The sequence below is a fragment of the Argopecten irradians genome, unplaced genomic scaffold (genome assembly GCF_041381155.1).
Source record: "Argopecten irradians isolate NY unplaced genomic scaffold, Ai_NY scaffold_0232, whole genome shotgun sequence".
Classification (NCBI taxonomy): domain Eukaryota; kingdom Metazoa; phylum Mollusca; class Bivalvia; order Pectinida; family Pectinidae; genus Argopecten; species Argopecten irradians.
This window is the reverse complement of record NW_027187699.1, coordinates 1-67,228: the sequence shown is the minus strand read 5'-3', so window position 1 is coordinate 67,228 and position 67,228 is coordinate 1. Positions and strand designations below refer to the sequence as shown.

The 67,228-nt window shown below is 34.6% G+C and overlaps 1 protein-coding gene and 1 pseudogene across 1 annotated transcript; one reads left to right on the top strand and one right to left on the bottom strand.

The window, feature by feature from the left end:
• Nucleotides 1-5,300: 5,300 nt before the first annotated feature.
• Nucleotides 5,301-18,931, bottom strand: LOC138312171 (uncharacterized). Its single transcript, XM_069253177.1, has 5 exons — nucleotides 18,709-18,931; nucleotides 10,433-10,468; nucleotides 9,889-10,035; nucleotides 8,466-8,623; nucleotides 5,301-7,902 (listed from the first exon to the last, which is right to left on the bottom strand). Exons 1-5 carry the CDS (start codon nucleotides 18,785-18,787, stop codon nucleotides 7,792-7,794), a joined length of 531 nt encoding a protein of 176 aa, XP_069109278.1. The 5' UTR covers nucleotides 18,788-18,931; the 3' UTR covers nucleotides 5,301-7,791.
• A 25,916-nt stretch (nucleotides 18,932-44,847) lies between these two features.
• On the top strand, nucleotides 44,848-58,176 carry LOC138312172 (alpha-(1,3)-fucosyltransferase C-like; annotated as a pseudogene).
• Nucleotides 58,177-67,228: the final 9,052 nt, after the last annotated feature.

Sequence of the window (67,228 nt, the reverse complement as noted above, 5' to 3'; positions counted from 1 at the left end):
GTAGATCAATGTCATTCATTTGAACAAACTTGGTAGCCCTTCATCCAAGCATGCTACATATGTACAGGCCAATTATCAGTACCCTGGGCTTTCTGGGTCTTGAGAAGAAGTTGTTTGAATAAAAGTTTACGCACGGCGCATGACGACGGACGGTGCATGATGAGAATAGGTCATCCTGACCCTTCAGGTCAAATGACCTAAAAATTAAAAAGTTACAAAAAAAGAATTGCTATAAATATCAAGTCTGGAATTCCTTAGGGATCAATGTTGGGTCCTTCGTTGTTTTGAATTTATATCATCAACATTGACGATAGTATTAAACGCTATAATTAAGCTTTTTGTCGATGACAATTCGCTTTATACTATCAATGATATTCCATCTGCATGTGTAGATTTGATAAAAAGCCGAAGGAAAGTACTATTGCATAGACAAAGTTTGTCTTGAAAAGAAAATCCTTTGATTAGTACATACTCCAATACTATCCATCACAGGGACATGGCATGAGCTTTTTACCAACAGTATCATGTATATATTAAAGTATCCATACTGTTGGTAAAAATCGTGCCAGGTCCCTGTGTTATCCATGAACTACGTTCCTGTCAAGAAGGTCAAAACACAAAAACATGAAATTTGGCCAGAACAAGTAGATTATAATTGCATGTAAAAGAAACCTTATCCATAATTGTATATTCTTAGAATTTCAAAGTTTTAATTCAATGTTGAAAGGAAATAGCTCAAAACACTTCATTTAATCTTTTATAAGTACTCTATTGGAATATGCAGAAATTGTTAGGAATAATTTTAACCATTCATCAGGATCAATTACTAGAAAGTATCCAACTTAAAGCTGCAACAATAATTAACGGGAGTACTAGACTTACTAGCATGACAATCTTTACATGAAACCTGGGTGGATAGCTTAAAATATTTAGACGCAAAAATATTATACAGTTACACATAATGATCTTTGGTCTTTTCCCTTTTTATCCATCAATTATTTTATCGTCACCACAAGATTGAGTCGCATCAATACAATAAACGTGACCCTGATCACCGAGTTTCATGTAAATCTAATTGATCTATGGATCACAGGGGCCTGACCCGAATTACGTAATGGATAATTTCCGAAAACCTGTCCATTATTAGAGAGAATGGATAATACCGAGCCCGCAGGGCGAGGTACAATCCATTCTCTCTAATAATGGACAGTTTGAGGAATCCTACTTATAGTATCCTACTTAAAACCCATCATACCACTACTCACTACCTTGCGTACCCTGTTTTTGAGAAATGGGACATCCCATTTCAGGAATAGCACAGGTGTTCACTCACCTGTGACAAATTATGGAGTAACAGTGTTGAAATGCATGCACAATCGTTTAGTTTTACACCTTTGGAGGTACAACAGTGTTTTTGAACATGTCGGATAGTGATATATTTCTTACCCGGTCATCATTTAGGGGTGTACGCAGCTGTGATTCAGATGATATAACGTTCTAACTGGAGTAATTAATATTATATTGTTTGCCTGTTTGAAGTGACCAATTTATTCGCACAAGGACAGGTGCATTGTCTAACTTTACATCAAATACATACAAGCAAGGTGAGTTTTCCCTACAATTTAAACATAACTGTTTTTTCCTTAAAAAAATCGACCATACGCATGTTATAGATATGATAAAACATATCTGATTGCTATGATAGCATTGCACTGGTATACTGTGAAACCTGTCTAATCCGAAACCACGTGGGAGCAACTTGTTTGGTCAGATTATTCAGTGTGTAGGAAAGTCAGATACTGTTGTATACTATTGTTGCTATTGTTGAATACGGAACAGTTACAAATAGGATGTAGGGAAAGCAGGTGTCAGATTAGACAGGTTTCGCTCTTAAGTATATTATGTTTAACCATAATCATCAGATTATATGTTATAAGGATTGTGAGATATCTCAGCTAAAAGACTGCGTATTATCCCAACTCGGTCAAGAATCTAGAATTCCTATTCCTCGTCAATTACAAGTTTTAAAATATGTAACAAATAATAATGCAAGACTCTAATTATGTTTTTTTTTTATTTTCAGAACAGTAACATCTAGGAAGGGGAAGTAATAATTTCAATGTAGGAGTGAACATTAATGTAAAATTTTGGACAGTCAAATAAACATGTTTGGTTTTCCTTACAGCAGCGTTTTTTTTCCTTCGTTCAAAATAGACTGTCCATTATTTTGGGGAATAATGGACAGTGGCCCTATAATAATGGACAGTGAGTTACATAATGGACTCCGAGGTGTCCATTATGTAATGTAATGGTCATATACAACAAAGGAAATTTTACTAGCTGGGTTTTAATGACCACTAGACGTTACATATATATTATAGTAAAAATATATATAACTACTGTTGGTAAGAAATTCGTGTCAGGTCCCTGTTACTGAAATCTAACTTCTGATGTCAAAAAATAACCCATCCTTAAGCAGTCTGAAAAACATACCCATGCAGAAACTTGAGAACAGTAATTCATTACGAAAATCGTCTGGATCAACTCTATCATGGTAGCTATAAAGGCTTGAAATAAATTGTACATATGACTTTAAAGTATCATTTATTTAACCGTAATCTCGTAGAAGGTCACCTCTGCTCCTGTGGTTGGGCAAATGAGACCACTGAACACTTTCAGACACACTAATGTCAAATTGTCTAATCTACCACCTGGTTATGAACGCATGGACACCTACATGTCGATTTTCTTTTTGTCAATTTTCAATTTTTCTTGATTTTCCAATAAAATTCAATATGTGTGTCTGTAACATACAAGTGAAAGCCTTTCAGATACGGGCAGTTTTGGGGGTAATTTGTAACTCAACTTTAGCATTACACATGTAAGCATTGATAACTTCAATTTTAGTTGAACCATATTTTTGCATTTTTTAAAGCATATCTTATTTTTCTTTGACATAAAATTGAAATGAACTGTGGTCTAACGCCATCGTGAAAGTTCCCTGCAGCAAATTCTGAAAAATTGTGGTCATAAATTTTAACTATGAAAATCTAAGAAGGCTGTTTTCAGCCATTTTGTTTAATAATCGGTCCTAAAATGCAATAATCATACACAATTAGGGGCCTAGGGGAACCTATCAAAAATTGAGAAAGATCCCTTCTTGACTTTCTGAGAAATACCGATCAAAATATTGTTAACGGACATACTGACTGAAGCAGGATCAGGACGAAAGGCCTCTAAGTCACATAATGGGAAAAGGTTTCTTTTAGGTGTTAGGTAATTGACTCCAGCCTAGTTTTACTTGAAATGGATATCAATGTTATTCACAGGAACAAACTCATGACAATAATTAGACTGCAAATGGCACTTCATGGCATAAGAAACTGGATATCATAAACAAGAGGCCCAAAGGGCCTTAACGGTCATCTGACTACCTTGGCAATAGTAAAATTAATTTCATATGGTGTCACTTTGTCAGAACCATGTCAGGATCATTTTCCATTTCCTTCAACAAATTTTATTTCAAACAAGAAGCCCAAGGGCCTTAACATGTAGGAAATTAATTAGATATAGTGTCATAGTAGCCTTCTTCAATTTGGGATCAACCAGAGATGTATAACAATACTTTGTCGATCCATGTCAGGATCATCTCAGGCAAGTTTCAGCCAAATCACATAGGCAGAACTTGAGAAGAAGTTCAAAATGTGTTTTCAAGATGGCGGCTGTGGCGGCCATCTTGGATTTCGGATCGACCCGAAAAATAACAACACTTTGTCGGGACCATGTCAGGATCATTTCATGCAAGTTTCAGCCAAATCGCACCGGTAGTACTTGAGAAGAAGTTCAAAATGTGTTTTCAAGATGGCGGCTGTGGCGGCCATCTTGGATTTCGGATTGACCCGAAAAATAACAACACTTTGTCGGGACCATGTCAGGATCGTTTCATGCAAGTTTCAGCCAAATCCCACAGGTAGAACTTGAGAAGAAGTTCAAAATGTGTTTTCAAGATGGCGGCTGTGGCGGCCATCTTGGATTTCGGATCGACCCGTAAAATAACAACACTTTGTCGGGACCATGTCAGGATCATTTCATGCAAGTTTCAGCCAAATCGCACCGGTAGAACTTGAGAAGAAGTTCAAAATGTGTTTTCAAGATGGCGCCTGTGGCGGCCATCTTGGATTTCGGATCGACCCGAAAAATAACAACACTTTGTCGGGACCATGTCAGGATCATTTCATGCAAGTTTCAGCCAAATCCCACCGGTAGAACTTGAGAAGAAGTTTAAAATGTGTTTTCAAGATGGCGGCTGTGGCGGCCATCTTGGATTTCGGATCGACCCGTAAAATAACAACACTTTGTCGGGACCATGTCAGGATCATTTCATGCAAGTTTCAGCCAAATCGCACCGGTAGAACTTGAGAAGAAGTTCAAAATGTGTTTTCAAGATGGCACCTGTGGCGGCCATCTTGGATTTCGGATCGACCCGAAAAATAACAACACTTTGTCGGGACCATGTCAGGATCATTTCATGCAAGTTTCAGCCAAATCGCACCGGTAGAACTTGAGAAGAAGTTCAAAATGTGTTTTCAAGATGGCGCCTGTGGCGGCCATCTTGGATTTCGGATCGACCCGAAAAATAACAACACTTTGTCGGGACCATGTCAGGATCATTTCATGCAAGTTTCAGCCAAATCCCACCGGTAGAACTTGAGAAGAAGTTTAAAATGTGTTTTCAAGATGGCGGCTGTGGCGGCCATCTTGGATTTCGGATCGACCCGAAAAATAACAACACTTTGTCGGGACCATGTCAGGATCATTTCATGCAAGTTTCAGCCAAATCGCACCGTAGTAGAACTTGAGAAGAAGTTCAAAATGTGTTTTCAAGATGGCGGCTGTGGCGGCCATCTTGGATTTCGGATCGACCCGAAAAATAACAACACTTTGTCGGGACTATGTCAGGATCATTTCATGCAAGTTTCAGCCAAATCGCACCGGTAGAACTTGAGAAGAAGTTCAAAATGTGTTTTCAAGATGGCGGCTGTGGCGGCCATCTTGGATTTCGGATCGACCCGAAAAATAACAACACTTTGTCGGGACCATCTCAGGATCATTTCAGGTAAGTTTCAGCTCAATCCCACTGGTCAAACTTGAGAAGAAGTTCAAAATGTGAAAAGTTAACGGCGCACGGCGGACGGCGCACGGCGCACGGCGCACGGCGCACGACGACGGACGAAACATGATGACTATAGGTCATCCTGACCCTTCGGGTCAGATGACCTAAAAATGCACATATTTTGCAATGTACAATACATTTTATTGCAAACAACAAAAAATAGATAATATGCTCACACAATTATTCAAGAGGCTAATGTGGTAAATTCAGTAAAAAACTGATTTTATAAGATTATTAACACTTTAAATTGTCTGGCTCGCAGTTTGACACAAAAGTATCATGTATTTCAACAAGAGATTAACAAGAAACTGTCCATCTAATTAAAGATATCAAAGCAAAAGAAGAACCCCAACTTAACGCTCTATAGCTATAAATTACCTCTTTTTCTGAAATTTATGAATAAATATTGGTCATAGTTTGTAGGAATATCTATCAATAAGGCCCCACAAAAGAGGAGTGTTGGTCAGCTCATTGGTACCATTTGGAATATCCAATCCATCAAGATGCTACAAAGAAAATACATGTACAAGTATAACCAAATTCCATTCGTAACTTTCAGAGAAGAAGTTGTTCATAGCAATATAATTAAATTGACCCCTTTTGGTCTCACCCCAATGTGCCAAAAGGATGGCTAGCAGCTTTGATCAAATTCCAACCAGTGGTGTTATAGAAGAAGTCAATTTTGTGAATTGTTTGAAAGATATGAATGCAGGACAGCATGGTATGGCTTTCTACAAAGTGAGCTAATATTAATTAAGTTAAACAATTTGATATACATCTACTGTAACAGTCTAACTTTACATATACATTATCACAATCAGTATAGATCAGTATAAAAATAGAAAAAAAATAAAATAGGGTTTTACAAACAGATCCGATATAATCACACATGGCAACAATGTATCCATACGCACTAGAATAAATTTTCAAACAAAATTTTGATTTGTAAAACTAGAGACATTTGAATTGTTTGAATTGTACATAATTAGAATGAAGTTTCATGTTACTAAATAGGTCAATGAAAGCTATGTACATGTATAAGTATTTGAAATATTGCATTATCATGTAAAATTAAAGTACCTGCTATGAATTACAGAGTAATCTCCCCTTGGGAGCGCATACTGATAGCTACCAGTTATATGAATTTGTACAGAAAAATTCCGAAGGCCGATTTACCTTCATGGTCACCTAATTATAAGTAAGTCCATAATTTAGTCAAATTTGATTTTTAAAGTCATCAATTTCTCTGTAAATGAATGTCAAAATAGTCTGATTTTCAAACTTATCTGAGATCTTACTGATGTACATGTAAAAGGATACATACAAAGTATATATTAAGCTCAGTTAATATTTATTCAAGTTATCATGTTCATTCAAAGATAATGTTAATGGATGACTGACAAAAGACTATGGACGACTGACAAAAGACTATCGCCATAGGTCATCATGACCTTTATTCAGGTGACCTAACAAAAATTTACAAACAAATGGCATCAATTTTTTCCTTACCAATGGAAGATAACTCTCAATACCTGAATGAAAATACCAACTTCTGTTTTAAATAAAGGGAAGTTACTCTGACAGGCCTATCCTTATACAAGCAGCGAGATTCAAATTCCTTTTATGGCATGTTTCTAAAATAAAATATTATAACAACATTAACAAGTTTTCATCATAAAAATTTCATGAGTTAAAAATTATCACAAGAAGTGTACAAATTGCTCAAAAAATATTCTCCAAAGAATCCATTATGTGATTTCTATATAATTAATTCCACAGTAATAAATAAGGACACTTGTTAAGGAAAGTAAATCTATAAATCAAGCATGTAATATTTCAGGATTTCTTCATTTATGGCATAGGCTTTTGGACGGTATCAATTAATTTTACCAACACAAAGTAAAATTGTGTAAAAAGCACATGCAGAGAAATGGAATGTATACAAAGAATCTGAATTCAAATCAATAATTCTGAATCCTCATCTTATAGGGATGTTATCATTACAATATAAGCATTAAATTCAATGCGTAGTTTCAGAGACACTGTTTTTGGTTTTTGGTTGTCCTCCATATGCATATTACACATAGTAAACTGTATTAGAAATGGAATGTAGCGCGCGACATAAGAAATATACATTTACAGGGGGTCAGTCCAATCATTGGTATAATTTTGAATCCCTGGCCCATCCCATAGGAATGTTATTATTACAAAATGAGCATTGTATCAAATACTTAGTTTCTGAGAAGTTGTATATAACATATAAATAAGACACTCCACATAATATATGCACCCCTTCATAATCATAAACTTTTATATTCTTTACTTTTAATGGGTTTTTTTTAATTGTGCCAGTGAAAATATTATGCTTTACTTTTACATGCATTGCATGAAATAAGAGAAAAATATTTGATTATTTTTGTGCAACATTCATAAACTTGTTGAATAACATAACAATAGATATCTGTATATATAATTTAATTTATATAATTCATGATGACGAGGGTATATATTGTGCCTTAAAAAGATTATTTTGTATATTATAAAACAAATAAATACAGTCATTCAAATCTACAACAACAGTGATAATCATTGCTGGATGGTGAATACAAACTCCATCTTTAGAGCTCATCTCTAAGTCCGGACTCGCTTGTCGGTCTCATCACCTTGACCTTTTTCCCAAAATGGATATCGAAGTTCTCTGTATCCTCATTGAAGACAATCTTTCCATCCTGTGATAGAATCACAAATGTATCAATAATCAGCACTTTGCATATCTACTGGGTAAACATCCTACGAATAACATTATATAGCTTAAAGCTATCATATGACCAAAACCAATGCCCATATAGTTCAGAATTCCATCTTTGCATATTACAGAGTTAGCTCCCTTGCTGGTAGGTATCAATTGTTAAGTCATTATTTTGTGGGTGAAATTCACTCTTATCGCCTAAATGTATGACGTTATGCTCCTAAACACATGACGCCACAATCAATACCTACCCGCAAGTGCAGATAATTCTGTAATATGCAAATTCGGAAAAGCTTTGAACAGAAAAAGTATCTTGTATATATATTAGATATATCTTGGATATATGATATTTTGGATATATGATATCGTTACTGAATCAGCATTTGTGAACACAAACTTTTCAAGTGTTGGTTATTGTGGAAAGTTAAAAACTTGTGTAGAGATGGAAAAATATGTAGAACCCATTAAATGCTTTTTCTATAACAACAAGAGAGCGAGCCATAGAGCATGAAACTTTAAAGATCATAAAACTTGTATACTAACACCATTGTCCTCCTCGTGCTCATGATCATCCTCACTCCCACAGGCAAAGGTCTCCTTGTTGCAGGCAATGTGAGCGATGTGTAAGTAAGAATGTCCCTTACGACTCTTCTTTGTAAAGTACTCTTCTAACAGAGGGACCAGGTCTTCTTGATGGTTGTCTGCAAAAATCGGTTAAGAAATATCTTAAAAACATTGTAAGCATTTCCAGTTTATTCATTCATTCCTTAATCAAAACAAAAAATCAATCACTAATAAAAATTCTACACATTTCAAAAGTTTACTCAATAACATTCATTTTGTTAATTAATATAAAAATCAATAAAACACTTTCCATACCACAAAAATTTACTAATTCATCCTTTTATCAATCCGGTCTTTGCAATTCATATAAGAGTTATATACCCCTTTGCTGGTAAGAATCCATTGTGATATCATTATTTTGTGAGCAAAACTAACATCTTTTTTTGGTAAGTATGATGTTACGCTCACAAACACATGACGGCACAATCTATAACTCCCCACAGGGGAGATAATTCTGCAATATATACAGAATAACAACCCGGTTAGCCTTAATGTGTCAGCATTGGACGGTCTTTATACTCAAATGTGCAGTTAAATTTTATTCTTATGTTATTAAACTGTTGTGATAGCTAGAATACAGATTTATAACAAAATGTTTTTATCTTAGATAAAACAATACACTAAATATATTTATTAAATCAAATTTTTATCTGTTTTTGACCATATGTTTTCATTATCAGGTCACAATATGATTATGATTTTGATTAGGAATCTTGAAGAAGATATATCCATAGCTAAATGAAATGTTTCCATGACCATACAATGTCATATACTTGAATACCATAACCTGATTATTCAAATGGGTCAAAATTTTCGTTATTTTGAAGATGCTCCACCGCCGACAGAATATAAATGATATTCATCATTTGAACAATAATTGGTATTTAATCATGTATATGTATGCCTTATTTACACAAAAAATAACATAAAATAATTTATTTTGCCTTTGGTGCATGCGCAATCATTACTGCATTCCATAGAGAATATAGTGCAAAGGAATTTTTTCGGGATACAATTAATTATTTTTTCATATTCTTAAATTGAAGTAAAATTAGAAGCTCAAACTTTTCAACGGTGGTAATGGTGTAAATTAAGTAACTTTTGCAACCGAAGAAAAAACTAATCGTCTGCTCCTGTTTTTGATGGTGAAAAAATACCATTTGTCAGCGGTGGAGCATCTTTGAAATTTAAATTTGAGCAGTCTGGAATTTTCGCAATTTGACCTTCGGGGAATATATCATTGAAGTATTTCTAAATATTTCATAGATCAAATTTTTGCAAACACAGCAATGTCCAGCAAAATCACAAAAATTTATTCTCCTTCAAACATTTTGGTACTTACTCATTAGATGTTTACATGCTTTAACGAGCTTTTTTGGATTGTACTCATATTTTTGGAAATAATCCTCATGACAGACTTTTTGCAATCCATCTCTAACTCTCTTTTCCATTTTTTCTGAGGTATGGTACTGTAACACTCTCTGGAGCTCTGAAATTATGCCAAAGTGTCATTTTGTATGTCATGCCTACTTCTGAATAAGTTTTTTTATTTGTTGAATGCATTATTTAAACTCATAAATACCAATGATTGCTAATATATATATATTCAAACAACAATGATGGAATTCTCAGAATGAGACTTCACCCACTTTATATACTTTAAAACTTTCTTCGTGAAATATTGTTTTGCTGTTATAATTTCAGAAAATTGTTTGTATCTTCAATGTTGATTTGAAACTTATTCTTTTGCTGATAAAAGATTATAATTACAAGGTAATCTGATGAGACACTTTTGAATCACTATGCTGTCTTGCATTGTCATGCTCTCAGAAGTTTCTCAATGTCATGCATCATTGGATAACTAGACGATAAATATTCCACTTTACCATTCATTGTAGCTTTGCATCCAATGCAGTACATTTCTGAAATATAAAAAAAAAATCTTTACAAAACCAAATTTATTTAGAAATTGACAAATAATAAAGTATACAAGTACTAGTTAATTGTAAAACACCCTCTTCTTTCTTCACACAAAGTCCTTTTTGACAAAGATTACCTGGAGTGCATGGGTAACACCTGAATACATTAAATGCACTTGGCCACTACCTTTAAAGGCCCACTATCTTTCCGAAACTTTCGGAAACAGCCTTTGACATGTAAAGGGAATGTATGTAACAAGATTGATGATTTTGTAGAGTCGCTAAAGTTATTAGTTTACCGTTAATACTACACTTATCATCACATTTTAAACAGTTTGATTTAAATCAAAGTACTGAAAGTACTGAACTTAAGCCTAAAAAAAGTTACAAATCAAGAATTATGATAAATGTCAATGCACAATAGAATGGCCATCAATTGCTATAATATGTCTATTTAATTTTATATGACAGTTAAAAAATGTGGCTTGTAAGAAAGATTGGGAAACTAGAGAAAGAGCAATTAGAATTGATATAGGCTATAGTTAATTAATGTTAAAGCAGTTTAGATGACCAGGACCACACATAGGGTCATTAGGACTCAAAGGGGTCAGGAGTGTGAGAAAGTGTCTGTGAGGTGTCTGTGGACAATAGTGTGAGGATGCAAGGTTCATTTAGAATAATTCAGTGTACATGTAATCTCTTGGTCCTGAGACAGGACAGTAGGGTCATCAAAAGACTTGTGAAGTGAAATATAGCCACACCTCCTAAAGATGTAATTAACCAATAGAATTTGAGAATTTAGATAGATAGATTAATGACAGATATAATATGAATAGGAAAGAGATAGACAGAGATAGAAGGAGATCAGAGAGAACATGTTGACAGGGGGAGAAAGTGGTCAGTGAGAACAGGTCAGGGAGAAGAGAGCAGAACATCAGGTCAGAATGACAGAGTGACAGAGACAATGGATAGTAAGATATAATTCCACAGGTAGTGGTGATGATGAAGGAAGTAAACAAACGAGTATGGAGTTGAAGTATGAGATAACACCAGAACTGTAATAATGATATACCAACAAAAAGAAGAATAAAACTAGTAGAACTGGATTTACAGACTTAGTTTCTTCCTCCACGGTACAAAAATACATAATCACCATCAAATCAAAAAATAGGCCAGAACACCATGAAACTGATCCGGTCATATTTATATCATTAGTTTCCATTTTATATCTAGAATATATTACGTTTTCAAAAGTAAATATTTTATGGGTAGATTGCGTTAAATATTTATAATATATCATTTACATGAAATACAAGCATTTTCACCAGTCAAAAACAACTTTGAATTGCAGTAAATACCAGTCCTATTGTGCTTTTGAGACACTTCTTATTTGACAATAAGCTATCAGTAAATATACAACCATATACTTGGTAATGCATAGATTTAAAAAATTTGATGCATATCAATCAGTTATCTAGCGATACCCTTGCAATTTGTCTTTCATTAAAATTTATACACTTGTATATATTATTTTTCTCGCTATTTTAAGTTCTAAAAGTAGTGTATGTAAAAATAACTTAATTACATATTCTTTATTAAAAACTGAATGTCTATAAAAGATCATACAGAATTAAATCCACTTCAAACTATGTGACGTCTTCCACTTATTGTAGGCTAGTCTACCTAAGTAAATACAGCTTGTTTTTATTCTTAATTACCAGTAACACATTATATTTATGATCCCAACCCCACAAGTCATCTTGACTGTATATTGCGTTATGGTACAATAATCATAACTTGTCATACATGTATACATTTTATATACCTCAAGGTGACTGTAGTAGTGTACTTATATATATGTAAATTTAGGTGTGGCGAGAGAGCTAGAGCAGTAGAAGAGTAAGAGCAGGAAGAGCAGTAAGAGCAGAGAGTAAGAACAGAGAATTGGAGCTAAGAGATACAAAACAGAAGAGAGAGAAACCTTTGAGTATAAGAGATATTTAGAGATTGTGAACTTATTGTGAACTGGATTTATAGATGTTGAATGGAAAATAAAACAAAAATGGAAAAGAACAAAAGTCTCCAGTGATCCGTTACAACAATTTGGTGGAGAATTCCGTGGTAAATTTCCCCTTACCAAAACTCACTGGAGGATTCCCAAGTGATGGACTGTGAAATGCAAAATGTTTATTCGATGGAGTTGGAGACACCCTACTTTCAGGAGGACTGATCACCCTCGATCTGCAAGGAGGACCTGTCACAGATGCGGATTTAATAAAGGAATCCATCACAGATGTCCAGCCAGAGGATGTACATGTTACAGATGTGGGAAATCTGGACACTTTGCGAGGAAATGTTACTCAAAATTGGGAAGGAGATACCAGTTTCCTGAACAGCAGCAGGAAAAACACAAAGATGTGCAAAAGAGAAAGTCACCTGTCATCATGGCTATTCAAAGACATAGAGAAGAGGAAGTTAAGTCAATGAAAAGAAAGAAAGACGAAAATTTCTTCACAGAAGCTCCATTTAGTCAAACAGACAATGAGGTAATGTTACTATACCTTTCTTTGTAAAATTAACTTGGGTAAACTGGTAGCAATGTTTTCACAACATGGGACTGATCATGAGGCGCCTAAGGGGATTTTACTGTACCGGTATACGAAGGGTTAGATAGTGAAACTTTTCACTTTTCATTCAAAGGTTTTGTTACATGTACATTGTATTTGTGAATACTTTTCACGGTCAATTCTAACAATAAGGATACACATAACTTCTGAGAGTTCATTTGGATGTATCACACCGAGTGAAATGGATCGTACATGTAATTACCTCAGAAACCAAGAAAATGTAGGATGGAATTCTGCATTCTACCATGTACATAAATGAGAATTAATGTTTGTGCTGTAATAAAAAAAATCTTCTGATGATTTCCATGTGAACATATTATGATAAGGTTCTATCCTCTATAAACCGGACACCTGTATAAACCGAACAAATAGACTGGTCCCGTTCACATCCGGTTTAGACAAGTTATACTGTATACATGTGTTACCTAGTGTAAGAGCAGGAACAAAGAGATAGAGGGAAACAAAGAGATAGAGGGAAACTACAATGAAATGGGAAAGATGGATAAAGAACTTGAGCAGTACCAATATGAAAACTGCATGTTGGAACAAAGTGTTAAGGACAGTTATATACAAACTGTTGGAATCATAGAGTGTATTATAGGTCTTTTGGAAACCACGAAAACCAATGAAAGAAACAAGAAAATCAGAGAAGACACCTTGAAATTAGCGAGAGACGAAACATTAAATCGACTTAAGAAATTGCTTAAATTGGATTTTTGTTTGGGACATTTACCCGCAGTGAAGACAATAAAGAAAGTTTTAATGATTCGGACATAGACAAACATATATGTGACTAAGAGATTATCTTGTGGACAGTGACATCTTGGATATAGTGAACAAATTTTGGATTATCTGTAGGTGAAATTGGATAAATAAGTGAAATTTAAAATCGTGTTTGGGACATAAGCTGTGAAATTTGGTGACAATATGATATACGCTAATAAATATGGGTTAACTAATTCCAATAGAAGATTGAAGATAAAATGAAACAGTGAAATATTTGAACTTGCAAAAAGTAGTAATGTGGAACTAAATTATATTGCATGTAAAGACTGTGCAATGAAGAGTGAATGAAGGAACATAATGCACCAAATGCATAAATCAGTGACAGTAACTTTCTATATGAAATGTATGTATTGTTATTGTGTAGTTGTGAAGATTACAATTAAGAAAATCTTTAACGATGTGTGTGTTTAGAAAAATGTCCAAGTGGAAAACTTAGGATGTGTGCTACAATGTATTTACATGTAGTGGTAATTACAAGTTTGTATGAAGTTTAGAGAAACTATATGCAGTTTAAGACATAAAAGTTTCAATTCAACATTATATATGTTGTGATGTGATATTAAGTTTTGAGAAACTATATGCGGTAGACATAATAGTTTCAATTCAGCATATTAGGTAGATATATGTTGTGATACAAATATGAAATTAAGAGAATTAAACTATGTCAAATTCTTATATAAATAGATGTAAGTTTCAATCCAACTAAATGTTGTGATCGATGTGAATTGAAATATTGACTGTCAGTGACTATGAAAAGCACTTAGACAAGTCATGATGCACTCTGTGAAGTGCCCTATTGTGTTTTTACAGTATTGCATGTGAAATATGTTACAAGTATGTATGAAGTAGGTGAGATGGTGAAATGAGCAAATTGTATTTTTGTCAAATTTAGGGACTAAATTTTTTAAGCGAGAGGGTAATTGTAGTAGTGTAAATCCTGTTAGCCAGGTATATTATGTAAGTGCTTGTGATTTGGGTTGTGAAGGGAAGTGTCATACTGTGCCAGCATCATGATGGTCAGCTAGGTCAGACATCCCACTGAGTCAAGATAAGGCTTGACACTCTACCTCTATGAATAGTTGTTTTTGTTTTAGTAGATTAAATGTACTATTTCTAATTAGTAATAACTATTTAGAGAAAAAGATAGATATCAGCTGAAAGAGTATGTTATGCAGTTTATGAAGATGTTTTTATTATCTTAAACAATGCGGTAGCTTGAGCACTGTATTAGTTTATAAGTCATTTGAGGTATGTAAAAGTAATTAAAGAGTAAATTAAGTAAATATGATGTGTTTAAAGTAAAACTAAATTGATATGGTTATAATCTAGATAATGTGTTCTAGGGATGATAGTTTATAGATTTTAAATATCATTATTGGTTTTGTCAGGAATTAGGTTTAAAGTTTAATAAGAAACACAGTGTTGTGGATTCTGGGGTCAGCCTGGGTTTTAGTAGGTGGCCTTAGGGGGTGACTTCTCTGAGGGTCACCATGAACTTATATATATGTAAATTTAGGTGTGGCGAGAGAGCTAGAGCAGTAGAAGAGTAAGAGCAGGAAGAGCAGTAAGAGCAGAGAGTAAGAACAGAGAATTGGAGCTAAGAGATACAAAACAGAAGTGAGAGAAACCTTTGAGTACATGAGATATTTAGAGATTGTGAACTTATTGTGAACTGGATTTATAGATGTTGAATCGAAAAAATAAAACAAAAATGGAAAAGAACACAAGTCTCCAGTAATCCGTTACAACAATGACCATCGATAGATGGCAAGAGGGCAGAATTGTTGCCTTCTGTGTTTGCACGGCTTAATGAGAATGGGGGCAGAATCTTTGTACATGTAATTTTTAGAATTTTATAATTTAAAACCCAGAATTGATTATGTGATGGTCGTTAAACTCTTCAATTAGAATTGTTTCATTGGAAATTTGTTGAGACAAACTTTTTACAGTTTAAAAATCATATAGGTACATGTATATGATTTTGAAACACATAAATACCATTCTTATTAGATACATGTACATGCATGTTGGAGAGTCTGGATAAACATGTACCAAATTCTGGGGGGTAAACTGGGATGAGGTAAAAACTAGCTGGCAAAACATGTAGTAAGTGATGCTGAATACACCTCAATTATTGTCATGACAGGCAGCCGTGAAGTGGAGCTGACGGGAGCTGTACAATGCGTAAATCAAGCATGTCTGTCACAATTAACCATGCATTTACCAATAATATATGTATATATATATATATAATGATCAAAATTAATTTATAAACGGTACTCATTCAACATTATAATATGGTATTTTATAACCATACCATAGTCAAAATTATATCAGGTTTCTGATATATGTACATGCATAAAGACAGTGTCAAACAAAATATAAGATTAACAAATCCAATAATCAATAAATAAATGTTTTTGTTAATTATACACCCGGTATTTTGATTATTTTGTAATTTTAGTATACGGTGTATAAAGCTTCATTATCAAATTAATTAAAATGCAACAACCAGTTAAAATAATATCCCTATTGACTAGCATTGTTGTATAACTGTATGTGTTTGTGTGATAAGTACAATGTATATATGTAGAGAGGATATGCTACCTAAGCACAGCATGCTATAAATGGACCTCCTCGGGATGGGATAAGATACATATACAGGTGTTGTTAACTGTGATACATCTGACTGAACATACTGAAGGGTGCCCAATGAAGGCCCCATGCAGGACCCAGTGTGGCCAATGTTAGATATAATCATACCCATGTAGTTGATAGAACAGATTGAAGTCCAATGCAAGGGACCATGGCCCTAGCAGTCTTACCACGTAACAAAGTTCATCAATTTATGTGTTTGAACAAGAATTTCATCTACATCCTTGGTTCGAACTATCCAAAGTAAGATCTATTTGATAAAAGAACAATGTTTAAACTATATATGGACACTTGCTAAGAAAAACAACTTGAACTATCCATTGATGAGGTTTACTGTAACAACCTGTACGCAGTTAATTTGTTTCTATAACTTCTACTAAACATCTTCATTTATAAACTAAATTGTATAATATGTTTTGATACATTTTACTTTATATGTATGATTTCCAGTTATTAACGGCAATTTTATGTTGCAATAAATATTATATTTCTGATCGTAATAAATATTTCTATATGTCAAAGTCCATATAGATTGCATAAGAAAAATATCTTTTCTTGTATCTCTGTAACACATCATCTAGTCTGTCTGTTGTCTGAATGTAGTGGACATATTACCTGGACACGATGTTCACCTATAGTGGACAGCGTGTTCACACGTAGTGCACTCGGTGTCTATCTGTAGTCTAAATCTTGTGACTCTATGTCTACCTGTAGTCTAAACCTCGTGCACTCCGTGTCCACTCGTAGTTCACACTGTGTACACAAAATTTGCTGCATAATCTACAGGTATGTTTTTAGTAGTAAATAATCATTTCAATAATTTGCAGTCTGACACAGTGATAGTCAACTTACGTGTGGTATTAAAGTAGTAACATAAGATGGCCTGCATTATTTATTTTAATTTAATGATGAAAGGTGTAGTATTTACGATAATTAAAATATGATAACTTCTAACTTTTGCATCTCAACAAAAATATCCAACTCATACATAGATTTATTCTGACAACATACATGTTAACATGTACAGGATTTTTTATAATCCTATAATAGTCAGCTCTTAGAAATTTACGGATTTATTTTTTCAGTGTATAGATACTTTTGTGGCTGATTTTTCCAATGTGAATCGAGTTCATATTCAAATTGCTTAACTGTCCTAGACTGAACAACATTTGATGGGAGACTGTTCCAAGTATTCACGACTCTCTGGGTAAACGAGTGTTTTCTCACGCACAGCCTTGAATGTTCTTTGTACACTTTCAAATCATGTCCGCGGGTACTTGATCCCTGGTTGATTGAAAACAAATCTGCGACTTCTTTATCGGAGTTTACGCAAACGTTCTGTATATGACAAAGTTGAGAGACCTGGCACTTGCTTTGTTGCTCGACGTTGAACGTTTTCTATTGTTGTTACATGCTTTTCCAAATACGGACACCAGGCTTGAACAGCATATTCAATATGAGGCCTAACTAATGCCGTGTATAAAAGTTTAAAACTGTTCTGGTCCATGTATTCCATTGTCCTCCGCAACACTCCCATGATTGAATTTGCTTTGTTGACCTTTTCACATATATGTTTGTCAAAGGTAAGTTTATCATCTATAAAACTCATTTTACATTCCCTTGTTTAAAATTAGTGGTTTTTAATTCTAAGGTTAATTTGTCAGATTTTTTTTTTGCTGCCTTCTCTACTGGCAGGCGACCAGTTCTCGCCGAGTACCAGTTCTCGCCATCGCATCTGTATCTATACGATTTCCATGCAAATGTAGTCAATAAAGCCTTCTTCTGATAGAAGACACTTTCAAGCTGATTTCCACAAAAAAATTGTCTCAAATTCGTCTGTGATCATCAGCTGATCATACAAATCACAGGCGTCTTCTTCTGGTTTGATAAAAATATAATATCCTATCTCTACTATATGAACAATTTGTTCATATAGTAGGGATAGGATATTATATTTTTTATCAAACCAGAGGCAGACGCCTTAATCCCTATTGAGATTCCTCCTCTAGACTGAACTGGTCGCTTGCCAGTAGGCCTAATGTTGATGTGTTTGTCCCATCTAAAGTTATTTTGTAATGCAATCTATACTGCATACAATTTTTTTTGTAGATATACAGTACATGTATTTCGCCTCAACAGAGGGCAGTCAGCTGACAAAATTTGAAAATAGCCTACCTTTCAGTAAATCTTCTGGTAATGGTTCGTGGGCCATCACGGCTAATACGGTTGTGAGTGCAAGGAGCAGATACATCATTTTCTTTCTCGGTTGTGTTGTCAAGACTATATGCGGGCAGTTTCGCTCGAAATTAAGACACTTCTATTATATTTTGTAGCCAGTCTGGAAGAGACACGTAGCGTCAAGTTACCGGAAGTGTTGTTACGCTTGTTTGTTTTGATCGTCCGTGTCAGCAAAACGTTTTATTGTTCGAGGTCATGATCTGTCAGACGTTTCATCAGACTCGGATGGCAACAGTAGATTTGTGAAAATAAGGCCTTAGAAATCTTAGATAACAAACAGGGTATTTTTAAACGAACCTTAAACTCAGGATTTCTAATATGAATTTAAGGCAAAGCCTCAGAAGAGCGCAGCTATGTGTAAAAATGTGAATATATTTAGGATGATAACCTCAGAACGAGAGTAAATCCTTAAAATAGTATTGAAACGAACTGCTTCCTCGTCTCTACTTGAGGGTTTCTCACTCAAGTCTAAAATACTGGGTTGTGATCACAGATCATCTGATTAGCCAATTATTGGAAAGAATAACTCAACGCCTCAATACAAGTTCATACATATAATTCTGGTTCTGCAGATACAGAGTCACAATGTGTAATCACACTCTCTATCACTCTAATTACTGTACAATTAGAGATTATGCCAGAATATAGAAGTTATAAATGGTAGCGAGTACAAATGTACAATTATCTAAGTTGATAGTTAAACTCCCTGTTATAATACATGACTTGTCTTTTTAAGATGCAATAGCAATAATCGCGACAACAGAATAAAGATAATAGTTACTCAGTAGATTTAGTTAGTAGTTTATAGACATTGATCAACATGCATCAATTTCACTATTACAAGATTTCAACCCAAATATCTTGTAATAGATAGTATACAAGAGAACTCTAGTCTCTTGTATTAACACATGTAATTATCTACAAATATTTATGGAAATTGAGCAATGCATCAATTTCCCTATTACAAGATTCACAATTCCAAACATCTTGCAATAGAAATACTCAAGGCTTTTAAACCACTGTGTTTGTAATAAATACAACTATTTATAGAAATTGATCAAGTAACAATCAATTTCCCTATTACAAGATTAACTATATCTTGTAATAGAAATACAAGAGTACACTAGACTCTTGTATTATCCTATACAAATATTATAGAATTTAAGAATAATTTATAGAAATTGATCAAGTAATAATCAATCTCACTATTACAAGATTAACTATATCTTGTAATAGAGATACAAGAGTACACTAGACTCTTGTACCTCAGTACAAATTATTTATGGAAATTGATCAAGTTATCAATTCCTCTATTACAAGATTCATCTCTAAATATCTTGTAATAATTAATCCCTATTGAACAATAGACGATTTGTATTATAAGTTATGCCAACTTTCCTATAATCGATATAAGGGAGATAACTCCTGTAGGCCTAGCTACTAATGAACCAAAATGGCGCAAGAATACGTATCCGATGCCGGGAGGAGACGTTAAAAATCACAGTAATCGCTCCGCCTTATATACCCCTCGGGCGTCCACATTTCCTTATATGGAAAAAGTGGAGGCAATGTGGAGGCAAAGTGGAGGCCCTCCAGACTGTTTACAACAATAACAGTTGTACATTGCCGACGTCACAATATAGTGCCAAAAATGAAAGCACAAAGAAAAGGTTATACATAGCGTAAATCAACTGTTTATCGATTGAAAAATGTTCTGTGAATACACAAAATATAGTTACAAATATCTGATTCCGTTTCCGAGCCGTATTTAAAAATGTACACAAAAACCAGCCGGAACGTCAGCGTCAACAGTTTCACCGTGAAAGCAGTACAACTGCTTGGACCGAATATGTCTTGAAATCGACCGTTGTACGCCACAAGTACGTATTAAACACATACATTTTGATGAATAGTATTGTTATTGTCTTAACGATCACTGAATTAAATCATAAGATTGATCATGGAGCTTACATGAACAAAATACCTAATTCAAATTCTGACCGCCTGCTTAGTCACGATCCAATATGGCGGTTATCGTAGCCAGTGACACACTACTTGCCAACAAACTATTTCACATACAATCTATTATCACATACATTTACCATCTGATAGCATAGTCAGTTAGATAAAAACATTGCCATTTGCCATGTACTGCTAATAATATACAATTCAACCGTTATTACACGTTTATTCCATGTAAACACACCAGGGGTACAATTCAGTAACATAAACACACAACAGCTGATCGTGAGTCAGCTGATATGGGTTTAATACAGGTTCGTCAGGTTACCTTGATCCAAATAAAATTTTACAGATTTTTCTTTCATGACACCAAGGTTTATTTTGCGTGGGCCCTAATCAAGACTGGTCTTGTCGAATTGGACTGTTAACTGTGAGTTCGTATAGCACATGGGTAAAGTCCGTTGTATCCCTTCCCGGATTTATTTTTCCAATCACCTGGAGATGGATAGTGTTGCCTATGAATTAGCCAATCAGAATTCTTGAACAAAGAGAAAATTGAATTATATGCAAATGAATGTTGATGCTCATGATTCCTTGTTTTTGAAATCCGATTCTACACCCTTGAGATGTAGAATATAACTTTTTATAGATTAACTTCATCTGCCCAAAGTGAGCTTATCTTATCTGTTCAATAACGATCAATCAAGAATCTACTTACGGGATTTAAACGATTGACAAATATGGCTTGATTAATTCTCGGTACCTTTATAAAATAAACATTGGACATATGATCTAAAAGTCAATAACATTAAGCTAGCAAACAGACTTTCATCGCTTTGCTAAAACCAGACAAATCGGGGTACAATTCGGCTTTTCTATTTTCAGTTTTACATGATCATTGTCGTGGTTTGATAACCATCAATCTAGTAATTCAGGACATTATTATTTTTACATCACTAGCATTAGCAAGTAAAATGAAAAATTTGAGTCTCGTGTTCTTTAACATCTTCGTATTCTCACCTTTGTAGCTCCATAATCCAAATCATTTTTTGAATGTTCTAACAAACTTTAAGACCTTGACAAAAGTGATTCAACATTGATAGTTTTACAGAGCTAGAAATATAAAGGATTCACTTCCTAAACCGATGACGACCAGATATGGTATTAGACAGCCCTGCTATTTGAAAAATGCGATTGACTGATTGAAATAAGGTTTTCATTTCACTGCAAATACCTTCAGAAGCTGCATTTCTTTGCGTAAGCTATTGACAAAATGTAGAGTCAATTGGCACTGTTAATGAATCTACTTATCATTGATTCACTAAAATTGCTGATATTTGGACGACATAACGACTCGTTGCAACATAAAAAGGGCACGTTTGTGAAAATCAAATGATTTTATTTATTTTAAGGATGTAGGCCTCCATTTCTGATTAATGATGAATCATTGATCTGGATTGAATACGTCAAGTTAAGAGGTTTCCAAGGTGCCTCTACAAGTCGTCTACCATATCTTGTGGTTTACAGTTCCATCATTGTCCGCGAAAAATGTTAAAAGCTATTCGATGGTGTATGGGCCAACTTCAAGCGGTAGCCAAGGATCCACAAAACTTTGTAAACATATTGGTTAATTTTTCATAACTGATAAAATTAAAAAATGGTAAACTAAAATAAATTTTTAAGTTTTCTATAGACGTGGCATCTTTGGTGATAATTTGTAAATAAAGCTTCATCTTAAATGGCAGTTTATTCTGGGACCAATCTATAACAACATTTTTTTTCATACCCCGATAAAACTTTGCATTGTAAATAGAAGTGATTTATCAATACTTTATAATTAATGAATCATGTTACAATTCTCTATTTGATAAAATGAAGTCTCTCTATGTGTGACGTCAAATCGATAACGTACGTCGGTTTTTCGCGCCATTCTCGGATTTTTTTTCATGAGTGGTTTATGCAAAAAAAATATTGGCCAATCAGAAAGTCCAGATTATTGGTACATGAAAACAAAGAAGCTCTGATTAATTATAGCGGTATGCAAAATAATTATTGGCCAATCAGAAAGCCAGATTTGGTATGAAAACAAAGAAAAAATAATTATAACTGACTATTAAATAAAAATCCGAAATGGCATCACGGAAACCCCGACGTTATCGTGACGTCACAATAGTAGCGGATTCTCACAAAAATTTGCAAACAGAATTTTTTTCATACCCTTTGCCGATAAATTTAAAAAATTTCGTGACTTCCAATGCTTAAAAGCCCACTAACTTTTCCGAAACAGCTTTTGATTTTTAAAATGGAAATGTAAAAACGAAGTATCGATTAATTTATAGAGTCGCATAATCATGAGCAACTTACCGGTAATTCTTACACTTATCATCGTCTCCTTAACAATTTAATTTAAGATAAATAAAATGTTAATAGCGCATTTCATAACGCGGGTCATCTTATGTTTCCCGCCGTCGTGCTAAATACCGCGCGGTAGTTGATTATCACTGCAGCAGAAGGCAAAATAACGGGATGAAACCCAACTGTTTTATCATATATTACGCAGGAATAACTTGCATATGTTTGGTGTTGTAACCTCATCTTAGGCCATCCCTATATATTTTTCATATGATATTTATGATTTTCTAGAAACTTTAGAATAATTTTGCTCCGGAAAGGAGTAGTGAGCCTTTAAGTACATTTGATAAATAATGAAATTCATCAAAAGGCATACACGATATCATCACTTTGTTTAAACAGGGTCTTTTGAATGAGTATGAGTCAATTCAATGGAAAGTGTTTTGATATAGTAAATAATATACATAATGGAATTGAAGCTAACTTGAGAAGTAAGTTCAAAATGTTTACGCACGGCGGACGGCGCACGGTGACGGACGAAACATGATGACTATAGGTCATCTGACCCTTTGACTTAAAAATCTTCTTCTCCACTCACCGATGTGGCAGAATCAAACACTCTTCATAGATAGAAAGGTCTTAAGGTCCTTTACAAAATTGTGAATTATATGACCCTGAGGTCTCACGTTTCCCCTTGGGAAGGTGGTAAGTTTACTATTATTATAACAGTTTATATAGGGAAAACACATTTTTTGAGCATTATTTGGTCATTTGTAATAGGTCATTAGTCAAACTTTGTCAGAATTATCTCTATTAGATGGCCATTGAACCCATCATCCATAATCTTTAAATCTTGTACAACCAACCTTGTCCGTGTCTTTGAATTCAAAACAAGTTCACATTGGTTGAAAATTAAATTTTCCATGTTAAAAATCTAACTATAACAAGGTGCAGATACAGCGTTTTGGGATGATTTTTAGTCTAGATGTTTTACATATATACAAGTACAGTATGTGGAAAGTAAATTTTATGTCAAGTTGCCCAACTTGCATTTTTTTTTATTCTTCGACATTAAACATTATCACAATAAAAACACTAGATTTGATCGCGATCAAAACACGGGATTTCCATCCAGCAAATAATCATGTTATCGATCAGATGATCATTTTGATAATTTTCTCTTTGCATAAAATCGAACTATCTTTAATGAGCGAACAAACGGTCGAAAGAACGAAACAAACGCACACCCGAGTGAAAGAAAGAAAACAATAACTATCGAACGAAAATAACAAACGAACAAAAAAAGGAAAGAAAGAACGAATATAATAATTACATACACAATGTATCTGGTTGAACACGGGTATCAACGTGTCCTTCATTCCATCCGTCTTGTACACTTCCGGTTACAGACATATGCCACGAACATACTTCCATATTTGATTTTATTAACTCAGACAAACAAACACACGAACACACATGAATTTAATGGACAGACAGATTGGACAATCACGATACGGTGATCACAATTTGCACACATGGACGAACAAACAGCGCTGAAAAAGTTGAAAGTTAGAACGCATTACGATGAAATAAATATACACATAAATAACGCATACATGAAGTGGCATATTTTTTGCCTGCTGTAAAGATACACAGTAAAATCTCAATTAGTCGAAGATGAAGGGACTACCTTAAAAAATTCTTCATCTAGACTTCGACGCATAAACTGTCTAGACAATGCACCAAGTTGATGTTATCACTTAAAAGGTTTTTAAGTTTTGAAATTTTGTTTTCAAATTACAATTTTATGGGACTCACGCAATCAAATCAACTGAATGGATCACTGCCTGTCGTGTGTGAGACATACATGTGTATTGAACGAATCACTGCCTATGATTGGATATTTAAGATAAAGATTGTATATTCTATATTTTTAAATGAAAACTCATTTTGTGTGATGTATGTGAAAGGAAGCCGCCATATTTTAACAACCAATTTTTATGTGATTATTCACACGCAATACTGCGGGTGTCAGTTCGCTAAACCTGCCTATATTATTAGGCTTTTAAAATGTGTTTTTGCCTAATATATAGTTAGCTCGCGATACCTCTTAAAACGTGAAATCGGAGGAAAGATTTGGCCTACGCTCCGTCAGCGGCATATTTCTAATGCATCGTCCATACACCGCTGCCCCCATGGTATATCTCATTTGTGAAATTAAACAACTCTGCACAATGAAATACTTCTGAGACCCTTCTATTTCACACATTTGTAATGGCCGCCGACTACACATTTAGTTGAGTAAACGGCAGCAAATCACCATCGTTTCCGGTTTTATATTTAAAAAAAGCCACGTGTAGTTGAGAGGTAAACAAAAAAATGCCAGCCATGTGTAGGCCTGTAGTGAGCTACATGTAGATGCGGTACCGCCGCCGTGTTCAATTTAAATGCTTGACAACATGTCGTGTATGTCGACCGTGATTCCTCACTATAACAAATCTAAGTGGTTGGTATTTTGTTTTCGTCTCAATAGACAGTCTATTAATCTGTCTGCTCGTACGAAAATGACAGGACACACACTGCGTACAGCACGCACATACTTTGAGATACATTTCATTAAGTCAGATAGACAAACAAAACAAACCCATGAAACAAACGAATGGACAGACAGACGGACTGAATGATGGATGGAGGGATGGGACAGGCAGACACGCACGATATACGATTTCAATTTGCACATAAGGACGAACGAACAGTGCTGAGCCAATCAGCGGGACTCTGGTGAGAAAAACAAATTCCCAATTTTAATGGGATTTGAATTGCCATATTTGGAAAGGGACTATATTTCCGCCATTTTCGAATTCATGATTTCGAAATTATAACCCTGTAGAGACAATAGGCCAGAGTCCCTCAATTTACAAAAAATCAACGACCCTACTACATTAAATAATAAAGGCGCTACGAGGGCCACAGATTACGGAATTAAAAGAGAAGAAATGGAACAAATTGCCATATATTGGAGAGCTATTTATTTCCGCCATTTTTCTATATACCCATTGGAATTCATAATGTTTGAAAACAAAAGTTCATGCAAACATAGGTACAGAAAAAATTAACATCTGTATATACAGGTTAAAGCCGCTGAAACGTTCTGCGCATAGTTTAAAAATAAAAATCTTATTTTATAAACGTATATCTCCCGCCATTTTGAATAAATATAACCATGAAATTAAGTCATTATATGTGTCTGTGAGCATGTTTTTTAACATCCAATTCAAATACATTTCTCTTTGAAATTTACATAAAATACGGTGAAATTTTTCATTTAAAAAATGAACCGTAAACGCCATGTTTGGAGGGATATATTTCCGCCATTTTCAAATTCATTACTTTGAAATGATAACCCGTGTACAGGATCAATATGCCAATGTCTTTATTTACAAAAAATTAACACCCTACAATAAATGATAAAGGCCCTATGAGCTCACAAATTATGGAAAAAAAATAAGAAAATGGAACAAATTGCCACATTTGGAGAGCTATATTTCCGCCATTTTTCTTATATAACCCCTTTAAATCCATAACTTTTGAAGACAAAAGTTCATACAAGATAGATATGAAAAATAAACACTGTACATACAGGTTTTAAAAGGCGCTGAAACGTCTGCGCCAAGTAAAAATAAAAATTTCGATTTTTAATGTCCAATATCTCCGCCATTTTGAATCATATGACATTGAAATTGGTCATTTTATGTGCTTGACAGCATATTCTTTCATATGCCGCCTTTCAAAACATTTCTATGGCAAAGCTCATTTTTGACCTTTGTTTGACCTCATTTGACCCTCTCTAGCGAACTCTTGACCTAGACATAATCTTGATAAGCATGTAGTAAGAAAAAAAACGTTCGATATCGCGATCTACCTTAAAAAACGAAATGCACACGTTGAAACAGCGTACGGTTATGAAGCTATGAACGATTTAAGTTTGTTCGAAAAAAGTTTGTTTTTTACGTCTGTGACCTTGACCTTGAACATTATTGTAAAAAATCGAACGTATATTTCAAGATCTTAGGTACGTTCATAACGTGTCAAAGTTGAGCGTCGTACATTAGTCCGTTAGTTGAGATATCCTGCTATCAAGATTTGTGGAAATAAAGAAAAAAAAGAAAAATAATAATAAGAAAAAACATAACAATTAATGTTATGTATGACACTAAATACATGTAGTTATGAGATAAGGGAGATAACTCCTATAGCTTTTTTTATCAATACATCCTATGAAGGTCATATCATTGATTTAGGTTATAGAACTTTCTAGAATATAATCATGTATAAACAAATATGTTTGTAAACATGTTGATTTTAAGTAGAGATCTAGAATGATCTATTTCCAGAAAGTGATGTGTGTTTACTTGTTTACTGTTTTTAGTTAGATATTTCTAGAAGTAGAAGGTTCTCCAATATTCTTGAATTACGGTTTAGCTATATATACTCCAGCTGTCCAAGGCTAATCAGAACTGTAATGAGACCTGTAATAAGACATATCAAGAATTGTACAGCGCCATATAAGATTCTATTGGGAGAGCTATTGTGACTTTATCTTTGGATTATTACAACACTTTGTGTGGATTTATTCATATTGCCTGGAGCTTTACAAATCATCGGTGGACATTCAATTTCCTTGTGGATTTGTGATTATTGTTAATTGGAAACCTGGAAGGACCAAGGATTATACCAGGACATTCGCATACAGATAAGTAACACTTTAAATCATCGTACTACTCTTGTACCACCACCAATTACTTTAGACATTGTAAACCATCTCTGTATAATATTGTATATATATAATTAAATTGTGTTTTGAATTTAGCTGCTGGTTTCTCCTTTCTGTTATTCGTTAATGTAACAGAATTGGGGGCTCGTCCGGGATCGATATTTAATTTGTGAAATCTAACTTTGAAAAATTAATTTAAGAAATTTTCAAAATTTGTGTACAAACTTTGAGTTTACATTTGAAACCAACAGCTAGATAAATATGACTACTATGCAGGTAGAACAGTTTGTTAAAGCGCCATCCCTGGAAGTTCTTTTGCAAGTTAGTAAGAAGGATTTACTGTTATTGGGTAAACATTTAGGCCTTACTATCAAAACTAATTTGAGGAAAGCTGAAATTAGGAATGTAATTATAAGATATTTTGTTGACAATGGCAAATTTGACTCTAGTGCATTAGATAGTATAAAGGAAACAGTCACTTCAGAAATCCAAATTAGACAAATGGAACTTGAACATGAAATGAAAAAGAACAAATAGAGAAAGAAATGAGAGAAAGAGAAAAGAAAAGGAGTGAGAGAAAAAGAAATAGACAAAGAAAGAGAGTTAAGAGAAAAAAGAAATAGACAAAGAAAGAGAGTTAAGAGAAAAAGAAATAGACAAAGAAAGAGAGTTAAGAGAAAAAGAAATTGAGAAAGAATTAAAAGAAAAAGAGAGAGATCAGATGTTAGAGCTAGAGAAGCAAAAAAATTCAAGCTGAAACAGAACTTAGAATTAAAGAATTAGAACTAGCTTCTCAAGACAGTTCAAGTAATCCAACTTTTAGGGGTTTACAAGGAAACAGAGGTTTTGATGTCAGTAGAAACATAGGTTAGTTCCTCCTTTTCAAGAGAAAGAAGTTGACAAGTATTTTCTGCATTTTGAGAAAATAGCTGACAGTATGAAATGGCCTGAAGATAAGCTTACAATGCTTCTTCAGAGTGTCTTGATTGGTAAAGCTAGAGACATTTATTCTTCTTTATCTGTAGATGAAATTTCAAATTACCAAGTAGTCAAGAAAGCTATTTTGAAAGCTTATGAGTTAGTTCCTGAGGCTTACCGCCAGAAATTTCGAAACTCGAGAAAGAGAGATGAACAAACTCATGTAGAATTTGCCAGAGAAAAGGAACAATTATTTAATAGGTGGTGTGATTCTAAAGAAATTGATGAGGATTTCGGTAAATTGAGGCAATTATTGTTGATAGAGGAGTTTAAAACGTTGTGTCCACACAAACATAAAAAACTCATTTAGATGAGAGAAAAGTTGAAACACTTAGTGAAGCAGCTACAATGGCTGATGATTACGCTCTCACCCACAAAGGCTCATTTGTTAAAAACAGTTCTCAAGACAAAAACAGTACCACAGGTACTAGTAAATTTGGTCAGCCTAGGAACCCAACCTTTAGTGGCCCTTCCAACGACAAACCTAAATTAGGTGATAAAACTAAGTCTGCTTCTAAAACAGATGATAGGGTAGGTGTGGGGTCTCCTTCTGGTCCTGTTTGTAATTACTGCAAGAAAGTAGGGCATACTATGTCTGAATGTTATTCTCTCCAGCGTAAGGAGCAAAGGCGTAAACAGTCAGTTCCTTCTGTGTTAGCTATGTCAAAGCCTAGTCAGAAACTTAGTGATATTGTGGAAGATTCTAAAGTGTCTGTTGAGATTAAGAGCTCAGAGTCTGATAGTGTCTTGGAGAAGTACTCTCCCTTCATTTCTGAAGGTTTTGTTTCACTTACTAGTGACATTACCAACTTGAAACCTGTGAAGATTTTGCGAGATACTGGGGCTTCTCATTCTTTGATATTAGATGGCGTAGTGCCTTTGTCTGAGGAGACCTCATCTGGTAGTAGTGTTTTGCTTCAAGGTGTAGAGTTAGGTTTTGTTAATGTGCCTCTCCATTGTGTTTATTTAAAGTCAGATTTGGTTACTGGGCCTGTCACCATTGGTGTTAGACCGGAACTTCCCATAGAGGGCGTGTCGCTCATTTTAGGCAATGACTTGGCTGGAGAGAAAGTTAGGGTAGATCCCTTAGTGTCCAGTATCCCTGATAAAACAGATGATGCTGAGACTATTCAACAGGAATTTCCTGGTATTTTCCCTTCTTGTGCTGTAACTCGTTCAATGAGTAAGAAGGTTTCTGATGTTGCAGTAGTTGAGGATCATTATAGTCCAGGGTTAGGTGACACTTTCTTGGCTCATGATATAGAGGATGTCGGGAGCAAGTGTGATCTTTTGAGCAATCCTGTAGACTTTGATAGTAATAGAGTTGTTCCTAACAAGGGTACTTCTTTGTCTGACATGATGAGTAAATCATCTTTGTCTAGAGAGGAGCTTATAGTAGAACAGGAGAAAGATCCTGAAATCTCCTTATTGTGTAATCGGGCTTTGAGTGAGGAAGAGGCTGAGAAAGTCCCAGTTTGTTACTTCCGTAAGTCAGGCGTGTTGATGCGCAAGTGGCGCCCCCCTGATGTGTCTCCCGAGGAAGACTGGAAGGTTGTCAATCAAATAGTTGTCCCACCGAGGTATAGGCAAGATATTCTAAGTTTGTCTCATGACGTACCTATGGCAGGGCATCTAGGTGTGACCAAGACTTATAACAGGATCTTAGATCACTTCTTTTGGCCCAAGTTGAAACGGGATGTGGCTGATTTTTGTAGGTCTTGTCATACTTGTCAGGTGGTAGGGAAACCTAATCAGAAAATCCCTGTTGCACCTTTGCACCCCATTCCAGCATTTGAGGAACCATTTAGTAGAGTCATTATAGACTGTGTAGGTCCTCTACCCAAAACTAAGTCTGGGAATGAGTATCTTTTAACTATTATGTGTGCTTCCACACGCTTTCCTGAAGCCATTCCACTCAGGAATATTAAAGCCCCTAACATAGTCAAGGCTTTGGTTAAATTCTTTACATTGGTTGGTCTTCCAAAAGCTGTCCAATCGGACCAAGGTTCGAATTTCATGTCTGGTATTTTTCAACAAGTCATGTACCAGCTCCAGATCAAGCAGTATAAGTCTAGTGCTTATCATCCAGAGTCTCAGGGTGCTTTAGAACGTTTTCATCAGACATTGAAGAATATGATGAGATCTTATTGTTTTGAAAACAAAAGAGATTGGGACGAAGGTATACACATGCTGTTGTTTGGCGTTAGAGAATCTGTACAAGAATCTCTTGGCTTCAGTCCCTTTGAACTTGTGTTTGGACACACTGTACGTGGTCCTTTGAAAATTTTGAAAGACAAAATTTTGGACGAAGATTCTAAAGTGAATCTCTTAGATTATGTGTGTAACTTTAAGCAAAGGTTGACAAGGGCATGTGAATTGGCAAAAGAAAATTTGGCCCTTACTCAAACCAAAATGAAAACATGGTATGATAAAGATGCCCGTGCCAGAAGTTTTGATCCAGGTGACAAAATTTTGGCCCTATTACCAATACCGGGTCAGCCTTTGCAAGCTAGATATTTTGGACCTTATGTTGTTGAGAAAAAGGTCGATGATGTTAACTACATTGTACAAACTCCAGGGAGGCGCAAGAAAACTCAATTATGTCATGTTAATATGCTTAAGAAATATGTAGATAGAGAAGAGAGCAAGACCTCTCAACCTATTGCTACTTTGGCCTCTGTACCATCACAAAGTGAAAGTACAGCTGATATTTGTAAATTAGACTTAGATGGTGGTGTACAAGATGTAGGTTTAGACTGTGGTGTTAAGTTACGGAATTCAGATGTGCTCGCGAACTTGGACAAGAAACTGTGTCATCTAATCAGAAAAGGAACGCAATGAACTGAAAGATTTGATACTTGAGTTTAAACATTTGTTTCCGGATACACCAGGCAAAACAGATGCTATCTATCACGACGTGGATGTAGGCGATGCGCCACCTGTCAAGCAACATCCTTACCGTGTCAATCCTTTGAAAGAAGAACACTTAAAGAAAGAAATTCAATACATGTTGGACAATGATATTATTGAACCAAGCAAAAGTGAATGGAGCTCTCCATGTGTTCTGGTGCCAAAGCCAGACAAGACGTACCGGTTCTGTACTGACTTCAGAAAAGTAAACTCTGTCAGTAAAACAGACTCTTATCCAATTCCAAGGATTGACTCGTGTATTGACAAAGTTGGCAAAGCCAAGTACGTAAGCAAGTTTGACCTGTTGAAAGGGTATTGGCAGGTGCCATTAACAGAAAGAGCTAAAGAAGTGTCGGCATTTGTACCAGTACAAAGTTATGCCGTTTGGTATGAAGAATGCCCCGGCAACATTTCAACGTCTTCTTAACAGCGTGATATCAGACCTGGAAGGCTGCGATGGATACATTGATGACGTCATCAACTACCACGACACGTGGGAAGACCATCTACGCGGGATTCGTGAATTCTTCGAGAGACTCACTACCATGAAATTGACTGTAAACTTATTGAAATGTGAAATTTTGTCATGCAACTGTTGAATTTTTAGGCCATGTTGTAGGACAGGGGCAGGTTAAACCTGTTCAGGCCAAAGTAGAATCAATTATAGATTTTCCAACTCCTGGAAGCAAGAGAGAGCTGATGAGATTTCTTGGTATGGCTGGATACTACAGAAAATTTTGTCAAAATTTCTCTGTTATAGCAGCTCCACTTACTGCTTTGTTAAAGAAAAATGTCAAATTTGTCTGGTCAGACGAATGTAAGTCTGCTTTTGAGAAATTGAAAGCCATACTATCAAACTCACCAGTTCTGACTGCTCCAGATTTTAATAAACAGTTTAAACTGTTTGTTGACGTCAGTGATGTAGGTGTTGGTGCTGTTTTGATGCAAGAAGGTACTGAACAAATTGACCATCCAATTTGTTATTTCTCGAAAAAGTTTGACAAACACCAGAGAAATTATTCCACCATTGAGAAAGAATGTTTAGCGTTGATTTTGGCCTTGAACCAATTTGATGTGTATCTCTGCACTACAGTTGTGCCTGTGTTGGTCTTCACCGACCACAACCCTTTGACATTCATTGGGAAAATGAAAAAACAAAAACCAAAGAATTCTCAGGTGGAGTTTGACTTTGCAAGAATACAATCTTGACATCAAACATATCAAAGGGAAAGACAATATTCTAGCTGATGCTTTATCAAGGATTTAAATATTACTTGATATGTCAAGAAAGTTTCCTTTTCAAGAAAACTTTCTTTTCTTTAAGGAGGGGTGTGTTATGTATGACACTAAATACATGTAGTTATGAGATAAGGGAGATAACTCCTATAGCTTTTTTTTATCAATACATCCTATGAAGGTCATATCATTGATTTAGGTTATAGAACTTTCTAGAATATAATCATGTATAAACAAATATGTTTGTAAACATGTTGATTTTAAGTAGAGATCTAGAATGATCTATTTCCAGAAAGTGATGTGTGTTTACTTGTTTACTGTTTTTAGTTAGATATTTCTAGAAGTAGAAGGTTCTCCAATATTCTTGAATTACGGTTTAGCTATATATACTCCAGCTGTCCAAGGCTAATCAGAACTGTAATGAGACCTGTAATAAGACATATCAAGAATTGTACAGCGCCATATAAGATTCTATTGGGAGAGCTATTGTGACTTTATCTGTGGATTATTACAACACTTTGTGTGGATTTATTCATATTGCCTGGAGCTTTACAAATCATCGGTGGACATTCAATTTCCTTGTGGATTTGTGATTATTGTTAATTGGAAACCTGGAAGGACCAAGGATTATACCAGGACATTCGCATACAGATAAGTAACACTTTAAATCATCGTACTACTCTTGTACCACCACCAATTACTTTAGACATTGTAAACCATCTCTGTATAATATTGTATATATAATTAAATTGTGTTTTGAATTTAGCTGCTGGTTTCTCCTTTCTGTTATTCGTTAATGTAACAATAACAATAGGGATTTCCATTCGTAAATGGAAATCCCTAAAAAGCAAAAATCTTTCCGGATATTCTCTTCTGATAATTACTAGGCTCAAGCTCTTCAAATCCGGAAAATGATACCCGCGTTTCCCTAACCAGTATTATAGAGGAAAGAGAGGATCCGCTAGCAGACGACGTAGAAATATGAAGAAAACCGTTCAAGAAATCAATATTTGGTAAGTGTTGCCAAATACTAATGCTATCGTGTATAATCCTTTATATATATATTTATATATCTAGCTAGGCTATAAACTAGGGTTTGGTATGTAACTCATTCAAATGTATATTTTGTCTAGGGCCTAAAGCAATGTTCACCGGGGCTAATCGTACAAACCGGGCTCCGCTATTACGCTCGTGGAAACACTTTTCTTAGTAGTTCTACATAGAATAAATGTCGTCTGGGGGAGCCGAGCGTACGTGATAAATATTTGCTTGGTGTTCAACTCACGGCCAAGAATTCAAAATATACCAAGTTGCCCACGGAACAGTAGAGTGTTTGGCCAATGCGTAGCAAAATTGATGTTTTATTGTATTATACTCTGTCCTGTATTTCGCACACAGTATAAGGCGTTTATTTCATATCATGGTTGAAAAGTGTGCTTTTTGTTATATATTCAAACGGATATCTTAACGAGAAACAGAGATAAAACTGGATTCAGTTCATAAACTTATCACAGATTTCAATGATTAGGTGACATTTTCTTGTTGAATGTTACTGTTATAGGCCTAACTATATTTTCTACATTATGCATGCGAAAACGCTTACCAGCATAGTGAACAACATACAAGGCAGTGGATACATGTTATAGTTCCTAAATCATTTCTTCATTTTTCAGTAGAATAGTACGTGCTGCGCATATTGCATGATTCGAACAACTAAATTTAGGTTCTTGGTATTTTTTTCTACCTATTTTCTTCTTCGAAACGTCTCCCTTAAAAGGTCAGAGAAATCACTATATTTGGAAATAAACACGCAATCATGTGATCACTATTTACCCATAATACAACTTCATATTTCGGCCAATGGCATGAATGAGGTATAAGCACGTGACTCGTTTTACTACGTTTTTTCTACAAAAAAACACGTGTTTTTGTACCATTTGGGGGAATATCCCCCGCGGATCGTGGTTTCATTTCCAAAGTTGGGAAACCGAGATTGAAAATTTCATAAATATATAGATTTGCATTTATCTTTTCACCGAAGCGTTTTGTATATAAAGGCATAACGAATTTTTTTATAACGGTTTTAATGGCTATGTATAATTAATATTGGTTCAATCTTTGGGTGAAAAATCCCCTCCCGAGGGCGTGATTATATCTCGAAAGTCGGGAACCACATTGAATTTCATAAATATGTATTTGCATCTATCTTTTCACCGAAGCGTTTTTTATGCAAAGGCCTAACGAATTTGTAATTACGGCTTTCATGTATTAATGTACATATACCAAAATGTACATGCATTATAAATAACAGTTCAAAAGTGCACGTGTTTAAACAATGGAAGTTTGATAGTTCAACATATAGAGTGAAAATCCCCCCCCCCGGAAGTGATTTTACCTCCGAAATCGAGACCCAGATTGACTAAGATTTTCTGTGGGTATACACATCCATTTTTTAGCATGGATTTTGTATAAATAGCAATCAACAGAGTAAATTATTTCTTTGAAGGATATCAGAATTGCTTTGATTTTGCATTAACAAAAGAATCAACACATATATATGTACCTTCAATTATTGCCTTTTTATTTAGAATCATCAAATTTTGATACATTTACATGTAAATGTACATACACATGTATACTCGCGTACATATGTACCTCGGCAAGAAAGAACAAGAGTAGTGGTGTCGTTGCCTTCCTTACATTCTTTCTTTTCATTCTGTAAATCCACTCACCTTTCTCACGTAGGTATGGTGCGCCTGCGACGTAAGATATCGTGAGACCTCGATTTTCATGTTTTAACGTGACTTCTGATTATGTACACGTGTTATAACATAATCCAGGAACATGTATACGTGTTCATTTGTTCACACATGTGCAGTAAAAGTTGAATTATTAGGGATACATATCGTGAATATGATTTAAAATTGTATAAAAACATTTAGTATCGACAATATCAGTTATGAAAGTTATATCATCCACATGTTACGTGCCAATTTTTTAGTCTTACTTTTTAACAAGTCATAATAGATAATTACAAAATCCATATGAATAGATATGGTAATATATAGTTTTGTTACAGTTTCAGAACAAAAACTATCGAGGGTAGTTTTCTCAAACTTGATATACATGTACATGTATGTGTATACATGAAAGCCTTAATTACAAATTCGTTATGCCTTTATATAACAAACGATTCGGTAAAAAGATAAATGCAAATATATATTTATGAAATTCAATGTGGTTCCCGACTTTGGAGGTAACACCACGTCCCGGGAGGATTTTCACCCAAAGATTGAACCAATATTAATTATTGACATGGCCATTAAAACCGTAATGAAAAATTCGTTATGCTTTGATATATACAAAAAACGCTTCGGTGAAAAGATAAATGCAAATATATATTTATGAAATTCAATCGTTTCCACACTTTGGAAATGAAAACCACGATCCGCGGGGGATATTCCCCCAAATGGTACAAAACACGTGGTTTTTTTGTAGTAAAAACGTAGTAAAACGAGTCACGTGCTTATACCTCATTCATGCCATTGGTCGAAATATGAAGTTGTATTATGGGTAAACTAGTGATCACGTGATTGCGTGTTTATTTCCAAATATATTGATTTCTCTGACCTGCTTAACACCGCCTGACCCGAGGCTCTTAGCGCTCAGCAGAAAGGGAGTGAGACAACTGGTTCGCCCGTTGTCAGTATCATGTGCCCAGCTAAAGTCTGCTGAACACTGTTTATATTATAAGGCCTTTTCCCCCTAATATATATTAGACAAAAATAACCACTTTTGATACAGGAAGATTTAGCAGACTTGATGTGACCGGATAGGGTGTGTTGCTTGATGTCCTCAGTAATATACTTTCATTTTTTGTACATCACTATAAAAAGGACAAGAGTTTCACTATACAAGAAGATACAACACCCAATATACCACAGCCTTCCAAAACACGGGAGGCCGTCATTATATTACCCTGGCTGTTAATGATCAACCAAACAAAACAAAACAAAACGTCACTTTTTTTATGTAAAACAGATAAACATGTTTATGCGCGATATTTTGCTGATAACATAACGTAGATTCTGAAGTATATTTTTCTCTTGGTATGATATCGCAGAAACTAGACAACAACAATGAATTTTAAAGCTGACAATGCAAGTTAAAAACATGCATTTGAAATTAAAAAAAAAAAGATAACGAAATATTTTTTTCGAAAATTGTTTCTGAGACATCCCCTAGTTATGACAGTGCGGTATCTAAGGAAGTGGCAGCCATTTTTCTTTTGCTCTGCTTAGTAACCTTCACTGGCCAACCCCCTATATAAAGCACGGGACACTTGACACACGTGTGTCATTCTAAACATGTCTTGTCTCAGATACACATGCCCCGATATTGCAAATAACAATGTCAAATTGAAAATAAACACTGCACTCACCTGACAATATTTCATTGAAGTAATAGATGAATGTGTTGTCAGCTAATCCTATATCCCAACATATGTTCAATACGAACTAATAAAACACTTCAATATACACTAGGTTTTACACGTGCATGTACATCGACACGTGTGTGTCCTTGATAGTTGTCGCTCTTTCGGGTCAGGTACTATAGTCAGGTGTATATGGTCAGTTGAGTGCATCGAGTACGATGATATACGTGGATATATGTGGACGGATTATTGTTTGGATTTCTATTCACTTGCGTTGAAATTTTATTTTGAGAAACATCTAAATGACAACTTAGAGGAGTTGACAGATGAAGCTGGTACTTCATGTTTTCTTGCTAAAACAAGTCCCATATCTAAAATTTACTAATTTCAAGAACTATTATCCACTGCCTTGTATTATTTATTTTATAAGTGTTCCATATGCGTACAGCTCAACAGTTCAACGCTTCATCTGTGAACAGCGAAATAAAAATTTTCGTTTATACTTTTTGAACCAATCACATTCTAAGCATGCATTATTTAAGATGACGGATAAGCGTCTTAGACTTGGAACCCTCAGACGAAAAGTACCAGATATACCGGTTTCGATCCAACGGAACGTCGTATTCAATTTGACGGAACGACAGATTCGTAAGCAAAAACGGAAACGGATCTCTAACTGGGACATATGTTGCTAGTTCAATTCTTGGGATTATCAAAATTAAACGAACTTGATATGTTTCCATAAGAAAAGATTAACTGGATTCGAACGATATAATACATGTATATACATATATGTTGTCATGGAAATGACTTTCGATTGAAGAAATTAAATTTCAAGAACTATTATCCACTGCCTTGTATTATTAATTTTATAAGTGTTCCATATGCGTACAGCGTATACCAATTTGTGGCGTTTTTGCATGCGTAATTTAGAAAATGTAGTTATAACCGTAACATTCAACAAGAAAAAGTCACCTTATCATTGAAATCTGTGATAATTTAATGAACTGAATCCAGTTTTAACTCCATCTCTCGTTTAGATACATATCTGTTTGAATATATAACAAAAATAACACTTTTCAAACCATGATATGACATACCTGTGACTGTCTATACTGTGTGCGAAAAACATAAATTTTGCTTCTACCCGTTAGTGAAACACTACTGTTCCGTGGGCAACTTGCATATTTGGATTCTTGACCGTGAATTGAACACCGAGCAAATATTTATCACATACGCTCCCCCAGACGACAGTGTTCTATGTAAAAGAAGCGTTTCCACGAGCGTAAATAGCGTAGCCCGGTTTGTACGATTAGCCCCGGTGATGTTTAGGTCATCTGACCCGTCGTCCGCCGTCCGCCGTCCGCCGTGCACAAACTTTTTTACATTTTGAACTTCTTCTCCAGTTGTAATTATACCAATGCCAAAGACACCAAGCATCACAACCCTCTGGTCATATACTGACAACTTGCGAACTAGATGCCCTACTCCCTGTATGCTAAACGCTAAAGACAAATTTCCGGTAACGTTAATCTTAAAATATATTTCCGAAGATTGACGGAAATTACTTCGCGATTGAGACTTTATTGTGTCTCGGCCAGGGGACGGAAATCAGGGCCAGGGGCGAGCGCTCAACAGAAGGCCAAAAGTGAGGCAGTGTCAAGGGTATGAAAGGCAGTTCATGTCAGAAACGAGATAATTTAACGCGTTAAACACCTTTTTAACGCGTTAAATGCTTAACATTTACACGTTAACATGTTTTTATCACGTTACATTATTTTTTCATGTTAACATTTAAAGGCCCACTACCGTTCCGAAACGGCTTTAATTTTTTAAAATGGAATGTAAAACAAGATCGATAATTTTGTAGAGTCTTAAGAATTATTAACTTAGTTATACTATATTTATATCACACCTTCTGAACGATTTGATTAAAATAAATAAAATGTTTATTTTCATAACGCGGGGTCGTAATTATGTTTCCCGCCGTCGTCCTAAATACCGGGCGGTAGTAGGACTATCACTGCGCCAACGGCAAAACAGCGAATTGACTCTCCATTGTTTTCACATATTACGCAGGAATTCTTGCATATGTTTGGTGTCGTAACCTTTTTTAGGTCATCGGTACGCATTTTCTGATGTTATTAATGGTTTTTTAAGAATCCTTTTATATTTTGCTCCGGAAAGGTAATGGGCCTTTAAACGCGTTAACAATTGAAAAGCGTTAACATTTAACGCGTTAAATCTGACAACCAATCAGCAACATCGTTATGTTGGCACATAGGAAACTGTGCCTTTCGCCTTTCCCATATGATCGAAAACCCACAGTCGCTTGTGAACAGCACAAGGATCTGAGAATTAGTTACAGAATATATATAAAATTATGGACCTACAAGAGTGACCTAAGACAATTTTAGACGTTTTAGAGGTCTAGATAAAAAAGGGTAAAAAATCATACTCTACGTAGTACTAGTACTCTGGTGGGTCCATGGTTTAATCTGTAAATAATTCTCAGATCCCAGATAACTACAACTATATCGATGGTTCATGGGCTCCCGACGATGCCTCATTCTGGCATTATTTTCTTCGTGCACCCGAAAAAAAAAACTACTTTTTGAGGAGAGAAGAAATTGGCTTCACTTAAGTTATTTTATTAATTTGGGCAATATGTTCTGTGGTTAGAATTGTGGTTTAGAGATTTTTGGTTTCGCTTTTTTGATTTATTGGCCTCGTAATTTCTCTACTGATAAAACCAAAATCGAATTCTTCAGAAACAGAAATGAATTATGGAAATGATATAAAGATTGATAATGGTGAAAGAAATTAATAAATAATTTCGGAATTCCGTGGAACTTTTTTGTTTTTGCTTTACATGTATCAATAAACTTAGAACTAGGAAAATTATCGTAGCTGAAGATGGTTCAAGGAAAGTTTTGCGTATCAAATCTTAATAATTTGTCTTTGACACATTCGTGTAAGTATATTATTTGGTTTAACGTATGCATCTTATCTGTTATCGGGACTGTGTTGTTGTGAAATAGATATTAGTTAAATATACATAATAGTCATTATCTACATATATACTGTACATGACTTCGACGATTAGAACGGCTATATATTTCAAAATTCATGTTTTCATTTTTTTCTTTTTTTCAAAATTCATGTTTTCAGTTTTCATCATGCATATATTGCATGATGATTTTTAGAATTAATTTTATGAAGTGTGTTTTATCAATCTTCGCAATTACCCAATATGTGCTAAATATTGTTGTACATGTTTATTATTTAATGGCATGCATTGTCCATCGTTGATAACGGATTTCCCTAGTCATAAATTCATTTTTTTTAAATTTCTGATTCGTTATGAAACTCTAGATTCAAGAACATAAAATGCAACGTTATAATTGTAATTATTTATACACCATCGACATAAAAGGACAAAAAATGATCATTCAAACGAATGTTTTCCAACGTATTAAACTTAAAAAATGCTTAACGCGTTAAACTTAGAAAATGTTTTGGCTAAAAGTTAAATGTAAACGTGTTAAAAGTAAGTTTCAACGCGTTAAAAGTGTGTTTAAATTCTTACATGAACGGCCTTTCATACAAGGTCAAATTTAGTCGCCTTTTACGATCATCATGCAAATCGGGGGCAGTAGGTACAATTCTAACGCCCTACCTGCAGGGCCATTATAGACAAAAACAGACAACATGATATTCTTAAAAGCACTTTTTCCACGAAAAATGGGATGCCATACCAATATTCAGAGTATCTTTACTAGTTCTGTGGTTCGGTCAGATCTACCATCCAACAACAGGTACAAAACAAGATCATTCCATGTGCATAATTCTATCTATAAATAATGAGTCAGATGATTGTAATAAGATTAAAAAACAGACAAATAATAAAAACAGCACTAAACATTAAATCTCCAATATTGAAAGATTGTCAATTATTATTCTCTCTATTTCCTCCAAAAATACAAAGATTTCATAGCAGAATAAATTACATAAACATTTAAATCATACCATGCACGCTAAATTCGCGCAAATAGTGGATGCATATGTTACATGTAAAGAGAGAAATATTTAAGTTTTGCATCATATATATTTACAAAATAATGAAGAAAAAACTATTATTTATTATAATACAATTCATTGGGATATTAAATATCTTTCGACAGAAGGTTTGTCACTAGCTATTGATAATATACTTTTGACATTTTTTCAAAAGCTGGTAATGTTAAAACTTGTCGAATTTGTCCATATCTATATCATTTAAATCATACTCAACGGACCCCCAATTAAAATATTCAATAGCTGAGTCTTTATTTAACATAATAACACTATCATTGATACGTGCAATGGAACAGCATAATTTATCACGAGTATTACTGCGATAGCTACAGGTTAACAAAATACAAAAGTAGAAGATCGATGTAAAACTTGCCGCATTGTTTTCTTTCGACATTATTGAATTCTTAACTAATTTATCCATTGTGAACGAGAACGGAAAAATACTTGTATTAAGGAATGTTCTCAGTAATTACACAAGTCAGCTGGTATGTATTTATCACTCTCATAATATAGCATACAATGCCCCAATTACTTTCTCCACTCATCAAATAGGTATAAAATCTTTTCAAAACATTTCTTAATGTAAACGTTTCTTTGTGTAAGAGCAGTAATTTCTTTATATTTACATATCTCTCTATGGAGGTCCATCCAATACCTTTGCTAACGTTTTCAATAAATCTGTCAGCTCTCTTTGATGTTAAAATGTCCATGACCAACAGTACTAAAATGAATATTAGTATGTAACCTACCCAACCCTTTTGGTCGTGTATGGAAGGCACCAGTAACATCACAACTCACCATACACACAAAAAACAAAATGTTTATATACAATATAATTATATATCATATTATCCGTGTTTAAAAATGAAGGAAAGTCACGAAAAGTGAAGTAATAGAGTACATTAAAAACAAAGAGAAAAGTTATGACTTAATTCACGTTCTAGTTCAATGTTGTCGATTTCTCTTTTTTAATCCTTTAACTAATTGTGAAGCCAAAAATGTATTCTTCCCTGTCTGTCTGTCGTCCGTAAGTCTGCCTGGAGTTTGCCAGCACTCGAGAGACTCCATTCTTTGGCGGATTAACATCAGCTTCACACACTTGTAAAGGTTTGAAATGTCCACAACAAGCAGGGATGTTTAGTTTGACATCTCAAGGTTAAGCCGCCGTTGAAGTAATTCAGCTAATTTTATAAAATCATTGTCAACATTCGGTTTATTCTGTCGCGAGTTTCACTAAACTGATCAAACTTATAACAAGGGGTCCGGAGGGTCTGTATCACTCACTTGGATATTGAAATAGATATGATAAATCATTAGTTTGTTAAAGAGGAACAACTCCCCTATTCCTAAGGACGATACTGTATTAGATCATACCAATTTAGTTCAAGTATCACTACTAAAGGAATCGCCTTTCTTCCCATTACTTGATCTCGCCTCTCCTGACCCAGAGGTCAGCAAAAAAGTTTCTCCATTCCACTCCCTCAAGGAGATTCAGACTAGTTTGGCTAGTAGCAATACAATGCCTCCACCACTCATTGAATTGCTCTCTCCCTCTATATCAAGTCTGTTCTCTTTCCCAAAATATGTATGTGACCAAATTTGGTTAAAAACCTTAAGAACTTTATGAATAGTAGCAATTTGGACATACGGAAGTGACGAGGTTGATAGAAGGGAAATGTTTTTCATATTTCATTTTCCTTTAAATGACACAAATATCCTTGACGAGTTTCACAAAAAAAGCACTTTTATTTGGTTTTTGAATCCGTGTTTTTAACGGAAAAAATTAAAACAATAAAACCAATATTTTAAATCAAAAAAATTCTTGGACATTTCAGCATTGTTACATTAGTATATATCATATATTATTTGAAATCAGTGGCATTTTTTCTACGTAGATTTTCTCATTAATATGATTAATTTTACAAATTATTTTAATTTATCTTCTCTGCATTTGAGGCTGGTGAAGGTTTATTGTAATTATTTATTGTCAAATGATAAACCAACAGAAGAAGGAAGCGGAAGTAAAACATCCGCCTCGGTAGTTCCGGTCATTTTTCTTTGCTCAGTGCTAGTTTTGTCAGTTTACATGTGATAGAATGCTCATACATCGATCTAGTGCTAGCAAGCAAAATGACCAGATGGATGAAAAGAAAATCATAAGAATATTTTTTGGTAATTTGGTACATTTCATACACTAACCATGTTAATTAAAGACTTATTTCATTCCACTGGTCACTGCCCAGCTTCAAACACAATGAAGGCTTGTTATTATGGCAGGACGGACAGTTACTGTACGAGAAACGTGCGGTATTAACCTCGTCTTATTTATCGTATCGTCCTATAGTAATAATCTCATAAACGTCAATTCTCGTGTGGTACGTCGTAGTTTCCCCCAAAACCTAGATTAACCCCTGTTACTGGTAATAGTTTATTACAAAATATGCAGCCACCTGACAAATAAATGCATAAATATTGACAAAATATTTTGTTTAGTCACCCTAAACGTGGTGTCAATAATTATGAATTTGTTTGAAATACAATGTAAGAAGTTTATTCGTTCGCGAAGACAAAGACAATCGTTACATGTATCAAGTCCTTTCCCGCCACCATAAAATTATTCAGAATGTCATATACGATATCATTACTAATGATATTGTGGATTGTAATTTGTGTAAGATACTACCCTATCTAATTTTATGTAATGCATACATCCAGTACTGTACGCCACCTGCATTATACATGGCGTATTCGACCTAAAAAGCGCACATGTCCCTGTAAGCGCCCTCCCCCTTTTTAGGCCTCATTTTAATTGCCCGGGCATAAGACCAAAACTATCAAAATTGTATAGGTTTGCAATGATTTCGTCTTAATAAGCACCTTTTATTTTATTTTTACATGCGCAGGGCGCTTTTTGAGTTGCATACGATAATACTTAGTTTGACAATAACTGGACTGTGAAACTTATCAATAGTGATTTCTAGGCTATCGAAGAAGTAATGTCCACCTTTACTTAGTTGAAGATTATGTCATAAATCGGATATTGTGTGGTCATCTCATGGCGGAAACAGAAAGATCAACTTCGCTAAGATTATCGTACTGAATACCCGTGACTAGCGAAGTGTATTCGGTAACATGTTGATCAGAGAACCTTTGTCCATATAGTCGAGGATGTATTCTTATATTACCCATGGTATTCGTACAATGAGTCTATCTTATTCATATATAATTGAACAGGACTCAATTAATCTTTAGTTCCTCATTTTTGGCAATAAAACAAGTTTGCAATAAAATAATTCAAGACAAAAATGGCATAATAGTAAAGGAAATGAATGAATTGGGTAAACTGTAGCTGCAATATTGTAGCTCAAAAGACTTTTAGACAGAATATGGTGTCGTCTTTAGAGCTACAATTGGTGCCTATTACTGCTAATGAAGCAAAATTATGATTACGCAAACCATTATAAAACGTTTGTTTGCATTTTATCGTACTTTATTTGATATTGCTTACCTACTAGGCAATAAAACTGAACCATATAAAATATCAAATTCTCATCGAGGCATTATTTTTTTACATAATATATATGAAGGGCTTTCTGAAGGGAATTTATACGGCAAGTCCACAAATTGTGAATCTGACGTCTTGTGTGCAGTACGGTAGATATTAAGAATGCTAGTTATGTTTGTTTTGGACAAAAATGATATGTAAATGCATGTATACGCATAAAATAATTGGAAACCTACAAAAAAGTATAGAAAACTGTGCCCGAGTGATTTTCGGAGGCAGTGCTCCACTACGACACATAGGGACCAATTCGTACCCGGCCGAAAGGTATAGCAGGCCGGGTACGTATATTCGTTCTAGGTAAACTGATCTCCGTATTTCACAAGTTTACATAAACACAAGAGGAAGATGATATGTTATATATGTAAAGCTAATACGGGTCAGCTGGCAGGAATATCGGTAAATATTCTGTGAATATGTAATGTCACTCTATATCAAACCAATTTCTATCGATTCGGCTGCGGGGAGAATATCACGTTAGTGCATCAACCGGATCGATACTGAGTCAGATTTCGGCCTATAGTCGGAGCATTAAGACATAGAGAACGCCAACAAGCTAGTGAATACCTTTCCGGAGATTTGAAAGATGTGATACCACAGTCATTCTACATAGAGCACATTATGTTTAGACGGCAGACTGAAAATTTCCAATGTTTCAGGTACTTGTTTCATTACTAGCCTATTACACTGGAAGAATGCTACTACTGTGTGTGTAATATATGAATTTTTTATAACCCCAGAAGATCAGTAGAGTGTTTCTCGATCGTGTTGTGGCTGAACGGGAGTCCACGTATAGGATATCAATAGGATGTCCGTTTAGTAGTATGTATGAATATGTACATTTAATCATCATTTTGATTGCTACCGTTGTACATGTATTTAGCTGAACAATCCGATAATCATACTGTAGCCTACATCAACAGTGATCTCATTGATCTACTCGACGTGTGCTGAGATTCCTCTGCGGAGAATATAAATACGGAAAATATGTCGGCAACACCAATTGAAGCAATACAAAAATCCTACGAAATCCGCAGGTAATAACTTCATTATATTTTTTCTTTCATTCATTCATCTTTATCCTTATTATTTTGCGACCTCAGTTTCCATCAATGTCCTCGCCAATCTGTTTTCAGTTTCCGTCGTCAATATCATCGCCAATATTTTACCGTACATTTCCTTTTCCATTTTCCTTTGATTAATTCAGTTCGAGCAACATCCTCGCCAATCCATGATCAGAATGTCCACCAATTATCTCGCAAATCTTGATTACAGTTTCATCGACATCTGCCAATCTTTGATTTTAGCTTCCATCGTTATCCTTTCCATTATTTGATCTCGGGTTCGATCAATATCCTCTGCATCATTTTAAACTACCCTCGTCACTCTTTGATCACTTTCTTGCTTTGTAATGTTAGGCTATCATTTTCCATTGCTTGTTTTTTACATAACATAAAGATGTACACTGTTAACACATGATTTTATAACCCTGGTCATTGCTAATAACCTAAAATCAATTCAGGTCAATTAGTAATTATAACTATATTGTATATATTGGTTTGGCTGACTTTCACTTAGGGTGACCTACAATGTAACAGGCTAAATGAACTTAAGTGGTGAAGGCTACAATTTTTGTAAGTGAACATAGCTAATCTAGATTTAATTTAAATTATTTTTAATTAACGTTAAAAGGCCCACTACCTTTCCGAAACACAAATTAAAATGTTCTTTAAACCAATTATAACATTAGAAAATACATATCGGTTGCCTTTAAAGATATCGGTCTCCTTAAATACATACATGTGTATGGATTGCCTTAAAACATATCGGTTACCCTGAATACATATGGATTGCCTTAAATACATATCGGTTACCCTGAATACATATGGATTGCCTTAAATACACATCGGTTACCCTGAATACATATGGATTGCCTTAAATACACATCGGTTACCCTGAATACATATGGATTGCCTTAAATACACATCGGTTACCCTGAATACATATGGATTGCCTTAAATACACATCGGTTACCCTGAATACATATGGATTGCCTTAAATACACATCGGTTACCCTGAATACATATGGATTGCCTTAAATACATATCGGTTACCCTGAATACATATGGATTGCCTTAAATAATATCGATTGCCTAAGATGAGCTTACAACACTATATACACAAATGTAAGTTTCCCTGCGTAATTTATGTTACATGTAACAGTGAAGAGTCATTTCGCTGTTTTGCCGTCTGGTGCAGTAATATTCAACGAGTGCATGGTAATTAGGACGACGGCGGAAACATACTGGTGATACGACCCGTGTTATGAAAATTAGCATTTTATCTATTGTTCAGAAGATGATAATTGTAGTATTAAAGGTAAAGCTAAAAACTTTTGCTTCATTTTTCATTTCAACAAATTTTATTGCAAATAATATGCAAATGGATTTGGCAACAGGCAAAGCCTATTTTAGCCATCTCCAAACAAATCCGGTATAGTACAATTATCAACAACAATATTTTACAACATTTTAACATTACATTATGAATGAATATTATTATTAGTGTATCTCCCCAACCTATCATAGTAGAAAAATCTAAAAAAAAAATTTAGTTTCAGATATATATTCTGATATGCATTGCAATAAATATGTATTTTTTTCTTCATCACAATTGTCACAGCCATGCAGTAGAGTTTTTGCGTTAAAATGCGAGTGGGGGATATTAGAGTTATGTATTTTGGTTCTGAGTGATGATCTTTGTTCATTAAATAAAGGACATATGAAAAAGATAGTGTTCGGCTGTTTCATTACCAAGGCCACAAGAACAAATTGGAGAATCTCTCAAATGATCGCGAAATAGGTCAGAATTTAGATTGCTAGAGGAATTTCTGAGCTGGCACAGAGTAATATTTATAATTCGAGAACCTTTGTTTATAAAGGTATTTGTTATATCAGGTTCCATTTTATTAATGTTAAAAAGGAGTGTTTTAAATTGTGCAACAGTATTAACATTCGATAAGTCAAAGTTTAAAGCGAAAGAATTAAATTCTCTAAAGGTACTTGGAAAAAAAACTAGTATAGTAACTTGCAGTTCTGCACATAGGAATATTAAAATATCTTGTCATCCTTAGTGGATATCTCTCATTTTCAGGCTGATATAAAAAATGGTTGTACAATTTCAATCAAATGCTGTGGAGCAAATCCACGGAGTATCTTAAACATAAGAATAAGTTTGTGTTTTTGACGCCGATCAGAAAGAGATTCCCAAGCTAGTTCTTTATAAAGTATATCATGGGAGGTACCTCTGCGCAATCCCGTTATAATCCTAGCGGCTTCTAGTTTACATTGTTCAGTACAGTTATCCCATAAAACATCAGCATATTCTAAAATAGGTAAAATATAACTTTTATAAATGTTTAAAAGAGTTTTACGTGACACTCTTTTTTTTAATGTTTTTAAAATATTTAATCTTTTAAATGCTTTCTGGTATACATAATCTATGTGGTGAGTCCATTTACAGTCGTCAGAAAGTAGAACTCCTAAATGTCTATGTGTGCTAGCTGTATGAACCGTGTTATTGTCAAAGTATATATCGGGATGAATGACGTTTCGTTTCCTTGAAAATATTAATGATTCAGTTTTTTGTGGGGTTAAACTTTATGTCCCATTTCAGAGCCCAGGTACTTATATTCGAAAGATTTTGTGAAAGTGTATGGGCAGCATAGATTTGGTTATTATCAATTACTTCACTAATCGAAGTGTCATCTGCAAACAATTTGCAATCACTAGTAACAATATTAGTTATGTCGTTAATATATAATAGAAATAAAAAAGGGCCTAAGACAGATCCCTGAGGGACTCCAGCGTTAACAGTTTTAAATGTAGAGAAAATGCCTTCAGTTAAAACACGTTGCTTCCTATCAGTAAGATAATTTCTAAACCACCCTAATAATTTCCCTTTAAAGGCTCACTACCTTTCCGGAGCAAAATTTAAAGGTTTCTAAAAATCATAAATATCATAAGAAAATATATAGGGATGGCCTAAGATGAGGTTACAACACCAAACATATGCAAGTTATCCTGCGTAATATATGATAACAGTTGGGTTTCATCCCGCTATTTTGCCTTTTGCTGCAGTGATAATCAACTACCGCGCGGTATTTAGCACGACGGCGGGAAACATAAGACGACCCGCGTTATGAAAATTAACATTTTATTTATCTAAATTAAATTGTTAAGAAGACGATGATAAGTGTAGCATTACCGGTAAGTTGCTAACTTATGCGACTCTATAAAATAATCGATCTCGTTTTACATTTCCATTTTAAAAATTAAAAGCTGTTTCGGAAAGGTAGTGGGCCTTTAAAACCATAAGATTCTAATTTAAATAATAGTCCATCATGCCACACTCTATCAAAGGCTTTACTTATATCACAGAAAACAGACCAGACTTCTTTTCCTTTGTCTCATGAGTTAGTGATATTATTGTATATCGAAAGAAGTTGGTTCACAGTTGAATCACCGGGAATGAAGCCGGACTGATGTTTGGTGATTACTTCACAGTCACGTAGGTAATTATAGAGATACTTAAAAATTACTTTTTCTATTATTTTACTGAAGCAAGAGGTGATAGAAATGGGTCGATAGTTGGAAATATCATTTACATCACCTTTCCCTTTGTATATGGCATTAATGTTAGCAGCTTTCCATGGCAAGGGAATACAACCGGTTTCCATAGTTTTATTGCAGAGAAGGGTAAGAGGAATAGAAATAGAGGGTGTCAATAGTTTTATGAATTTTGGGACAATACCATCAGGTCCCGCAGGTTTCTTTTCATTAAGATTAGAAAGCTGATCTTTGATATCCTGTTCAGTAAATACAATATTGTCAATCTTAAAAGGAAACTCGGGAGGAGGGGGAAGAGGATCAAGATCATTAGAAGAAGTGGAGATTGAAGAGAAGTATGTATTTAGGTGTTCCGCTTTTTCAAAAGGATGTTGGAGAAAAGACTCATTGTGTTTTAGAGGGGGGATAGACGTTTGCTTATTATCAATTTTTAACAAAGATTTAGCAATTTTCCACCATTTATCTGGAGACAAGCTATTATTATTTAACGATGATTCAAGTTTCATGAAATAATTTTGTTTTGTTTCTCTAATTAGGTTAATAGTTTCATTTCGAACTAATCTGTACCTTTCCCATTGAGTAGGGGAGTTTGAATTAATAGTTTTTTTGTGAATGCGGTTCCTCTGTCTAATTTTTAATCTAATTGTGTTTGTAAACCAAGGCTTATCATTCGGTCGCACTGTAACTATTTTTTGTGGTACATGGTCATTTATTTGTGTGTTAATTGTTTCAACTAGAATATTATTAAATTCGTTTACATCATTATTTTGTGAGCTAGATATCCAGTCAATATTACTAATATTATTCATTAATCCTATCAATATCAGCACCATCATATTCATATATCGTTTTCTTATATGCAGTTTGTCTATATACTGAATATGATATACAGAAGTTAATAAGACAATGGTCACTGCAAATCGGAGCAAGAACATTTGTATCCCTTATAAGGTGATTGTTGTTAGATAGAACAATGTCAATAGAAGAAGAAGAAGTAGGAGTAATGCGAGTGGGTTCTTTAATAAAACTGTTTAGATTATGTTTTGTAAGTAATCGGCCTAGATGAGAGTGTGGCTGAAGGTTTGACATATCAACATTTATATCACCAGTTATAACTACATCATTATTATTATTATCAAAAACAATATTAAACATGTCATCTAATTTTCGCCAGTATTCTACATTAGATTCTGGTCTATATATACACCCTAGTAAGAACTTATGGCTATCTACTAAAACTTCTAACCAAATAATTTCAATATTGTTAGACTCCAAATCTCTTCTTCGCTTACAGATTACAGTATCTCTTGTATATAATAATGCCACCACCAAATCCTACCTGACTATCCCTTCGATGAAAACTACTAAAACTGTCTAAAACAAGGTCAGAGTCCGGAACTAACGGGTCAAGATGTGTTTCAGTAAGACATATTATATCATTTTCAGTCAGCTCACTATCTATTATATCTAATTTATTTCTAAGTGATCTTACATTAACATGTGAAATTTGGAGAGTGCGCAGAGGACCGGGATTTTGTTCGATATCATTACACAATAATAGAAACTTTATAAGAAATAATTTGAATGCCAAATTTTTTCCAACAAAAGAAAAAATATGAATATAAAGTATATCATAATAAAATTGCTTGAATGTTAGATATGATTTGTAACTTCCATGCATATCATGTGCCCATAGCTTGATAGAAATTTTACAATCCATTAACCGGTATCAAGAAAGTATGGCGCTATGTGGTACATGAAATACATGGAAGAAAAGGTATTGCAAAATAGACAGGTCATGGGGAGGAGATACACCATCAACAACATAACATAAACAAATATATACAAAACTAAGATTAACATGAGAAAGGTTTTTTTTTTTTACCTGTATGGGGTAGAGTTAAGATTTCATTTACATGTTGTTTTTTTTTTTTCTTTTTCAAGGAGATAATGAATATACTTTCATCAAATTAGCGGTCTATATACTTATAGTAACCACATGGTTAGGTGGAGAACGAGATATTATTAATCCAAAATAAAATTTCGCGTGTCAGCGTTTGCCATCACAGTAACATTTCCTGCGCAACTAACAAAAAACCAGGCGATTCCATTTTGAGAAGGTAAGATAGCTTGTGTAATGCTAGCGTATAATTATATGAAACCGACCGTGACGGCATACCCATGTGTTTACTATAGATACATGAAAATACACTGTAATATTTGGAAGTCCAAACTATAATAGCCATGATTATGTTGTATATAACATTAGAGAAGTGAACATGCATGGTGAATAAATTTAAACATGATTTCAACAGATGATGCACTGTTGTGTAATGCATATGTACACAGAGGAATAATCAAAAGTGCAATTTCAAAACTATAATAATTGATTACAGAATCTACATTTGACTCATCAGTTTATAGCAGTTTAAAGTTGTGAAAAAAATAAAAAACTAATAAAATAATCTTACAAAAGATACAGTTTTGATGCTACTATTGTGAATGAGTACGTGAGGGCGTGGACATACATGTAGAACACTGACACATGTGTACAATCACATACAAAGGACAAACCGGCTCGCGCGACGACCCTGCACGCGTACGTGTTCCGTCAAACTCGTCATGTACTCATATATTCTGAACGTATGGGGACAAAATGCTTGTCAACAAATATTTGCATATCTATATGATAATTGTTCTGTTAACTAGTTGTACACAAATTTAACTTCTGCAGATTATTCCAGTTTATACTTTCCATTGTAAAAATCATAATAAAGTATCATTTTTATAACCATTTAAAATATTTTATAGATGTCTTTTTTTATGTATATGGAACAACATGGACTTGATCAAGTGAACTTAGTATCATATATAAGATATAGATATAGATGATATATATATATATATAAAGTGGAATAATTGATCAAGAAGTTAGATTTCGATTTACAACTAGATTACAGAAACATAATACAGAATACAGATAATTGGAACAATGGCACAAGAAATTACATTTCCTTTTATGATATGTATGGCTCTTTTAACAGATACAATACACTTTGCACATGTAGCTATATAGTTGCATACATAGATTTCCAAAGAACCATTGAATTTACTTCTAATTATAAGTGTAGCTGCGTAATTACCAACTATTATCAATTACTAGGATTTTCTCACAAAAATAAAACAAAATTAGAAATACTGGCACTTTTGTGTTTAGCTATATACATTTATAACTTGTAAATTTTCTAAAACATATAATTTGAGACTATAAATCAAACATCACTAAACATTAATATCAAATTATGATAGTAGCATTCTTTAAGTTTAGATTATGTTAAAGAGTTTATTTGGATGCCGTGGCACGTTGATCGAGGGTCCTGGGCCCGGCCCGTCTTGGAGGGGGGTCGGGATAGCTATGCAGATCACGGAGAGAAGTACATGGGTCTGCTACGCTGCTGATTATCACGAATAACAATACGGCCATCAATTGTCCACGTACCAGATATGTGTTTGTTCTTTTTTAACCACAGGGCCTTGTGTAAACATCCATCCGTTGTTTCGTCAGCGCTTCATTAATATAGAGGGCCGGGGGTTTAATAAAGTTAGGTGGTTGTTGATCAGCCTGATCACCTTTATTAGAATTAATGAGGTTGAATCTCGCCTCATAGACTGAAGCCCGGGTGCGATACGATATGAAACGGACAATAATGTCTCTGGGTCGGTCGGGATTTTTTTGGTCCAACTCTGTGTGTCCTACTGATATCACCGGGTACAACAGCTACACCTAGCGCGTTATTACAAGCATTCAATATAAGGTCATCAGTACACTCGCGTTCACCTTCCGGAATCCCACGAAATTTGAGGCAATTACGGCGGGAGTATTGCTCCATGTCATCCATACGATCTTTCAAAGTTTCAATCTCAGTCTTCAGACTATCAATACCCATTGATGCTTGTAAAGTCTGTTTAAACAGATCATTATCCATGAGTAAACCAACGACATGTTTGATTGTTTGGGGGTCCTTCAGTGCGCTCAGTGTATCGACACTGCTTTTAACCTTTTTAGATAATTCTGCTGCCATTTTCAGTGGTAGAATTCAATTTCAAAAGATAAATGTCAATCCAAAACAATCAACACAAGCAGATAATTTGGGTATTTATACACGTGTAAAGTCAATATGTGTACGTACTCACGTCTTGATATGTACGGGTATGCACGCTTTTTACAGGTGTTCACTCAGGTATGCAGCGATAGTAGATAAATAGTCAATATCATGAGATTGTCTCAATAATTCAAAGTAAACAAATATATGGATAACAGTACATCACTTCTCATCTGTACTCACGTTCTTATATGTTCATTATCCAAATGAAATCACTCCCCATACAGATTTTTTGTCGGAGCTACTTCATACCACAGGGACTTGTAACGTAGGTTGTGAGAAAGTCTGTTGTGTATACATGTGTACTAGACCTAAGCTTATATACTATATAAAAAGGACCTTTTATATAGTATATAGGCCTAGTACACATGTATACACAACATACTTTCTCACAACCTACGTTACAAGTCCCTGTGCTTCTTACCAGCTCAGGTAGCACCATACCGGAGATGTACCTTTTGCTTCTCTACAAAATTATCAAATGTTGTGTCCTGCAGGTAGCCTAGAGGCGTTTAGAACTGATCGCAAAAGGCGACTAAGTTTAGGATATTGTTTTTTCTCTTTCTTTGCTAACTTTCTTCTTTTTCGTGTCTACCTTGACACCGCCTCACTTTTGGCCTTCGGTTAGGAGCTCGCCCCTGTGAGGTAGGCTTGAGTTTTTCCCCCAGACAGAGATATACTATAATGAGAGGTAAACAAAATGTCAGCCACCTAAGTTTTTATGGTGGAATCATGATCAACATACACGACATGTTGTCAAATATATGCAAATTCAATTTGATTAAAATACAAATCCTTATAACCACTCCGTTCCATAAAGGATCTGACAACATCCCGTAAGGGGTCATGTTCGAATGACCTTTGTACACGTGTTACATTGATACATCAATTGACAACGCCATTTTCGTCCCAGTATACTTAAACAATTAGGTTTGTTGTGGCTGATTGGGCAAGATGACTTTTTTTCAAACAATTTCGTTTGTCCCCTTAAAGTCACATTCAAGATTCTGGCAGCAGCAATTTGATTGGCCATTTTTAAAGGTCACCTGGACATGACCCTAATGGGATGTTGTCAGATCCTCTTATCCAACACAGTGATAATAAGGATCTGTATTTTAATCAGATTGACTCAAATTGATACATGTAGCATACACATGGCTGGCATTTTGTTAACCTCTCAACTACATGGATTTTTTTGTTTTTTTTTTAATAAAACCGGAAGCGATGGTGATTTGCTGCCGTTTACTCAGCTGAATGTGTAGTCGGAGGCCATTACAAATGTGTGAAATAGAAGGGTCTCAGAAGTATTTCATTGTCATTGATGAAGTTTCAACAAATTCTGTTGATGTGTCTCAAGTTATCGTCCGGAAACTAAAATCCTTTGTGAAACAATCTATTATTACGTAACAGCGACCTTTTGTAGTTGGACCCTTTTGACTCCAAATTCAATCCCAAAACTTTTATCTTCCCGATATGCTACCATTTCTGGAAACCACAATCCGGACCAGACGGGAAAAGGAACTCAGACAGGACCATGACAGAGTGGAACAAACACATGTTAGTCCCTTACGGTCCTTTACCGGACAGGGGGCTAATATATATATTTGCCGTCCCATAAAAAACTATGTTTTATTATGGACATGAAGTACTCGGATTGCACATTACACTAAAATGCAAAACAAGTTTATTATTTAAAGGATACTATTTAAAACTCTTTACTCGTTGCTTATTTTATGAGGATGACAAACCCAAATGGAGCACGATAATATTTTCTTAGAACTATTAAAATTCACACCCAAAGGTACAGATACATATAAATTTAACCGTGTTGTTATCCGCCGTCAAAATAATCAACCAGCCATTCAGAAAAAAGCCGTCGAGCAGCTCTAATCCAGCCCTTTTTTCTCCATGACATCACAAGAAATAGTTCCTATATTTCAGTTATTTAAGGTCAAACAGGAAAAAACACGTTTAAAAAATATCTCTGTTTTATTGGATGTCTCCGATTGTTTCGTACATGTGTAATTTGTAAGGATTGGCACGTGATTTTGTGAAATGTCAAAAGAAGTCCGCCAATGTTATATGTATCCATACGCACTGAATCGGTACGCGTTCTGCACTCAGGTTATTGGGAAATAAACAGATCTGCCCTGTGAACTTAGGTTAATAATACAGAAACAGTGACAATTGTAAATATTAATTTTTATGTTAATTGGACATATATTTAAATAATTAAATACCAAGTATCGGTCAAACATGTACGTAAGTGTCAGACTGTCAGTGACCATGTCCCGCAAAATAGGACTTTCAACAGCGTATACTAATTAAAAGACAACTTTCAGCATACATTTATTTCAATGCTGCTTCATTTATCGTCTTCCGCTTACCTTCGTGCGTAAACTTTCCACATTTTGATCTTCTTCTCACCATTGCACGAAAACCAGCATGTTTCCAAATACCATAAATTTGGTTTGGTTCTGGTGTTACTTTGGTTTTTTACTTAACGTCCTATCAACACCGAAGGTCTTTTAATGGCGGTTTTACTTAATACGACCGTGTTTATGCTGCTGCGGAAGACTTTTATATTCTTATGTGTCTCATTGTGATTGCGGAATACCTTATTTTCTTTAAAATACTAGCTCATTGAAACATGATGTAGAGCAAGCACCATATCCTACCTGGTTACAGGCAACACACGCGACGAGTCCACCAAACCCATAACGTTTGTGTACGGTATTGAAAGCGTTACTAGCATATGAGTCATCGACATGCTTCAGGGCTGACATAAAGAAATGTTTATGTCAATAACAAAGCTGCTGATACAACTAAGTTCTCTCTCCACCTTAGGACTGACGCAAACTAATAGAAAACGATACAGTATTATTATACAGTGTCTGCAAATTGGCCTAGGTACAAGGTCTTTACAGCAGCTTTTCTCTCTCTTAGAATTCCTTATACGTTACACAGTACCAAATAATATGTTTCAATTTCGAATAAAATTTCATATACTCCCTATTGCTTTTCAGTGGGTTTTTTCCCCTTTTTCTTTATAGTTTTGACTTTCTTTGTAGTTTTGGCGTTCTTTGCCATTCTAATGCTAATCTCTGCTAACGGAATAAATCGCACTTTTTCTTCGTTTTACAGTATTTGGAGCTAATATGTGATATACGTGTCGGATTGTTTATGGCAAACTAATCGGCTTTATTCCATGCTTATTTTTTTGTTGTAGGTATGGTGCAGCCAATTTCTTCTACGTAACTTTATTTGGCGTGACACTAATGGTTGGACTGTTCTGTATATCACCACAATTTTGTTTCTGTAAACCCTATAACAGTTAGGTACTTCTACAGAGAAGCCAACGTCAGCGACAGGCCAATACGGGTACACTACTACAATCGACCACCATGGGTAGGATTGAACATTTTCGACGAATGTGATAGTAACTGTTACCTGACCGCTGAGGGGCCATTCGTACCAGGACAGTGAAGTGGTTGTATTTCACACTCCATATGTCAAAGAATCACACCGTCGAAGAGAAGGGGACAAATCTGGGTATTCCACTCTTTGGAGCCGCCATGGCTTAATTGGTGCAAATTTGAAAGCTGGAAACGTGAATTCAATTGGACAATCACCTTCAGAAGAGATTCGGATTTTCTCTATACCTACGGTAGGATTCAAATGCAAAACAGTAAGTGAACTCACTTGGGGAAAGAGAGATACAGAAACTACGCGAGTTATTCGACAAGAAACGTGGAGAGATTGCGTGGATGGTTTTCTCACTGTGGCACTCCAAGCAAACGCGACGACTATGTGACTATATTAAAACGCCTGACCCAGTTGATATATACGGAGGATGTGGAGACAAGAGGTGTGCTCGGTCGATAGGTCAACAGTGCTACGACTGGTATAAATTTTATCTGTCATTTGAAAATCAGTTATGTGAAGACTACATAACTGAGAAAGAGTTTCAAAATTTTCAGTTTCTTCGGTGGCTTTGATACCCGTCACACGTGGTGGTGCTAATTATTCCATGTTTCTTCCCCTGGATCATATATAGACTCGTCCGAATTCCAACCTATTTCTCGTCTTAAAGACTATATTGTTTCTGTATCAAAGAACGCTACTAAATTTTTTAGAATATATGAAATGGAGAAAACACTATCAGGAAAAAGCAGATCATCGGAAGCCATTCTGCGAACTTTGTCGTCGGCTTCATTCAAAGGATAAAGTATAAATATAGACGGGTTTATGCTGATATAGGGGAATGGCAAAGAAGGGACAAGACAACCCGGACAGTATGTAAAGAGAACCCCAAGGACTTGTTCTAGATAGATCAAATGAAAACACTCGATAATAATGGTCACGTTCATTTCATGACAGACTATGTACACCAAATAGATAGATAATTTACGAGGTGCAAAATAATAATAAAAAAAGTATGAGTAGAAATAAAAATAAAAACATTATCATTTTGAAATAGATTTGGTTCACCAAACATCATTTGTACACGATGTACGTTAATTAAAAAATGGCATGCGTCTTCACAAAACAAAAATCCGACTTGTCAGCGTTGATCATTGATTATATTTTGTAATGAGTCTCTCTAAACGTGTCGAAGGTTCCTAATTGTCTGATATTATTCCGTAGTCTTATGGAAGTTGGGAACCCAGATTTGTTAGTGATTTCTAGCAAAACTATAAAGTAGTTGATATTTTTTTATCTCTTAATACAGATACAGTACTCCAATACCATTGGACACACGGTCCAGTTTTTTTTATAATCTCTTAATACAGATACAGTACTCCATACCATTGGACACACGGTCCAGTTTTTTTATAATCTCTTAATACAGATACAGTACTCCATACCATTGGACACACGGTCCAGTTTTTTTATAATCTCTTAATACAGATACAGTACTCCATACCATTGGACACACGGTCCAGTTTTTTTATAATCTCTTAAAAGATACAGAAACAGTACTCCATACCATTGGACACACGGTCCAGTTTCGTTTACTTTCAATTCTCCCAAGAGAAGCGTAACAGAATTAAAGGAGACATATATTCCTCTGCTTCTGAAATAGTCTTTAAAATGTTTTACTGATTATATGGCAGTATGGCATACCTATAGTCCAAACTTCGATTACGCCACCTGCATGGACATGCTCGAGGAAATAAAATACATATACATTTTGTAATTCATTCAATATTGCTGCAACGAATGTTGTAATATAAGACTCTCTTTCATGTGTGGATATGAAGGATAGGGATATTCTACCCGAGGGTCACAAAATGTAGTAAAACCCGAGGCTTGCGTAAGCGTATTGAAGTGCTGGTTTTAATCAGATTGAGTAAAACCAGTCATATTTGCGAAAAAAAATGTTATTAAAATTTTGTCGAAAAAGAGATTTTGTTGACGCCGTGACGTCACGAGGCTTTATTGCATGGGTAGCCATGCAATACAGCCTCAGGCGACACGAGTTTATTGCCCTAGACCAGCCAGTATTACACCCGTACGTATGAAAGAAAAACATATATCAGTGTCATTAAGAGTATAAAATTTAACATATTTGCAAAAGATACGTTTCAATTGATTCCGGGGGAAAGATATCCACTCTTTGACAGAAATCTGTCAAAAGCTATCATTTAGACTCATATTTTGTTGAAAATAAACATTATTGGAGACTTTAGTAGCTGTAGCATTTCAAGTTAAATGTGAGTCTGAAAATGATGTCAGGATAACTGTTCATTATTTAGCATTTCAAGCACTGCAGTGTTACCAAATTAGTTTTCAAAAGTTTTGAAAGGTTTTGATAAAGGTTTTGGTGGCACAAATGCTAAAAACTTTCATTTTACTTCCAAAAATGAAAGTTTCTTTAAAACAATAATAACATTAGACAATTTATAGCGATGACCTAAGATGACGCTACAACAACAAACAATGCAAGTTTTCCTAAGTAATCTATGTTAACTTTTAATGGGTTTTGCCGTTTGGCACCGCGATAGCTAACTAACGCGCGGTAATACAACGACGGCGGGAAACATAAGACGACCCGCGTTATGAATATTAACATTTACGCCTACTTTAAATGAATTGTTCAGAAGGTGATTACAAGTGTAGTTCTAACGTGAAGCTAATAACGTTTGTCACTCTACAATGTTATTAATCCTGTTTTACATTCCTATGTTTAAAATCAAAAGCCGTTTGAAAAGATAGTGGTCCATTACCTTGATCAATGTTAAGATCAATGTTACCAATGCATGCATTACCAATTAGACAAAAGCATCAACTGCAAAAAAAATTAAATAAAAAAAATAAGAGTTTGTGTTGAGTTTTGAACTTGTTTTGAAATGGAAATATCAGTTTTCACTCTGTGACCTTTGACTTCTATTTTTGTCATCCAAAGTATTTTGCTTATCACTGAGTGATCGTAAAATCACCCAAAGTGATATCACTCCATTATCTATGTTTAAGGATCTGCTCCGGTGAGGTTTCAGTCTCGTTGAAGTCTCGTTTCAACATGAATCAATTTTTTTGTGATTTTCAAAACTAGTTTCCTCACTCAGCAAGTTGCCATATAGAAAATATTTCAAAAATAGACTTCAATTGTTTGAGATTTTTTTTTAAAATAAAATACCAATTTGGTTGCCAATTTGAAAAAAAAAATGCATTTCTTACACTTAGTACAGAGGTGAACTATCACCTTTTTTTAATTCAAAATTTTTACTGAACTCGCCGTTGCACGGAGTTATTGCCCTTTGCACTGATAACTTTTATTGGACCATATGAACCAAAACTAATTGTGTCTGTGTAGAATAAAATTGAAAAGATCTCGAACGAGTTTGAAAATCAGCTTTGTTCAACTGTAATTTACCGAGTTATTGCTCTTTGCACTTATAACTATTCGTTGTGAACATGATACATTGTGTAATTATTCACCAAAATTAGCGAAACTTTGTACGCAGGCTAACAAGTATAAAAATGTTCTTCATGACTGATGGAGTTATTTTCCCTTGCAATCATAATTACTTGAGTAAATATTCACTGAACTTAATGAAATTTTGTATGCAGACTAAAATACAAAAGATCTTGTGCTAGTTTGAAAATCGGTTTGATTTGATTGTAAGTGGAGGAGTTATTGCCCTTTATAATAATAATCATTATTGGAACTTCAGAATTTCATCCATGATAAGTTAATAAATTTATTGTATTTTGATGTTCTTGATTACAATATGTTATGTAAATATTTTTACGTTGACAAAAAAAAATGTTTTCTATTTCGTGATTTTTGTCAAAAGGAACAAAAGACATGAGTTGGCTTGTAAATTTGTATCAAATATCAGGCCCATGGGTCGCTATTTGTTGTAATTTTTTGTTTAGGTTCACTAAGATGAAAATGATAGGTTATAACCTATTGTTTTTTAATTTTTACATTTTAATGGAGATAAAGTGATTTGAAGAAACAGCAACTCTTTTTCTTTTGAGTCGCATTTTTTTTAAATGAGTCATCAGAATTAATCTATGAAGCGTTGAATCTGTCAAAAATTAAAAAAAAAAAAAAGAAAAAAAAAACCGCGGTATTTTCATCTTCGAAATTTAGCGGATGTGTTCTGAGCAAAAATAATGGGTTGACAGCGTGATATTATCATTTTTTCTTAAAGAAAGAAATGGTTTTGTTAATTTTGAGAATATCCATACTTTTCAGACAACTTATTTGCAAAACATTGCTTAAGTTTGTCGTATGTATGCTCAAAACAGTGAAATTCCCAATTTACAACAATGAAAAATCACAATTTACGTCGAAGAGCTATCTTTGATTCATAATAGCTCAAAATCAAGTACACCACCATTATTTTTATCACATTTTAAACTTTGGTATGAATTCCATTATTATTTCTAAAAATCTATATTAGAAAAAGACCTTCATTGTTCATTATTGTGGACAAAATGAATGTCAACATTAAAATCAACTAATATGATCAACAGGTTAAGTACAGACATATAGCAGATGGATGCATCCCACCAACGATACCATTTTTTCTAGAAGAAGGGGATGACCTACTAAACATTTTGGTATATGGTGTCAAGCATCATCAAGAAAAGCCTACGGAACTCTAAAAAATCCTACATATGCCACCAGACTAAATCTTCCTAAACCTTTCTGCAAAGACACATATCCGGTATTTACTCCTGTGACTGCTGATATGAACTAACATCTTCTTCGTAATGTTGAACATTAATGGCTTCCAAATAATAGATTTGATTGTTCGAAAATATTTTCTTTTTCCTTTTGACACTAGCCACAGTGAGTCGTTCGCTATATTTAAATAAGATTTTCAATACAAAGAATTACTTGTGTAATACTTGTGACTGCAGATAGGGCAGTGACAAAACCTAGATAGACAGGAGGCAGTCTGAATAGACATGCAACCAAGGTGCGGAGGCCTAGCACACTGAAACACATCTTAGCGAGGAGGTACACGGAGAAATAACTCCGCGGTCGGATGATGACACTTCGAAGTCCAAATGAATCGACGAATGACTGAAAGACTGAAAAATGACAGTACTATGAACGGGCGCTTAGATCCACATAGGAAAGATCGGGTGCGTACCTTAATCTGCGATCGACACGAGTAGAGCAACCCGGTGAGACGGAGGAGGAGTAGATCCAGACATCGCACCAGACTACAGTATGTGTCAGACAATGAAAAGGACAACCCGAATGGGGAGTCAACATCAGAAATCCGCAGTCAACATATCCTCGAGGTCATGTTACAGGAACAAAAACTGGCTGATAGCAGGAAAGCAAAGTGGCCATCAAGTGAAAACAAAGTTTGATGTGGATATGTACATACGCACAAAGATTTGAAATGCAACGTTAGTGTTCTGAAGCATTTGAAACAATCAGATATTGATAATAGACTTGAATTTTCAAACTGGATCTCTCGGCAGTCAGATGACTCTTTTGTCTTGTTTTAATGTTTTTTTTTAGTGAAGCTCATTTTACTTTATCAAATGTGGTAAATAAATAAAATTGTCGATTTGGGGAAATGAAAACCAACATCTTGATGAGAAGATTACAGTTTGGGCAGCCCTGAACTCCTCAGGAAGTATTGGTCCATTTTTTAGGATGCTGACGGTAATAATGCTTCTGTTAATTCAGAACGCTATCTGAGTCTACTGAAGTCAACCTTGCTGCCTGCTTTAAAACGAAAAGTGAAAGATATTCAATTCGGCTTGGTTCCAACAAAATTTCCTATTCTCTTCCAGGGTTTAGGCATTGCGGTCCCCACATTCACGTCAAACGTGGGGACCGCAATGCATTCTGGGAGAGATTGATTTCTTACAGGACACAGTTTGTATGGCCATCTCAATCTGTCTGTGGGGCTACCTGAAATATAAATCTGTCTGTGGGGCTACCTGAAATATAGAGTGTATTTACCTATTCCAGCAAATTCTGAACATTCCTAGAGACATGTGCGCTGCAATCTAAGCAGAATGAACGCCACATAGCGCAGTTTGTTTGTTTGATTATTTTAACGTCTTATTAACAGCCAGGGTCATGTAAGGTCGGCCTCCCATGTTTACAGTGTGAAGCGTGTGTGAAGTGCGAGGTGCGTGTTTTGGGAGACTGCGGTATGTTTTATGTTCGTGTTGTGTCTTGTATTGTGGAACTGTTACCCTTTTTTAGTGCTTTATCACTGAAGCATACCGCTGAAGACACCAAGCAAAACCCCACCCCGGTCACATTTTACTGACAACGGGTGAACCAGTCGCCTCACTACTGAATGCTGAGCGCTAAGCAGGAGCAGAAACTACAACTTCTATGGACTTTCGTGTGTCTCGGCCAGGGGACAGAACCAAGAGTCTTCCTCGCAGAGGCGGAAAGCTCACCTCAAGGCCAAAAGTGAGGCGGTTCCAAGGGATGCATTAGGGAAAATAACAGTCAGATAGGAAGAAGATAAAATTTTGTTTAAAATGTTGTGGGGCCCCATCAAAATCGGTTGCTATGGCAACGATGGGCATCGTTGTAAGATATATTTGCAATTAAAGTGTATTTAAAAAAAAATCAAATACGGGCATTGTGATGTCTAAATTCCACCAAAATGAAAATAATATCTAATATTAAAAGTGATTTATTGGGACACCCTGTAGATGCATTCCTCAACACTTCTTTGGTGGTTTCGTAGTGAGGCTGGGGTGACATCATTGTGGCTGTAGATGAGCAGTGGAGAGGCAACACCAGTAACATCAGCTGTGCATCATTATTTACTATCAGAATAACGGTCTTGCAATATACTAGCGGTCCGGGCTGGTACCTGTGCATTACACTATAAAACTATTCTCAGACAGATGTTTTACTCAAGGATGATTTTACATTGACTTAAATAAGATTTGTCTGGATCATGCCAGTCGGCATACCTCCAGAGATTAGGACGGATGCATTTGTACCAACCAATATCTTTTTTCTACAGATAAATATTCATATATCCACTATCTTCGTAACATAAGTATTCAAGAAAATGAATCAATCTTTATACACACCCAGCGATTTATCACAAATATTCTCGGACATTGTAGTAAAGCCCTAGCTACTATTTAGTTATTCGTCTTTATCTGTTTTGTCCAAACACCTGATTTTGTGTTTATCTGTTAAAAACACAAATACGATATATCCCTCAGATACTGACTGCAAAAGAGAACCAATTAATATTCATATACCACCACTACTAGTCCCACCAAAAGTTATTCCACTATTGTATTTATTACGTCGTATTTTTGTTTTCAGTTTTAATTTCCAAATATTTTATTGACATAATGTGTTAAAAATGACAATAGAGCCTCTTGACTTGACATCAGGCATAGCCTATCTTAGTCAACAAATACCTAGACCAGGATGTTGTTTACCTGTACACAACGCCATTCATCGAACTCACCTGTAATTACCTGGCCGCGGGCAATTTCCTATTCGGTGGACTTTATCGGGTAGTTGCGATCATCTTACCGTCAAGCAGGTTGGACACCGTTAATTGGATTGTGATTTGAATTATGGAAGCCCCGTACATCTATGCTCTAGGTGTTTTTTTTATTGACAACTCCATTTTTAAAATGAAGATATAAAAGCAGATGGAAATAAAATATCCCTAATCATATAAACGTAGGAATATATATATAACATATAAATATGTCGTACACAGGTAAAACATTAATGGAAGTTGACTTATTCAGAAACAAACATGGTTCTAAGAACTATTTCAACTAAAGGTTTATCTTTTAAAATTTATTCCAGTCAAGTAGGCTGTATCTCCATTTGCCCACTTTTTATAATCTGATAATTAGCAGAATGTTTTATGACAAGGATTATAGTCTATTTCAGAGAAGTAAACCTGGATTTACCTGTGTTTTACCTGTGAATTTCACCTGTGCTATTGTACTTATTCCGTAAGGGTATCATTTATGCATAACATGTACATGCATGAAAATTTTATTACATGGAAAACATCTATTAATATGTTACTCTTTTTGTAATCTCAGTTATGTTCTTGATATTTTTATGTTAATTGAACACATCAAACATAGAATTAATATTTGGTACTAACTTCAAAAGTTCTTTCTATCATTTTGACAAACATATAATATATACATACATACAACTACATTAAACTTCATCTAGTTTATGGTAATATGTATCATACATTTTATAATATATATATAGCCTCTTTTCATTAGAAATCACTTTTTTGACAATTTTACTGAAATACTCTGCAATATATTGTCATTTTTAGGGCCACATTGTGCCGATTTGCCGACAAAAGTCTTACTTTTATGTTCATCATTGGACAGGTGCAAACTATCCGAAGAAGAATATATTATAAAAAGTCATCACTAGCTATAAAATTACTGTTTTTCTTGGAAAATTGCGTGTGATCAAACTATCCGGAGGTTTACTGTATATAAGTTAGACGAAATTTCAAAATCAGCAAAACTTTGAACAATTTCTCATTGTTCTTCAGTTATAGTATAACATTCGCATTCTCTCAAACAATTTGCAGTCTGCAGAAGTCTATCTTCTGTAGAAATGCTGAGGTTTTTTTATAGTGTGATAAAAGTGATGCGCATTGATATATATAATACATGTATTATCAAATTATGCAAATTTACTAATTTATGCAGGTTACTGTAAACAAAAGATATCTCAATTAATCCAAATATTAAATTCTGAATAAAAAGTATATTTAATTTATTAATATCTCATACTTAGTAATTATTTCATGTAGGATATTTTATGTTTCCAAAAAATTGCGAAAATATCTTCCTTGATGAAAAATAGCTTGATTTTGTCAATGTCTAACATACAAATATACAGTACATGTATGTTTGACTTTCTTGTTACTGTAAAATTGGAATGTCGGGACATCAGTAAAGTATGATATACAAGATATATGGAATACAACTGTATATGATATAATTAATTAGATACATGCATATTTTATATGTGTATTGTTACATGTATCATCCTATAGAATTGAACAGTTTCTTGTGATATATCCTCTATATAGCTACATATATAATAAGTACACATGCCAACATTACAAACATTATTGTCTTGATTGGGTTCTCCTAATAATGACAGATGTAGATGTTTTTATGAGTTTAACTAATTCTTGAAATTGAAATAGTTGGTAAAAAACAATTTGCTCTTCCTATGACACTTTGCCTAAAACTTGGATGCAAATTGTTCTTTATTCTTATCTTAATGTTGAAATTTACAAAGATGTAACATATAAAATATATATATAGTACTGTACTGTATATATTGATATCTCTATTTCCCCACTTTTGACAAACTATAGGTAGCTCAGGTAAATGAATACAGGTGAAGCACAGGTAAAAAAATTATTATGAAACTGACTATAATTGGTTTTCCATTGTTCTCCTATACCAACAACACTTTTCTTTGTTCTCTAAAAAGTGGGCAAATGGAGATAACACATCTACATATATATGAGTCTCATACACCAAGGACGTATCCTTGCATACACGAAGGGTTACAGCATTACCACACTTTAAAATACTATACTTATTTAAATATCATTACAGTTGTAAAGTGTATTTAAAAAAAGGTGCAAGGATATGTTATATATTTTTATAATGCCTGTATACAAGTAATTTCATTTTTCATTTAACACTTTAATGTGGTTACCTTTTTTTGGATTTAAAATCTCAGGTATTATATACCAAAAGGGTCGGCAAATGAATATACTATTTTTAGGATTTAGTTATAATTTTAAAATAACGAAAATAAAAATCGAATGTTCATTTAAATCTGCACTTATACAGGGATCATAGAACAATTTACTCGAAAATATTCTGAAC

Coding starts and splice junctions, on each gene's coding strand:
- LOC138312171 (XM_069253177.1), bottom strand. CDS start 18,787: ATGATGTATCTGCTCCTTGCACTCACAACCGTATTAGCCGTGATGGCC. Junction 10,469..18,708: donor ACCAGAAGATTTACTGAAAG/GTAGGCTATTTT, acceptor TTTATATTTCAG/AAATGTACTGCATTGGATGC. Junction 7,903..8,465: donor AGCACGAGGAGGACAATGGT/GTTAGTATACAA, acceptor ATTCTATCACAG/GATGGAAAGATTGTCTTCAA.